A 72,089-nucleotide genomic window follows, 5' to 3' on the forward strand; every position below is an offset into this window, starting at 1 on the left:
CTCCTCTAGATTCAGTGTGTATTGTGGAGAACTGAGAGGACCAAGGAGGCAGGGGCTTCGTCCCAAAAGGCCCGCTATTCCCTACAGACAGTAGTGCACTACTTTGACCAGGGCCAAAAGGAGGCACATCCAGTGTCTCAGCTGCTCAGTGAGAGATGATGGCCTGACTTCTGGTAGACTGCTACTAGTTCAACATGATCTCAGGAGGTCGGGTCGCTATTAGTAATCTATTCAACTGCTGCAAACATCGCCAAATAACCATCATTGGACAAATGTCAAGAAACGCATTTGGAGGCGATCGACCTGTCTGTGCTAGTTAGTGTCCCTGGCCTCAATGGCCTGCTTTCTATGGCTCTTTTCTAGGTCATATGAGGCCAGCTGAAGCACTGGAAGGAGGGAAAGAGTAATAGAGAGTGAGAAAGGGAGTGAGAGAGATACAGAGAAAACGAGATAGGGAGAGTGGGCCATGTGGGACCATGAGCCTGTAATGTACCGCGTGTTTATGTACAGGTACTGTATGTGGGAGAGTATTAAATCAATGGGGTTTGCACATATATTTGTTTAAGAGTTTAGGGGTGTACTTACAGCTTCTTGGGAGGGAGAGTAGGGCAGCCGAGCAGTGTGTATTTGTAGCTGTTTTTATAGCTTTTTTTTATCCTCTTATGTTTGTTGTGAAGTAAATATTTAAGTTTTTATTTTCATTGTTTTTATTAGTTTTTTTCCTGTGAAGCACATTCCATGTCTGAAATGTGCTGTAGAAATAAAGCTTGATTTGTGCACTGATGGGTTCTGACTTATAAACTACAAATATCCTTAATCATGTCACTAAGGGAGAGAGAGGAATGCAGGATTTTACATTGTGTCAGAACATGTTATTGTTAATCAGGTATCCTATGGAGATGCTACACCAGAAGTTAATGGTTATCTGTAGGAGGAATGTATATGGTGGGGTCAATTAAGGTTGGATATGACCCAGGGGCTTGGAATGTTACTGAGTAAGGGAAAGGCAATCACAGGGTTGCGGTCACTGATAAAGGTGGATAGCTGTGGATCAGTGAGGAATGGGGGCCGAGGTGAGGTCAGGTCACATTAAGGGAGAAGGAACAGTTTATTACCCACATCACTTAACTTCCTGCCTAGCAATAAATATGTAATGTTTAGAGGGAAGGAGGAATTCACCTAAATTGGAGTATATACATTTCCGCTGGTTGACCCTTTGGGTGAATAAACTTGGTTTGAGCTTTCCGTAGTAGCCTGTGCATTTTTACTGTGTATTTGTCAGAACCTAACAGTGTGTGTGTGTGTGTGTGTGTGTGTGTGTGTTGGCCTTGCTGTGTCATTGCCTGCCTGAATAATTTGTCATGTTGTGCTAAGTGATGTAATTGAGTTTGAGAATTTCCTATGGACATTTATGTCAGGACTCGCTTTTTCCTCTTCTGACGGCAGGTATCGATCGAGGACCGGGCCGAGGCAGTATTCTGTCTCGCAGGGCTGGATTAAACTCTGTGTGTCCCAAATGGCACCCTATTCCCTATCTAGTGCACTGCTTTTGGCCAGTGCCCTATGGACCCTGGTCAAAAGTAGTGCACTATATAACAAATACCTCTGTTTCTCCAGAGATGACAGCACGGAAGACGGTTGACTAGAGAACAAACTGGGACAAAGAGGTAAACTGTCACTGGGTGATATCGAGTGGCACTGATTGGTTGTCTGCAGTGATGTGGTAAAATAAATTGGTGGGTAAACTCCGATAGCCGGTCGAGGTGAAAAAATTAACGCTCCCATTACATTCAATGCCTTTATCCGCGAAAGGCGGATAATGGGCCTGCATATGTCCTACAGTATGTCAGAGGAGGCTGGTGGGAGGAGCTATAGGAGGACACGCTCATTGTGATGGCTGGACTGGAATCAATGGCACGGAGTCAAACATGTTGTTTCCATGTGTTTGATGTGTTTGGTACCATTCCATTGATTCCATTCCAGCCATTACAATGAGCCCATCCTCCTATAGCTCCTCCCACCAGCTTCCTCTGTCGTATGTACACTTTCTTGAATATCGTAGAACTTCGTGGACAGCACTAGTTTCTATTCTTGGTATACAGTGGGGAAAAAAATATTTAGTCAGCCACCAATTGTGCAAGTTCTCCCACTTAAAAAGATGAGAGAGGCCTGTAATTTTCATCATAGGTACACGTCAACTATGACAGACAAATTGAGAATGTTTTTTCCAGAAAATCACATTGTAGGATTTGTAATGAATTTATTTGCAAATTATGGTGGAAAATAAGTATTTGGTCACCTACAAACAAGCAAGATTTCTGGCTCTCACAGACCTGTAACTTCTTCTTTAAGAGGCTCCTCTGTCCTCCACTCGTTACCTGTATTAATGGCACCTGTTTGAACTTGTTATCAGTATAAAATACACCTGTCCACAACCTCAAACAGTCACACTCCAATCTCCACTATGGCCAAGACCAAAGAACTGTCAAAGGACACCAGAAACAAAATTGTAGACCTGCACCAGGCTGGGTAGACTGAATCTGCAATAGGTAAGCAGCTTGGTTTGAAAAAATCAACTGTGGGAGCAATTATTAGGAAATGGAAGACATACAAGACCACTGATAATCTCCCTCGATCTGGGGCTCCACGCAAGATCTCACCCCGTGGGGTCAAAATGATCAGAAGAACGGTGAGCAAAAATCCCAGAACCACAGTGAATGACCTGTAGAGAGCTGGGACCAAAGTAACAAAGCCTACCATCAGTAACACACTACGCCGCCAGGGACTCAAATCCTGCAGTGCCAGACGTGTCCTCCTGCTTAAGCCAGTACATGTCCAGGCCCGTCTGAAGTTTGCTAGAGTGCATTTGGATGATCCAGAAGAGGATTGGGAGAATGTCATATGGTCAGATGAAACCAAAATATAACTTTTTGGTAAAAACTCAACTCGTCGTGTTTGGAGGACAAAGAATGCTGAGTTGCATCCAAAGAACACCATACCTACTGTGAAGCATGGGGGTGGAAACATCATGCTTTGGGGCTGTTTTTCTGCAAAGGGACCAGGACGACTGATCCGTGTAAAGGAAATAATGAATGGGGCCATGTATTGTGAGATTTTGAGTGAAAACCTCCTTCCATCAGCAAGGGCATTGAAGATGAAACGTGGCTGGGTCTTTCAGCATGACAATGATCCCAAACACACCGCCCGGGCAACGAAGGAGTGGCTTCGTAAGACGCATTTCAAGGTCCTGGAGTGGCCTAGCCAGTCTCCAGATCTCAACCCCATAGAAAATCTTTGGAGGGAGTTGAAAGTCCGTTTTGCCCAGTGACAGCCCCAAAACATCACTGCTCTAGAGGAGATCTGCATGGAGGAATGGGCCAAAATACCAGCAACAGTGTGTGAAAACCTTGTGAAGACTTACAGAAAACGTTTGACCTGTGTCATTGCCAACAAGGGGTATATAACAAAGTATTGAGAAACTTTTGTTATTGACCAAATACTTATTTTCCACCATAATTTGCAAATAAATTCATAAAAAATCCTACAATGTGATTTTCTGGATTTTTTTTCCTCATTTTTCTCAGGCCTCTCTCATCTTTTTAAGTGGGAAAACATGCACAATTGGTGGCTGACTAAATACTTTTTTTCCCACTGTATGTCAGATCTGCCAAGTGTAGGGGGGCTAATAATCTTAGAACCTGGTACCAAATATCACGAGCACTGGCTGGCTACTTAATTTGATTCAGGGGACTTCGGTGTTCAAATCTGTACTAAATGAAAACAGCAAATGTCTCCACCCCTTTCCTCCCATCTCAGATTCAGCAATTGCGCAGACAGACATAAGCATTTATGTTGTATGTCACACAGGTAACCCAGTTAACTCACAAGGTTTATTTTGTAGGTAGAATGAGGATAAAGCCACAGCTGCTTCTCAGAGACCTCCAGAGAACCTTGACATTGTGAAAGGATGTCTCTTCTGTTTGTGATAGCTTCTGGTTGATATATGAAAGATTAATTCATAGAAAACCTTCACAAAGCAGGTATGATCTGGGGTCATGCTGCATGTTAATTTGTGCGTGTGAGAGAGAGCGTGTGTGTGTGTGTGCGTGCGTGCATTTGTTTGTTTATGTTTGTGTGTCTTGTGCTGTTGATTGTGTGTGGACATATTTATGCTCTCACAATAGGCATTTTGGCTGCTAGATGTTCATTGCATTAGTGTGGAAGGTATTATATGGCACCACTCCCCCAGTCGAATCATCTCGGGCTGTTGTTTATTAATGTCATAAAGTGCTCTGTCTGAATGATTCAGTATTGATGTAAGGTAGAGGCTAATGACTGATGACTGTCCATACACATGGAGAAACAGGGAAGGAGCAGACTCAGGCCAGGATTCAATCCAAGGCACCCTATAGAGCAGTATGCTGTGTAGTCGATAATGTGCCTTTTAAAGGCATCATCTCTGACATTCATGGTAAACGCTGTGCATGTCGGCTCAAGCGTAAATACCGGCCACAGTCTGGGACACTGGAAAATAAAGGATTCTGCGTGTGTGCGTGTTGGCAGACATGAGAGATTGATCTGCCAGTGCTGACCAGCAACATCATGATACATGGCGAGATAGTGGGGAGGAGTGATTACAGAGAGCAGTACAATTACCACAGATACACACTGTCTGTCCACACACACACCAATGCTAAGGTCAGCTGAGTGTGAACAAATCAAGTGGGCTTCAAGGGCAGGAAATTGCAATGAATAATCTAAGTATCCCCATCCACATGTTATTCAAATCAAATGTTATTTGTTGCATGCTTCGTAAACAACAGGTGTGGACTAACAGTGAAATGCTTACTTATATGCCAACAATGCAGAGTGAAAGAAAATAGAGAAATAATAGAAAAGTAAAAGACGTAATAATAGATACATAATGAGTAACCAAAACTTGGCTATATAGAGGGGGTACCAGTGCTGAGTCCATGTGCAGGGGTACGATGTAATTGAGGTAGATAATGTACATATAACTAAAGTGACAAATAGTAGTAGTAGTAGTAGTAGTAGTAGTAGTAGTAGCATATGTGATGAGTCAAAGTTAGTAGAGAGAGAGAGAGAGAGAGAGAGAAAGAGAGAGAGAGAGACTCACTTTGCCAAAGCACAGCCCCCAGACCACCAACTTAATACCCTGAGACAAGGCTAAGTATAGCCCACAAAGATCCCCACCGCACGAGCCTGAGGGGGCGCAAGACCGGGCAGGAAGATCACGTCAGTAACTCAACCCAATCAAATCAGTATAGCGGAAAAAAAGCCTGGCACGATGTGACACACCCCTCCTAGGGATGGCATGGAAAAGCACTAGTAAGCCAGTGACTCAGCCCAAGGAATAGGGTCTGAGGCAGAGAATCCCAGTTGAGAGAGGGGAGCCGGCCAGGCAGAGACAGCAAGGGCGGTTCGTCACTCCAGTGCCTTGCCGTTCACCTTTGCACCTCTGGGTCAGACTACACTTAATCACAGTGTGCATATACAATACCAGTCAAATGTTTTAGAACTCCTACTCATTCAAGGGTTTTTCTTTATTTTTACTATTTTCTACATTGTAGAATAATAGTGAAGACTTCAAAACTATGAAATAACGCATATGGAATCATGTATTAACCAAAAAAGTGTTAAACAAATCAAAATATATTTTATATTTGAGATTCTTCAAATAGCCACCCTGTGACACTCTGGCTCCACGGACCTTGATATTTGAGCCAGGGTTGTTTATTTTCATTGGTTGGGTGTATTTCTATGCTGGGGATTTCTGGTTGTGCATTTCTATGTTTGGGTTAATTGTTCTTTATGTTGATTAGTCATATGACTCCCAATCGGAGGTAACGAGTGTCAGCTGTCGGCTCGTTATCTCTGATTGGGAGCCATATTTATACGGTGTAGTTTTCACCTTTGTTTTGTGGGTTATTGTTCCAAGTTCAGTTGTGTCACTGAGGACTTCATTATCGTCATTTGTTGTTTTTTCGTGGTTGCTTTATAAATAAAGTCATCATGTTCACTCCACGCGCTGCGTATTGGTCCGCTCCTTCCGACGATCGTGACAGAATAACCCACCCCAGAAAGACCAAGCAGCGTGTCCAGGAGCAAGGAGACTGGACATGGGAGGAGGCGCCGGGCAAGGAGATGGAGAGGCTGGCGATGGCCCAGGTGGGCACATCGTGGTCCTGGGAGGACATGCTCGGAGGCAAGGGACCTTGGGGAAGGATCAAGGCCCTGGCGAGAGAGGAGCAACGGCGGCAGCAGGGCCATCGTCGGAGGGTCGTGAGTCAACCCCAGAAAATTTTTAGGGGGGGGCACACGGCATGGACGACGGGGCTGACGGAGGAGAAAAGGGGGAGTATCCAGGAGGCCACCAGGCCAGGGGTACACCGCCCTGTACGTCCTGTGCTGATGCCTCACACAGAGTGTGTGAGGGTAGGCATTCAGCCAGGACGGGTGGTGGCCGCTGTTCACTCCAGGCCTCCTGTCCGTCTCCACAGCCCGGTCCGGCCTGTTCCTGCCACCCGCACCAAGTCTACGGTGCGCGTCGCCAGCCCGACCCGGCCTGTTCCTGCCACCCGCACCAAGACTACGGTGCGCGTCGCCAGCCCGGTCCGGCCTGTTCCGGCCACCCGCACCAAGTCTACGGTGCGCCTCAGACGGCCAGAGTCTGCCGTCTGCCCAACGCCGTCTGAACTGCCCGTCTGCCTAACGGCGCCTGAACTGCCCGTCTGCCCAACGCCGTCTGAACTGTCCGTCTGCCAAGCGCCGCAGGAGCTGCCCGTCGGTACTGAGCCTGCAAAGCCGCCCGTCTGCCATGAGCCTTCAGAGCCGTCCGCCAGACCGGAGCCGCTAGAGCTCTCCGCCAGACAGGAGCAGCCAGAGCCTTCCGCCAGACAGGATCAGCCAGAGCCTTCCGCCAGACAGGAGCAGCCAGAGCCTTCCGCCAGACAGGATCAGCCAGAGCCTTCTGCCAGACAGGATCAGCCAGAGCCTTCTGCCAGACAGGATCAGCCAGAGCCTTCTGCCAGACAGGATCAGCCAGAGCCTTCTGCCAGACAGGATCAGCCAGAGCCTTCTGCCAGACAGGATCAGCCAGAGCCTTCTGCCAGACAGGATCAGCCAGAGCCTTCTGCCAGACAGGATCAGCCAGAGCCTTCCGCCAGCCAGGATCCGCCAGAGCCGTCCAGCCAGGATCCGCCAGAGCCGTCCAGCCAGGATCCGCCAGAGCCGTCCAGCCAGGATCCGCCAGAGCCAGCTAGTCAGGTACTGTCCCTTAGCCCGGTGCGGCCCCTTAGTCCAGGGCTGCCCCCTAGTCCGGTGCTGCCCCTTAGTCCGGTGCCGCCCCTTAATCCAGTGGGGTTTAGTTGGGGGGTGGTCATGTGGAGGGGAATACGGAAGCGGATGGTGACTAAGGTGGGGTGGGGACCACGACCTGGGCCAGAGCCGCCACCTGGACAGACGCCCACCCAGACCCTCCCCTAGACTGTATGCTGGTGCGCCCGGAGGTCGCACCTTTAGGGGGTACTGTGACACTCTGGCTCCACGGACCTTGATATTTGAGCCAGGGTTGTTTATTTTCATTGGTTGGGTGTATTTCTATGCTGGGGATTTCTGGTTGTGCATTTCTATGTTTGGGTTAATTGTTCTTTATGTTGATTAGTCATATGACTCCCAATCGGAGGTAACGAGTGTCAGCTGTCGGCTCGTTATCTCTGATTGGGAGCCATATTTATACGGTGTAGTTTTCACCTTTGTTTTGTGGGTTATTGTTCCAAGTTCAGTTGTGTCACTGAGGACTTCATTATCGTCATTTGTTGTTTTTTCGTGGTTGCTTTATAAATAAAGTCATCATGTTCACTCCACGCGCTGCGTATTGGTCCGCTCCTTCCGACGATCGTGACACACCCTTTGCCTTGATGACAGCTTTGCACTCTCTTGGCATTCTCTCAACCAGCTTCACCTGGAATGCTTTTCCAACAGTCTTGAAGGAGTTCCCACATATGCTGAGCACTTGTTGGCTACTTTTCCTTCACTCTGCGATCCGACTCATCCCAAACCATCTCAATTTGGTAGAGGTCGGGGGATTGTGGAGGCCAGGTCATCTGATGCAGCACTCCATCACTCTCCTTCTTGGTAAAATAGCCCTTACACAGCCTGGTGGTGTGTTGGGTCATTGTCCTGTTAAAAAACAAATGATAGTCCCACTAAGCCCAAACCAGATGGGATGGCAAATCGCTGCAGAATGCTGTGGTAGCCATGCTGGTTAAGTGTGCCTTGAATTCTAAATAAATCACAGACAGTGTCACCAGCAAAGCACCCCCACACCATAACACCTCCTCCTACATGTTTTACGGTGGGAAATACACATGCGGAGATCATCCATTCACCCACACCGCGTCTCACAAAGAAACGGCGGTTGGAACCAAAAATCTCAAATTTGAACTCAAAGGACAGATTTCCACCAGTCTAATGTCCATTGCTCGTGTTTCTTGGCCCAATAAAGTATCTTCTTCTTATTGGTGTCCTTTAGTAGTGGTTTCTTTGCAGCAATTCGACCATGAAGGCCTGATTCACACAGTCTCCTCTGAACAGTTGATGTTGAGATGTGTCTGTTACTTGAACTCTGTGAAGCATTTATTTGGGCTGCAATTTCTGAGGCTGGTAACTCTAATGAACTTATCCTCTGCAGCAGAGGTAACTCTGGGACTTCCATTCCTGTGGCGGTCCTCATGAGAGCCAGTTTCATCATAGCGCATGATGGTTCTTGCGACTGCACTTGAAGAAACGTTCAAAGTTCTTAATGTTCCGTATTGACTGACATGTCTCGTTTCTCTTTGCTTATTTGAGCTGTTCTTGCCATAATATGGACTTGGTATTTTACCAAATAGGGCTATCTTCTGTATACCCCCCCTACCTTGTCACAACACAACTGATAGGCCCAAATGCATTAAGAAGGAAAGAAATTCAAAAAATTAACTTTTAAGAAGGCACACCTGTTAAATGAAATGCATTCCAGGTGACTACCTCATGAAGCTGGTTGAGAGAATGCCAAGAGTGTCAAGATGCTCTCATTGGTGCAGCTGTATAAGTTTTTGAGGATCTGAGGACCCATGCCAAATCTTTTGAGCCTCCTGATGGGGAAGAGGCGTTGTCGTGCCTTCTTCACGACTGTGTTGGTGTGTGTGGACCATTTAATTCCTTAGTGATGTGGACACAGAGGAACTTGAAGCTCTCGACCCGCTCCACTACAGCCATGTCGATGTGGATGGGGGGCGTGCTCGGCCCTCTGTTTCCTGTAATCCATGAACAGCTCCTTTGTCTTGCTGATGTTGAGGGAGAGGTTGTTGTCCTGGCACCACACCTCCAGGTCACTGACCTCCTTCCTATAAGCTGTCTCATCGTCATCTGTGATCAGGCCTACCACCGTCGTGTCATCAGCAAACTTAATGATGGTGTTGGAGTTGTGCACGGCCACGCAGTCGTGGGTGAACAGGGAGTACAGAAGGGGAATAAACACGCACCCCTGAGGGGCCCCCGTGTTGTGGGACAGTGTGATGGATGTGTTGTTGCCTACCCTCACCACCTGCGGGGGCGACCCTTCAGGAAGTCCAGGATCCAGTTGCAGAGGGAGGTGTTTAGTCCCAGGGTCCTGAGCATAGTGATGAGCTTGGAGGGCACTATGGTGTTGAACGCTGAGCTGTAGTTGATGAACAGCATTCTCACATAGGTGTTCCTCTTGTCCAGGTGGGAGAGGGCGGTGTGGAATGCAATAGAGATTGCGTCATCTGTGGATATGTTGGGGCGTTATGCGAATTGGAGTGGGACCAGGGTGTCTGGGATGATGGTGTTGATGTGAGCCATGACCAGCTTTTTAAAGCATTTCATGGCTACAGATGTGAGTGCTACAGGGCGATAGTCATTTAGACAGGTTACCTTGGCGTTCTTGGGCACAGGGACTATGGTGGTCTGCTTTAAACATGTAGGTATTACAGACTAGGCGTGGGAGAGGTTGAAAATGTCAGTGAAGACACTTGCCAGCTGGTCAGCGCATGCTCTGATTACGTGTCCTGCCAATCCGTCTGGCCCCGTGGTCTTGTGAATGTTAACCTGTTTAAAAGTCTTACTTACTTCGGCTATGGAGAGCGAGATCACACAGTCGTCCGGAACAGCTGGTGCTCTCATGTATGGTTCAGTTTTGCTCGCCTCGAAGCGAGCATAGAAGGCATTCCACTCGTCTGGTAGGATCACGTCACTGGGCAGTTTGCGGCTGGGCATCCGTGATAGTTTACAAGCCCTGCCACATCCGACGAGCGTCAGAGCCGGCATAGTAGGATTCAATCTTAGTCCTGTATTGATGCTTTGACTGTTTGATTGCTCGTCGGAGGTCTTAGCGGAATTTCTTATAATCGTCCGGAATAGTGTCCCGCTCCTTGAAAGCCGCAGCTCTAGCCTTTAGCTCAGTGTGGATGTTGCCTGTAATCCATGGCTTCTGGTTAGGATATATATGTGGAGACCATGTTGTTGATGAACTTATAAATAAAGCCGGTGACTGATGTGGTAAAGTCCTCAATGTTATCAGACATATTCACTCTAAGTGATTACTTCCCCATAACAAAGGGGCCACTTCCTCATAGCGACATGGCCGTTCCTTCCACTGTAACTCAGGGATCTGTGACAGAGTGTCCATGGGTCTATGAAAGATGCTGTCTGTTTGTAACTCCCATGACACACACACACACACGCTGCTGCTGTCTGTCACTCCCATGGCTGTCATGCCTAGGTCTTCAGGCAAGGTTAAAGTGATTATTAATGTGACACAACAGTTACCTCAGATCGAGTGGATGGGTAGTGGGGGGTGAAGACAGAGGGTACCAAATGGCACCCTATTACCTACATATTGCCCATAGGGCCCTTAGGACTCTGGTCAAAAGTAGTCCACTATATAGGGAATAAGGTGCCATTTGGGACAAAACAAGAGAACCAGAAGTATGGATTACTTGCCTCCACCTCTCATTTACACTGCAACCCATTAAGGTAAGCAATAAATCCAGGCAGATCGCTCAAGTGTGACTTCGATTGGACATCTATCCATGTCCTGAGGAAGTCAGGAAATGCCTTCAAACCCGGCCACTACAGGCAACAGTGAGCGCTATTACCATTGGGCCGGGACGATACCAGTATGGCGATAATCATATGTATCGTGGGAAGGAAACAAAACACGAAATGGATTTAACTTCTTTAGGAAAACAGCCCTAATGTTGGAAACAAACATAATTATTTTGTCATCCAGAGTCACATTTATTTATTTTCCAAGCTATAGCACACAATATTCTGCCTACAGTATGTTTTATAGGACCAAATGTATGTTCTGCTTCGTGCTTTCATTTTTGCCATGGAAAAAATATAGTGATACAGATATCATCCAGGCCCTAATTACCATCAAGTAGGCTTGGGTTTTGCTAGGGCACTGTGGATGGGGTTGGCAGATGGGCATAATCCCATGACTCTGGATCTGAAGGTTGGTCCCAGTGGTGGACTGTATTTTTTATTTAATTTTTTACCCTATCCCAAACCTTAACCCTTCCCTTAAAACTATTCGGAATGTGTGTCTAAACTTAATGTTTTAACCCTATCCAAAACCTTAACCGCAGAGTGCGAATTATACTGTGACAAACAAATCACTTCAAAAAGAAGGCTACCTGCAGCTGCGCACGTTCGTCCACTCCAAAATAATTCCAGTATCCAAACAGTGTACTGTGCAAGCGCCATTTGATGACTGTTAACAACACAATAAGTGTAATGACATTTGGTGATTGTCATTAAGCCAACTACAGTGGTGTGTATTCATGGTAGCAAGGGAAGCAATGCTTCTACAAAAATGTGAACAAGAAGAAGAAAAAACGGTTGAAATAATGTTTGATAATTTTCCTTAAAGTCACAAGTGGCTGAATCTATCTCACCTGAGAATGCTTCCCGAGCGAGCGAAACAGCTCCCCTCTGTCTCAGTATGGCCAGACAGCATCAGATACATGGGCTACACATCAAATCAAATCAAATTTTATTGGCCACATACACATATTTAGCAGATGTTATTGCAGGTGTAGCAAAATGCTTGTGTTCCTAGCTCCAACAGTGCAGTAGTTTCAAAAAATTCACAACAATAAACAAATCTAAAAGTAAAAGAATGGAATTAAGAAATATATAAATATTAGGACGAGCAATGTCAGAGTGGCATTGACTAAAATACAGTAAAATAGAATATAGTATGTACATGAGATGTGTAAAGCAGTGTGTAAACATTATTAAAGTGACAATCACAATGGCGCCGGAGGAGATGGCTGCCGTTTTACGGGCTCCTAACCAATTGTGCTATTGTGTGTGTTTTTTCACGTTATTTGTAACTTCATTTGTACATAATGTTTCTGGATATCAGAACAGCGATTAGTCACCTCGTCCTGGACGAAGATTATTTCTTTAACGAGTCGGACGCAAAGGATTTACTTCAGACACCCGAAAAGGCCCAAATCCCCGTCACTCGCATGAAGAAGAGATGGAGATATCAGGGACGTTGGTTGGGGTGCCTTGTAAGGATCCGACGGCGAATGGGTAATCTGCCTCTACCATCAGTCCTATTAGCCAACATACAATTACAGGGATGTAGCTCAGTTGGTAGAGCATGGGGTTTCCAACGCCAGGGTTGTGGGTTCGATTCCCACGGGGGGGCCAGTATGAAAAAAAAAAATATATAATAATAATGTATGCACTAACTGTAAGTCGCTCTGGATAAGAGCGTCTGCTAAATGACTAAAATGTAAATGTAAATACAATCATTGGATAATAGGAGCTCTGATCAAGAATATCCCACCAACGGGACATTAAAAACTGTAATATCTTATGTTTCACTGAGTCGTGGCTGAGCGACAACATGGATAACATACAGCTAGCGGGGTTTTCGGTGCATCGGCAAGATAGAACAACTGCCTCCGGTAAGACAAGGGGTGGCGGTCTGTGTATATTTGTAAATAACAGCTGGTGCACTAAATCGAATATTAAGGAAGTCTCGAGGTTTTGCTCGCCTGAGGTAGAGTATCTCATGATATGCTGTAGACCACCACAAACCGATGCTGGCACTAAGACCGCACTCAACGAGCTGTATAAGGCCATAAGCAAACAATAAAATGCTCACCCAGAGGCGGTGCTCCTAGTGGCCGGGGACATTAATGCAGGGAAACTTAAATATTTTTGACCTAATTTCTACCAGCATGTTAAATACGCAACCAGAGAAACAATAACTCTAGACCACCTTTTCTCCACACACAGAGACGCGTACAAAGATCTCCATCGCCCTCTATTTAGCAAATCTGACCATAATTATATCCTCCTGATTCCTGCTTACAAGCAAAAACTAAAGCAGGAAGTACCAGTGACTCGCTCAATACAGATTTGCCAAATCTGTACAGAAGTGGTCAGATGACACAGATGCTAAGGTACAGGACTGTTTTGCTGGCACAAACTGGAATATGTTCCAGGATTCTTCCGATGGCATTGAGGAGTACACCACATCAGTCACTTGCTTCATCAATAAGTGCATCGATGACGTCGTCCCCACAGTGACCGTACGTACATACGCCAACCAGAAGCCATGGATTACAGGCAACATCCGCACTGAGCTAAAGGGTAGAGCTTCCGCTTTCAAGGAGCGGGACTCTAACCTGGACGCTTTTAACACATCCCGCTATGCCCTCCGACAAACCATCAAACAGGCAAAGTGTCAATACAGGACTAAGATTGAATCGTACTACACAGGCTCTGACACTCGTCGGATGTAGCAGGGCTTGCAAATTATTACGGACTACAAACGGAAGCACAGCCGCGAGCTGCCCAGTGACACGAACCTACCAGACGAGCTAAATTACTTTTATGCTCACTTCGAGGCAAGCAACACTGACGCCTGCATGAGAGCATCAGCTGTTCCGGACGACTGTGTGATCTCACTCTCCGTAGCTGATGTGAGTAAGACCTTTAAACAGGTCAACATTCACAAGGCCGCAGGGCCAGACGGATTACCAGGAAGTGTACTCCGAGCGTGCGCTGACCAACTGGCAAGTGTCTTCACTGACATTTTCAACCTGTCCCTGACTGAGTCTGTAATACCAAATTGTTTCAAGTAGACCACCATAGTCCCTGTGCCCAAGAACACTAAGGTAACCTGCCTAAATGACTACCGACCCGTAGCACTCACATCTGTAGCCCTGAAGTGCTTTGAAAGGCTGGTCATGGCTCACATCAACACCATTATCCCAGAAATCCTAGACCCACTCAATTTGCATACCTCCCCAATATATCCACCGATTATGCAATCTCTATTGCACTCCACACTGTCCTTTCCCACCTGGACAAAAGGAACACCTACGTGAGAATGCTATTCATTGACTACAGCTCAGTGTTCAATGCCATAGTGCCCTCAAAGCTCATCACTAAGCTAAGGACCCTGGGACTAAACACCTCCCTCTGCAACTGGATCCTGGACTTCCTGACGGGCCGCCCCCAGGTGGTAAGGGTAGGTAACAACACATCTGCCACGCTGAACCTCAACACGTGGGCCCCTCAGTGGTGCGTGCTCAGTCCCCTCCTGTACTTCCTGTTCACCAATGACTGCATGGCCAAGCATGACTCCAACACCATCATTAAGTTTGCAGACGAAACAACAGTGGTAGGCCTGATCACCGACAACGATGAGACAGCCTACAGGGAGGAGGTCCGAGACCTGGCCGTGTGGTGCCAGGATAACAACCTCTCCCTCAACGTGATCAAGACAAAGGAGATGATTGTGGACTACAGGAAAAGGAGGACCGAGGACACCCCCCATTCTCATCGACGGGGCTGTAGTGGAGCAGGTTGAGAGATTCAAGTTCCTTGAATCATGGTCCAAACACACCAAGACAGTTGTGAAGAATGCACGGCAAAGCCTATTCCCCCTCAGGAGACTGAAAAGATTTTGCATCGAGAGCATCCTGACTGGTTGCGTCATCCGCCTGTTTTGGCAACTGCTCTGCATCTGACCATAAGGCACTACAGAGGGTAGTGCGTACGGCCCAGTACATCACTGGAGCCAAGTTCCTGCCATCCAGGACCTACATACCAGGCGGTGTCAGAGGAAGGCACTAAAAATTGCCACAGACTCCAGCTACACTAGTCATAGACTATTCTCTCTAATACCGTACGGCAAGCGGTACCGGAGCGCCAAGTCTAGGTCCCAAGCCATAAGACTCCTGAACAGCTACTCAAATGAACAGCTACCCCCCCCCCCCCCCCCCCCCCCACCCCTCTTTTATGCTGCTGCTACTCTCTGTTTATAATCTATGCATAGTCACTTTACCTCTACCTACATGTACATATTACCTCAATTACCTCGACTAACCTGTGCCCCTGCACATTGACTCTGTACCAGTACCCCCTGTAAATAGCCTCTCTATTATTTTTTTTGAATTTTTCTTAAAACTGCACTGTTGGTTAAGGGTTTATAAGTAAGCATTTCACTGTAAGGTCTACACCAGTTGTTTTCGGCGCAAGTGACAAATACAAATTGATTTTGATTTAGTGTTCCATTATTAAACTGCCTAGTGATTCCATGTCTACGAATATAGGGCAGCAGCCTCTAAGGTGCAGGGTTGAGAAACTGGGTGGTAGCCGGCTAGTGATGGCTATTTAACAGTCTGATGGCCTTGAGATAGAAGCTGTTTTTCAGTCTCTCTGCCCCAGCTTTGATGCGCCTGTACTGACCTCGCCTTCTGGATGATAGTGGGGTGAACAGGCCGTGGCTCGGGTGGTTGATGTCCTTGATGATCTTTTTGGCCTTCCTGTGACATCGAGTGCTGTAGGTGTCCTGGAGGGCAGGCAGTGTGCCCCCGGTGATGCATTAGGCAGACCGCACCACCCTCTGGAGAGCCCTGCGGTTGCGGGCAGTGTAGTTGCCGTACCAGGCGGTGATACAGCCCGACAGGATGCTCTCAATTGTGCATCTGTAAAAGTTTCTGAGGGTCTTAGGGGCCAAGCCAAATTTCTTCAGCCTCCTGAGGTTGAAGAGGCGCTGTTGTGCCTTCTTCACCACACTGTCTGTGTGGGTGGACCATTTCAGATTATCAGTGATGTGTACGCAGAGGAACTTGAAGCTTTCCACCTTCTCCACCACAGTTCTGTTGATGTGGATAGGGGCGTGCTCCCTCTGCTGTTTCCTGAAGTCCACGATCAGCTCCTTCGTTTTGTTGACGTTGAGGGAGAGGTTATTTTCCTGGCACCTCTCTGCCAGGGCCCTCACTTCCTCCCTGTAGGTTGTCTCGTCATTGTTGGTAATCAGGCCTACTACTGTTGTGTCGTCTGCAAACATGATGATTGAGTTGGAGGCGTGCATGGCCACGCAGTCATGGGTGAACAGCGAGTACAGGAGGGGGCTGAGCACGCACCCTTGTGGGGCCCCTGTGTTGAGGATCAGCGAAGTGGTGGTGTTGTTTCCTACCTTCACCACCTGGGGGCGGCCCGTCAGGAAGTCCAGGACACAGTTGCACAGGGCGGGGTTCAGACCCAGGGCCCCAAGCTTAATGATGAGCTTGGAGGGTCCTAAGGTGTTGAAGGCTGAGCTATAGTCAATGAACAGCATTCTGACGTAGGTATTCCTCTTGTCCAGATGGGATAGGGCAGTGTGCAGTGCGATGGCGAAGGCGATTGCATCGTCTGTTCATCTATTGGGGCGGTAAGCAAATTGAAGTGGGTCTACGGTGTCAGGTAAGGTAGAGGTGATATGATCCTTAACTATCCTCTCAAAGCACTTCATGATGACAGAAGTGAGTGCTACGGGGCGATTGTCATTTAGTTCAGTTACCTTTGCATTCTTGGGTACAGGAACAATGGTGGACATCTTGAAGCTAGTGGGGACAGCAGACTGGGATAGGGAGAGTGAATATGTCCGTAAACACTCCAGCCAGCTGGTCTGCGCATGCTCTGAGGACCCGGCTAGGGATGCCGTCTGGGCCGGCAGCCTTGTGAGGGTTAACACGCTTAAACGTCTTAATCACATCGGCCACAGAGAATGAAAGCCCACAGTCCTTGGGAGCGGGCCGCGTCGGTGGCACTGTGTTATCCTCAAAGCGGATGAAGGTGTTTAGCTTGTCTGGGAGCAAGACATTGGGGTCCGCGACGTGGCTGGTTTTCCCTTTGTAATCTGTGATTGTCTGTAGACCCTGCCACATACGTCTCATGTCTGAGCCATTGAATTGCGACTCCACTTTGTCTTGCTTGTTTGATTACCTTACGGAGGGAATAACTACACTGTTTGTATTCAACCATATTCCCAGTCACTGTGCCATGGTTAAATGCGGTGGTTTGCGCTTTCAGTTTTGCACGAATTCTGCCATCTATCCACAGTTTCTGGTTTGGGTAGGTTTTAATAGTCACCGTGGGAACAACATCCCCTGTACACTTCCTGATGAGTTCATCAGGAACTCACTTCACATACTGAGACAGAGGGGCTCTGTTTCGCTCGCTCATCATACTCTTTTTGGCCAGACAGCATCAGATACATGGGCTACACATACTGAAACAGAGGGGGGTGCTGTTTTGATCGCTCTGATGCTTTCTCCGGATGAGATTGGTGTGTCTTGCTATCGGCGTCCATTTCGGTCTAATTATCAATATTTAGAACCCCACCCCAAAGTCTGACTTTTGCCTTTAGTGGAGCTTATGTCTCATCCTGGCTCCCCCGTAATTTACACTCTGCTTAACCTTCTAAATTTGATGTTTGGAGCAACTTCGAAATGTGATGTTTGGATAAACGTGGATAAACGTCTAATTCTGCACTGAGACTGTGAGAGCTTGTTGATAAATCCAGCAGAGCACAACCAAGAGAGCTTTACTTTGTGTGTGTGTGTGTGCGTGTGCATCTGTGTGTGTGTGTGCGCGCGTGCGTGCGTGTGCATGTGTGTGTGTTAAATGACTGTGATAGAGACTGATAATAGGGTCTGGAACACAAAGTGAGGGTTGACTGAGCCATAAGTGACAGTGAACAATGAGCAAAGGGCAGACAGAGTACCGTAGCAAGAGAGGAAAGATATTTTGGTTGTTAAACTTTAAGAGGTAAGAACAGGACCAGTAAACTGTACAGTAAATGTAATGAAAAGAAAAGAAAAGGATGGAACGGGTATGAATCAGTTTTATTGCAAAACAACCCATTTCATCAATATCTATTTTAAGAAAAGGATGGAACAGGTATGAATCCATTTTAATGCAAAACAACCCATTTCATCAATATCTATTTTCTACAACAGTGACTGTGCATCATGTTGATCTTTGAAACTGAGATGTATTAACATGCATAATTGGACATCTAATACTGGACTAATCACTCTGATTGCTACAAATAAAAAATCCACAGCGAATTTGTCTGGTTGGTATGGCAACATCAAAACAAATTGGTGGGGCACTTTACTATAGAAAACACATCTGATTACAGTAACACATCGGGTAGCCCCGCTAGTACAATTAAACATTATTTTAACTCATTACAAACAGTGAGTCCCTAAAACATATACTAGCGAGGGGCAGGGGTGGATTGGACAAACATTAAGCCCTGGTATTTTCCTGGTTCTCCTCTGTTGTCACTCTCTGTCTTTGCTTGTCCTTTTTCTCCTCTGTTGTCACTCTGTCTGTCTGTCTATCTGTCTGTCTGTAACTCCTAAGTGTTAATTGCTATTACATATAGAGCCAACATATATTAAGGAACTGGCAGTACATCTGTGTCTTCCTGTATTCTTCCTACCTCCACTGCACTCACCTCTGCGCTGTCTCTGCTAAGCCTAGCATCCTTTCCCACAGCACTGGTACCAGAAGACCATAGGACCACACTGCCTGTGTGGGCCCAGCAACATCCTAGTTGTGAATGAATAAACACATTTATTAAATAAAGAAGAACATTACTGAATACATGCCTAATAAATGACCATTGGCTCATAATACCTTATAAAAGCCTAACTACTTTCTGTTTGTCGTAGACGGAAAATATTAGTATGGGATGAAAGGCTAGTTCCTAACGAATTCAGGAAGCCAAGCTAGAGCTCGGTGAGACGTTCACAGCGATGGGGCAGACGTTGTGATCAAGAGAGACCTTTAGACAAAATTCCAATTTTCTCTAACACTAAACATTCAAATATGTATTTTACAGTTATAAGGAAGGTGAAATCTTATGGTTAGTCATTTTATAATTGGATTATACTATAAGCATATAAGTCATTTCAAGCCTTATTCATACAGTTTTGTTGAATATGAAATACAGCATGTAAAATATTTTGTATTTTTATCATATTTGTACTGTGTACTTGAGCTTGTGTCCTCAAAAGTGACTACACCGCAGCAATTTATAACAATTTTTACCAGAAAGGTGAAATTTGAACCTTTCTTTGAGTATGCAGTATTACTAGATATTGTTTATGGCCCTCTCATGATAAATAATTACTTTTGGGGATTACGTAGATTACATTTTTGATTATATTTAGTTACATTTACCTGGTCAAAGAAAAATGTTTAAGCCTTGAGACAATTGAGACATGGATCGTGTATGTGTGCCATTCAGAGGTTGAATGGGCAAACAAAATATTTAAGTGCCTTTGAATGGGGTATGGTAGTAGATGCCAGGCGCACCGGTTTGTGTGTCAAGAACCGCAACCAGTGTTGCCAACTAATTTTCAGGGGAAGTTGCTAGAGGCAGGTCGATTTGTTGCTAAAAGTTGCTAAATAACGTTGTGATGTCATTGCATGATGACGTCATTACGTAATAACGTAAAACTGCGTCATTACGTAGAATACACAATAACGTTGCTCAAATTAACTGGCCATCTCGGCGACAAATATGATTTGACATTTGTTAGTTTAGATTTGTTTGTTTATTATCACATATTTTTATTTGTAAAAGTAATATAAACACAACACATTTTATATGATCACATATTTTTATTTTTAAACACAACACATTGAATTATTGAACAATTACACATGACACATTATTGAACAATTACATAGTATTTATTTTCTTATTAACTAGTAAACCTACACATTCTGAACAATTATAGTTTTAAGCAGTGTATTGGTAGTTAGTTAACATGCTACCTAACTGATCAACAATTATAGGTACAAGCTAATAACAAGGTATATATGCTATCTTATTGAACAAGCAACTTAACTCAAATAATGATGTGTGCGCTAGGCATCTCTCTCCAGCTCTCTCCAGGTTGTTGTGCTGCTTGGCTGGCCTGCTGCTGCCTGTGCACGAGCTGAGCGCCTGCTGCTGACGTCACTCACAATGCACTTTTGCAGCCAGGCACGTGTGTTGTGACTGAGTGTGTGACAGAGAAAATCGTTTTTGTGTAATTTAGAGGGAAAATGTGTGCATTTTAGCGTTTGAGTCACTTTTCAAAAGTTGCTAAAAGTTCCTTTTTTTTAAGTAGCTAAATTTGTTGTTAGGTGCTGTTTGAAAAAAAAGTTGCCAGGGTAGTCTGAAAAGTTGCTAAATCTAGCAACAAAATTGCCAAGTTGGCATCACTAACTGCAACGCTGCTGGGATTTTCATGCTCAACAGTTTCCCTTGTGTATCAAGAATGGTCCACCACCCAAAGGACATCCAGCCAACTTGACACAACTGTGGGAAGCATTGGAGTCAACATGGGCCAGCATCCCTGTGGAACACTTTCGACACCTTGTAGAGTCCATGCCCCGACGAATTGAGGCTGTTCTGAGGGCAAAAGGGGGTGCAACTCAATATTAGGAAGGTGTTCCTAATGTTTTATACACTCAGTGTATATAATATAGAGACAATATAAATAAACTGGCAGTACATGTTTCAGTGTGTCTCTCTCTCTCTCTCTCTCTCTCTCTCTCTCTCTCTCTCACTGTTTTCTTCTTACCTCTCCTAACCTCACGCTCTACACCAGTGGGCACCAACATGTTGAAAAGGAGCTAGAACGGAACGTGAAGAGCTACTGCCATTCTGTGGAAGAAAAACCAAGTTTCAAATCGTCGTGAGAAGTTCAGTATAAAACTGAACTAAAAAGAGAAAACTGGATATTAACTCTCACTTATCTATCTGAACGTGCTGTGAAGGGGTTGAGGGGAAGATTGAAGCCAGGCTTTGGTGAGTTCTCATAAGGAGAACGAGCCGCTAGCGATTAGGCTAGCTAAGCTATTGCTAGCATTTTGTGCGTGTTCATACTGAACCAAGCATACGCACAAGCTGTTAACATGTAGGCTAGCTCAGCTATCGATCAATTGAAATAGCAAACGATAGTGATCATGCATGGAAAACTATTTTAGTTTTCCTACTTATATAAAATGTGATTATCATAAGCCATTTTTTGAAGTTTTAGATTACTTTATAAGTAATGTGGGCTCCCGAGTGGCGCAGCGGTCTAAGGCACAGCAACTCAGTGCCAGAGGCGTCACTACAGACCCTGGTTCAATCCTGGGTTGTATTACAACCGGCCATGATTGGGAGTCCCATAGGGAGGCGCACAATTGGCCAGCGTCGTCCAGGTTAGGGGAGGCCGGGGTAGGCCGTCACTGTAAATAAGAATTTGTTCTTAACTGACTTGCCAGGTTAAATAAAGTTTTTTTTAAATGGTGTATAGGTGTAAGCACTAGTATTGGCCCAGGCTAGTCTATTGTTCAGTCCACGTGAGCCTGGTGCTCTAGTTGTGTAAAGTCCTTTGCATTGCCCATGCTCAAGTGAGACTGGTGCTGTAGTTAAAGTGTAAAGCTTTTTGACTAAGTTTTATTTTCTTATTCCTGTAAGAGATTAAAGCTAAGAGCTATATTAATGTTTATATGAAAGGTACTCATGGTATGTACAGTGAGGGAAAAAAGTATTTGATCCCCTGCTGATTTTGTAAGTTTGCCCACTGACAAAGAAATGATCAGTCTATAATTTTAATGGTACGTTTATTTGAACAGAGAGAGACAGAATAACAACAAAAAAATCCAGAAAAACACATGTCAAAAATGTTATAAATTGATTTGCATTTTAATTAGGGAAATAAGTATTTGACCCCCTCTCAATCAGAAAGATTTCTGGCTCCCAGGTGTCTTTTATACAGGTAACGAGCTGAGATTAGGAGCACACTCTTAAAGGGAGTGCTCCTAATCTCAGTTTTTACCTGTATAAAAGACACCTGTCCACAGAAGCAATCAATCAATCAGATTCCAAACTCTCCACCATGGCCAAGACCAAAGAGCTCTCCAAGGATGTCAGAGACAAGATTGTAGACCAACACAAAGCTGGAATGGGCTACAAGACCATTGCCAAGCAGCTTGGTGAGAAGGTGACAACAGTTGGTGCGATTATTCGCAAATGGAAGAAACACAAAATAACTGTCAATCTCCCTCGGCCTGGGGCTCCATGCAAGATCTCACCTCGTGGAGTTGCAATGATCATGAGAACGGTGATGAATCAGCCCAGAACTACACAGGAGGATCTTGTCAATGATCTCAAGGCAGCTGGGACCATAGTCACCAAGAAAACAATTGGTAGCACACTACGCCGTGAAAGACTGAAATCCTGCAGCGCCCGCAAGGTCCCCCTGCTCAAGAAAGCACATATACATGTCCGTCTGAAGTTTGCCAATGAACATCTGAATGATTCAGAGGAGAACTGGGTGAAAGTGTTGTGGTACAGATGAGACCAAAATTGAGCTCTTTGGCATCAACTCAACTCGCCGTGTTTGGAGGAGGAGGAATGCTGCCTATGACCCCAAGAACACCATCCCCACCGTCAAACATGGAGGTGGAAAGATTATGTTTTTCTGCTAAGGGGACAGGACAACTTCACCGCATCAAAGGGACGATGGACGGGGCCATGTACCGTCAAATCTTGGGTGAGAAATTCCTTCCCTCAGCCAGGGCATTGAAAATGGGTCGTGGATGGTTATTCCAGCATGACAATGACCCAAAACACACGGCCAAGGCAACAAAGGAGTGGCTCGAGAAGAGGCACATTAAGGTCCTGGAGTGGCCTAGCCAGTCTCCAGACCTTAATCCCATAGAAAATCTGTGGAGGGAGCTGAAGTTTCGAGTTGCCAAACGTCAGCCTCGAAACCTTAATGACTTGGAGAAGATCTGCAAAGAGGAGTGGGACAAAATCCCTCCTGAGATGTGTGCAAACCTGGTGGCCAACTACAAGAAATGTCTGACCTCTGTGATTGCCAACAAGGGTTTTGTCACCAAGTGCTAAGTCATGTTTTGCAGAGGGGTCAAATACTTATTTCCCTCATTAAAATGCTAATCAATTCATAACATTTTTGACATGCGTTTTTCAGGATTTTTTTGTTGTTATTCTGTATCTCACTGTTCAGATAAACCTACCATTAAAATTATAGACTGATCATTTCTTTGTCAGTGGGCAAACGTACAATATCAGCAGGGGATCAAATACTGTTTTCCCTCACTGTATATTGTGTGATCCTGTTTGTAAAACAGGTCAGTTTTTTTAAGTGTGGATTCAGTTCCACCAAGGATGGCGAGCCGCCCGAACCCAGGACATCCACAAGAGGATTTGCATGCAAAGATTTATTTTTTCCTTTTCCTTGGAGGACACTGAATTTGCACTGCCATACTACAGTGTGGTAGGATTCTTTGTTGCAAGACATCATAGCACCATACTTTGCAGTGGGACTGTCATAAGCACATACCACATTTAAACACCCTACATCGTTTATTGATAGGCACAGTCACTCGCATTTGATTCCATCTCATAGTGGTTTATAAGTCAGTATTTGTGAATTGGGTTGTGTTTTTCTGTGGATTCATGTTTATTGTATTTGTATTGAACATTGAAAGCTGAGATTAAAATAGAGTTGGGTGCACCCTAGTAAACTATAGGTGGGATATATGGCCAATATCTGAGTCTATTGTACTGTTGATGTATTGAATTCATATTGAGCTCATTGTACAAATTTTACATTTCAATATTTACTCAAGGTGATTCTTTTTTTGTAATAATTTTTATTTACAAAATATAAGCCGGCATTCTTTTCCTAAATTATTCAGTTGTGCGGTATAAATTTCTCCCTATTGCTCCAGTAGCGAACCTAACTGGTCCAATAGAGTTTAAGCTTAAACATACAGTAGTCCATAGTGTTAAGCAATTGTTACACTAACATCACTGGGACCAGAAGACCAGGGGACCACACTGCATGTGCTGGGCCCAGCAAAAATCTTAGTCTGGGGCAGTTGAGAATTAATAAACACATACTGTATATTAGACAAAGAAGAATATCACTGAATAAATGCCTTATAGATGACCATAGGCTTGTTTAATACCTTATAACAGCCTAACTACATATTTCAAATTAGTGCCTGTCATGTGCCCCCTGCCCACTTAGCTAAGTGTTTAAATATTTGGCTATATATAGTTCAATAGAAGAATACAGAGAGAAAGAACGCGAGAGACTGCATGTTCCTTAATGTTTTCGCTGTATAATACAGCCAATGGCTACATTAAGAAACGTTCAGTGTCTTAATACAAAACCTTTTGTGTTTGTCATAGAACAATGCTGGGACTAGTTTATGTGGATGCTGTTAGATTTCCAGTGTTGTGCTTCGTTTGACAGTATGCAAATATTTTCCGCCAAGAGGTGATGGGCCTTTCAACGAATGAAAGAGGTGGGACTTTCCAGCCTTGTGGTGGTGGCTATGTAATGTAATCCAACACCAGTGTCACTCGTTACTACAGCTCATAAACTAATTAACGAATTCACTTTTAACAGAGGATTATTTAGCAATTATTATGCATTAATTCAGTGTTTCATTGTAATACATGACTTCTATTTAATACAAAGCAGTAGCACTGTATTTAACGTCTAATAGATAGCTATTGGCTTACATGTTAAAAAAAGCCAATCTAACGGCTTTTTAGGCTTTTGCAAGTTAGCGCCTGTCATATGTGTTCCCCCGAAGCCCCCCTTCCCTAATTAGGCCTAAGTGTTAATTAGCCTACTATTTCATACGATATACAACCAAAGTGTTAACTGGCAGCAGTAGGCTAAATCTGTGTCTGTGTGTGTGTCTTTCTCTGTTTTCTACCTACCTCGACTACAATGTCTTCTGCAGAAGCAGCTGATCTGTTGGTGCTTAGCCTAGCATCATTTCACAGCACTCGGACCAGCAGAATCTGTTTTTTTACGATCCATGATCTGTGCTGACTGATGAAAGAGAGTCAGAGCGGGTCTCTTTGCTGATGCACATTTGACTTTTAATGTGAATTTTTGCATGACCTCAACTCAGCCAATCAGAAAACCGGGCCGGCCGTGTCCCTTTTTGTTGTCTTACATTTTGGGGAGATACATTTCGACCAGCGAGGGGTGACTTCTAATCTTGATTTACAGTGTGAAGTTATTGGATTAGACATCCTTCTGTAACAATATTAAAACCTCTAATGCAGAGGTCTCATTGTGTGCCCACCAATTATAAGCCTACAGTCGGGAGTTTGGTGCTGTGGTAATCACCTTAGTTTGCTGTGGCGGTGGCACCCCTTGTGTGGCACACTTCCGGTCTAATAACCTTGGAAAGAGGTCTGATTGGTTGATTAAAAGGCGTTTTCACATAAGAAATTTGGTATCCTGGTTCAGTTTCCTGGAGCGTTTGTGAGAATTCTCCAAAATAGGTTTTGGTTTCACAAGACTTGTAAATAACCGTTTCAGGGTGTGATTCTACATGACTTTAGCAAGCTAGCTTGTCAGGCAAAAGTTCCACTTTTCAGCATTCGTTTGCGTTTGACACATGCTTTACAGTGCGGAGCAGGGAACCAAACACTCCAGAATCTATACTGAACAAAAATATAAACGCAACATGTAAAGTGTTGTTCCCGTGTTTCATGAGCTGAAATAAAAGATCACAGAAATGTTCCATACACACAAAAAGCTTACTTCGCTCTAATTTTCTGCACAAATTTCAATTGACTGATTTCCTTATATGAACTGTAACTCAGTAAAATCGTTGAAATTGTTGCATGTCGCATTTATATTTTTGTTAATCTGTTGTTCTTCTCCAATGTGCATGTGTCAAAAACACTATTAGCGCAGGCGCACCGACTTCATTTGACACAGAATATGTAGAACCCGACACGCTCGTAACGGAAACGCACAAACAGTCATAATTATCTTCTGTTCAGCCCCACTGTCTGAACCAAAGGTGTTCTTCTGGGGAACTATATATGAAAGCTATTAGTGTCTCCTAATAGAAAAGGCATGATGCTGCTGCTGTATCCTGGTGGGTGCTTTGATGAGCATCATTAAAGAGACATAATTGCTTACCTCCAGTAACTCACAATGAAGTGAAACCTAAAGGTGGAACAGGACTACAGTATGTTGAAAGTAAGATAAGAGCTTGTCCTGTATTTTGCTACTGTATTATTTAGTCATATAATAATATACTACAGTATATTCTATTAATTAGAATTCACATTATTGAATTCACTTTATAATATAGTATTATTTTTATAAATTTTTTATTAGCAGAAATGACATTTGGTTTCAAAAGGTTCACAGGCTCCCCCTTCCCTAAGAAGCTCCTAGTCTTTGGTAGTAGATTAAGTTGATTCTCTCCTGGCTGTCCTGGGCCTCTCATGCTCCTTCCATTGCCATGGCCCCACAGCGGAGGTTCCAGGTGGGGCACTAGGGCTGTCTACCCTGGGGACAGGTCTCATACTCCAAGGGGTCCCTGTTCACCCGCAGGCAATAGTCAGCTAGGTAGTGCAGGCCGGTCCACACGTGTGCCGTGGTGGGTTGGGCCTCCCTGCTCGCCCTCTGGGCCAGAAGCAGCTCTTTCTCAGACACCAGGCTGGTAAGGTCCGTGTGCTGCTCCCTGCAGTACTCCAGACAGAGCCTCCTCCCAAATCTTGCTCTGCTCCCTCCCTCCCTCCCTCCCTCCAATTGACATTGATTAACAACCATGGAAGTGACTGTTGGTCTTTACCCTTTGCCCATCTCCCATGGCGCTGTCATCTGCCCGTTCTGTGCCTTGTGCCTCCTGTCACAGCAAGGGTTGTGCCAGTTGTAGATATAGTGCAGTCTTGTGCATGTAGCATGTCTCTGTGACCCTTTTCACACTATTCAGCCAACCCGCAAACTGTGCTGATTCAGATATTCTATATTCTATAATTATGTATTATTACACATGTTTTATTTGCACGTCCTTTCCAGCATGATTCCAGAAACTATGGTGGTTGAGTAACCAGGCCAACCCAATTCAGCTTGGTTTGGCTCAGCTCGGTTCGGTTCAGTAGTATGAAAGGTGTCGCAGTGAGATCATGCCAGGATTGGAGATGAGAGCATGTCTCTACGTGCCTGCTCGCTCTCTGTGCTCTATGGCAGATGTCCTCCTGCTTTTGGCCAGGTTGGCTTGGTGTGGCATGGGCAGCAGAAGGGCAATAGACCCCAGGCCAATTCATAATCTCTTTAAGGTTTCAATAATAATAGAACTTCCATTGTCCTACCAACAGTTTCTGAATATTTTCAGTTTGTCCATGCACCTTGGCTTAAAAGTAAGGTAGTGCAGCATTTATTTTTCTCAATATACCATCTCAGTCAGACATGGTGGTATAGATACTTACAGACTTACAGTATTCATTGAATAACTTACGTATGTACTGTATGTATTCCATAACTTACATATTCAGGCCAAAGTCAGCCCAAGGGTACAAACCAGTGTAGCAGCTGTAGTGAAGGAGTGTTGAGGGGGGAATGGCTAGCTCAGCAGAGATGAGTCCAAGGCAGCAATAGGAAGTACCACACAGTTGGAGATTGTGGAAGTTGGAAGGACCACTCAATTGGTCCTGTGTGGCTCAGTTGCATGGTACTAGCTAGCGACGCCAAGGTTGTGGAGAGACTGAAGCAGTAATCAAGACAGTGTGGCTGTGTCCCAAATGGCACCCTATTCCCATATAGTGCAATACTTTTGAGAGGTATAAGTTATAAGTCAGTGAGAAGCTTCTGTTCAAATATTTTTTATTGAACACACACAAGAATGGTGTATAGGTATGAAAGACATGTGTACAGTTCTTATCTAAACATAAGAGAACAGACATGAACAACAAGACCCAGAGTTCTGGACATAAAACAAATATTACAAAACACGACATACAGAACAGGGACAGGTAGAAAGAAAAAGGGTAGATGTAACCCCCCACTTATACCCCCCTTTATCCCCCCCTATTCCACCCTATTCCCCTCCCGACTGCTCGAGTGTCGGGGCCAGCACACGCTGCCCAAAAGTGTATATAAATATGACAATTGAGAGTGCGTTAAAAAGTACAAATTCACAGCACCGACTGGTCCAGGTAAGAGAGGAAAGGCTGCCAGATTTGATCAAATGTTGATAATTTATTGTTCAGAATATATCTAATTCTTTCTAAGTGTACAGTTTTTGCCACTTCGCTGAGCCATAATTTGGTAGAGGGCGCTTCCCTCCTTTTCCAAAACAACAAGATTAATTTTTTTGCCGAGATGAGACTGTAAGAGATGAGTTGTTTTTGGGAGTTGGTTAATCCGTTTAGGGAGTCGGACACTCCCAGGATTATCAGAAGCGGGTCTGGGTCAATTGAAGTCTCCAGAACTTCAGAGAGGACCCCAAATATTCCACACCAATAACCATACAGACTAGAGCATAGGGCAAAGCAGTGGAGTAGTGTACCCTGCTCAGCCTGACATTTATCACACATAGGGGATGTATCAGGAAATATCCTATGCAGTTTAGTTTTGGAATAGTGTAATCTGTGTAATACCTTAAATTGTATGGAGACGATGTCTGGAGTTAATGGAGCAGGTGTGGATATACTCCAAGCTATCCTCCCAGTCTGCCACCGAAATATCAGTCCCTAGTTCTTCCTCCCATTTTGCCTTAATGGCATCTGTAGAGGGTGCGCTAACAGATTGAAAAGCGTCATATAGACGAGATATCAGTTTGTCTGAGGTGGGGCATATTTTTATGCATCCGTCAAACATGGAAGGTTTAGCATTCTCAAATGTTGGGAGGTGTTTTCTAACATAGTCTCTAATTTGTAGGTATCTGAAAAAGTTACTTCTGGGAAGGTTATAAGTTTCCCTCAGCGCTTCAAAGGAAGCAAAGGTCCCTCCTATATATAAATCCCCTATGGTACTTATCCCCAACTCTCCCCATCGCTCAAAGGTGTTATCAAGGTTAGAGGGGGCTAAGGAGGGATTCCTGGCAACAGGGAGCATTTTTACATTTACATTTACATTTTAGTCATTTAGCAGACGCTCTTATCCAGAGCGACTTACAGGAGCAATTAGGGTTAAGTGCCTTGCTCAAGGGCACATTTACGTCATTTAGCAGACGCTCTTATCCAGAGCGACTCACCAATTGGTGCGTTCACCCTATAGCCAGTGGGATAACCACTTTACAATTTTTTTTTTTGGGGGTAGAAGGATTACTTTATCCTATCCCAGGTATTCCTTAAAGAGGTGGGGTTTCAAATGCCTCCGGAAGGTGGTGAGTGACTCCGCTGTCCTGGCGTCGTGAGGGAGCTTGTTCCACCATTGGGGTGCCAGAGCAGCGAACAGTTTTGACTGGGCTGAGCGGGAAATATGCTTCCGCAGAGGAAGGGAGCCAGCAGGCCAGAGGTGGATGAACGCAATGCCCTCGTTTGGGTGTAGGGACTGATCAGAGCCCGAAGGTACAGAGGTGCCGTTCCCCTCACTGCTCCATAGGCAAGCACCATGGTCTTGTAGCGGATGCGAGCTTCAACTGGAAGCCAGTGGAGTGTGCGGAGGAGGGGGGTGACGTGAGAGAACTTGGGAAGGTTGAACACCAGACGGGCTGCGGCATTCTGGATGAGTTGTAGGGGTTTAATGGCACAGGCAGGGAGGCCAGCCAACAGCGAGTTGCAGTAGTCCAGACGGGAGATGACAAGTGCCTGGATTAGGACCTGTGCCGCTTCCTGTGTAAGGCAGGGTCGTACTCTCCGAATGTTGTAGAGCATGAACCTGCAGGAGCGGGTCACCGCCTTGATGTTGGCGGAGAACGACAGGGTGTTGTCCAGGGTCACGCCTAGGCTCTTCACACTCTGGGAGGAGGACACAGCGGAGTTGTCAACCGTGATGGCGAGATCATGGAACGGGCAGTCCTTCCCCGGGAGGAAGAGCAGCTCCGTCTTGCCAGGGTTCAGCTTGAGGTGGTGATCCGTCATCCATACTGATATGTCTGCCAGACATGCAGAGATGCGATTCGCCACCTGGTTATCAGAAGGGGGAAAGGAGAAGATTAGTTGTGTATCGTCAGCGTAGCAATGATAGGAGAGGCCATGTGAGGATATGACAGAGCCAAGTGACTTGGTGTATAGGGAGAAAAGGAGAGGGCCTAGAACTGAGCCCTGGGGGACACCAGTGGTGAGAGCACGTGGTGCGGAGACAGCTTCTCGCCACGCCACTTGGTAGGAGCGACCGGTCAGGTAGGACGCAATCCAGGAGTGAGCCGCGCGGAGATGCCCAGCTCGGAGAGGGTGGAGAGGAGGATCTGATGGTTCACAGTATGAAAGGCAGCAGACAGGTCTAGAAGGACAAGAGCAGAGGAGAGAGAGTTAGCTTTAGCAGTGCGGAGAGCCTCTGTGACACATAGAAGAGCAGTCTCAGTTGAATGACCAGTCCTGAAACCTGACTGGTTTGGATCAAGAAGGTCATTCTGAGAGAGATAGCAAGAGAGTTGGCTAAAGACGGCACGCTCAATAGTTTTGGAAAGAAAAGAAAGAAGGGATACTGGTCTGTAGTTGTTGACATCAGTGGGATCGAGTGTTGGTTTCTTGAGAAGGGGAGCAACTCTCGCTCTCTTGAAGACGGAAGGGACATGGCCAGCGGTCAAGGATGAGTTGATCAGCGAGGTGAGGTAGGGGAGAAGGTCACCGGAGATGGTCTGGAGAAGAGAGGAGGGGGATGGGGTCAAGCGGGCAGGTTGTTGGGCGGCCTGCAGTCACAAGTCGCAGGATTTTATCTGGAGAGAGAGGGGAGAAAGAAGTCAAAGCATAGGGTAGGGCAGTGTGAGTAGGACCAGCAGTGTCATTAGACTTAACAAACGAGGATCGAATGTCGTCAACCTTCTTTTCAAAGTGGTTGACGAAGTCATCCACAGAGAGAGGAGGAGGGGGGGGGGGGGGGATTCAGGAGGGAGGAAAATGTGGCAAAGAGCTTCCTAGGGTTAGAGGCAGATGCTTGGAATTTAGAGTGGTAGAAAGTGGCCTTAGCAGTGGAAACAGATGAAGAAAATGTAGAGAGGAGGGAGTGAAAAGATGCCAGGTCGGCAGGGAGTTTAGTTTTCTTCCATTTCCGCTCCGCTGCCCGGAGCTCTGTTCTGTGAGCTCGCAATGAGTCATCAAGCCACGGAGCTGGATGGAACGGGCAGTCCTTCCCCGGGAGGAAGAGCAGCTCCTTTGAGCTTAGACCAATGATATTGGTCTAAGCTCAAAGTAGACTTTAATTTGCTTCCAGATTCGGACTGTGCTATGTATAATAGGATTGTTATGGTAAAGTGACATCTCCAGATTAACAGGTGACAAAATCACGGCACCAATAGAGAAGGGGTGACACTCCTCCCGCTCCATGCTAAGCCAGCTGGGTGGCGGGGTTGCGTCATCCAGCAAAAACGTAACAGCGCGGAGGTTAGCGGCCCAATAGTAAAATATAAAATTTGGGAGAGACAATCCTCCTTCCATCTTGGATTTACATAGGTGTTTTTTACCTATCCTGTGTGTTTTATAATCCCAGATGAAAGGATTGATAATAGAGTCCAGTTGTTTATGAAATGATTTAGGTATGAATACTGGGATGTTCTGGTATAGGTAGAGCAGTTGTGGGAGGAAGACCATTTTAATGGCATTAATTCTTCCGAGCAGAGAAATTGGGAGAGTTCTCCAAAACTGTATGTTTGCCTTGAGATTTTGCATCAGAGAAGGGAAATTCTCTTTAAATAGTAAGGAGTATTGTTTGGTAACTACAATTCCAAGGTAGATAAATTTTTCTGAAGATAACTTAACTGGAAGATGTTCTAGCCAGGAGGTGTTTTGCAACCGTATGGGCATTAATTCACTCTTGTTCCAATTTATTCTGTATCCCGAGAAGGTACCAAACAAATTAATCACCTCAAGAATAGCTGGAATACTAGCTTGGGGTTCTGTTACATAGAGGATAATATCATCTGCATATAGGGAAATCTTATTTAGAGTATCTTTAGTATTATAGCCGTGTATTGCTGAATTAGATCTGATCGCTTGAGCGAGAGGTTCAATAATTAGGGCGAAGAGCATAGGCGACAGCGCACAACCCTGCCTTGTCCCTCTGTGAAGGTTAAATCGGGCGACAATGATTGGTTAGTGAGTATTCTCGCACAGGGGTTCCTATATAAAAGCTGGATCCAATTTATGAACCCATCTCCAATATTAAATTTCTGTAGGACCTTGAATAGATAGGGCCACTCAACTTGGTCAAAGGCCTTTTCAAGGCGTCAAGAGATATAACGGCAAGGTCCACGTTAGGTAACCTCTGAGAATACATAATGTTGAAGAGGCGCCTGAGATTGAAGAATGAGTTTCTATTAGGGATAAAGCCGGCCTGGTCCGAATGGACCAATTTGCCAATTAAAGTGCTAAGCCTGTTAGCCAGAGTTTTTGCTAAAATCTTTTGGTCTGTATTAAGGAGGGATATTGGTCTGTATGACCCTACCTCTTCCGGATCTTTACCCTTCTTATGTATAACTGTAATAAACGCCTCATCCAAAGTAGATGGGAGAGCTCCATCCTCATTGGCCCGAACCAACATTTTGTGCAGGTAGGGAGATAGCATGTTGCTGAATGTTTTATAGAATTCACCAGGGTATCCATCTGGGCCCGGGGTCTTGCCACTCTTTAGAGATTTAATTGTTCCTCTAATTTCTTCAGGAGATATTTCCTTATTCAGGAAGTTAGAGTCTTCCTGGTTCAGGGCAGGAAGATTACAGTCCTCCAAAAAGTTTTGCATAATTAAGGGGTTGGGATCCGCTTTAGATGTATATAGAGTCTCATAAAACTGACGGAATCTGTCATTGATGTCTTTGGGGGAGGAGAGTAATTCCCCAGATGCAGATTTAACTTTGTGAATCATTCGGTCGCTCACGTTTTTTCGAAGTTGTCTGGCGAGTAATTTGTGTGGTTTGTCACCAAACTCAAAATATTTTTGCTTGGCATAGAGAAAAGATTTGGCAATTTTAGCAGAGAGGATCTGATTGTATTTAAATTTTAAAGACATAATTTGTTTATTTTTCTCCATAGATGGATGTCTAGCATTCTCCCTATCCAGTAAGTGAATTTGTCCCTCCAGTTCTACCAATTTTTTTCTGTTTTGCCTACTCCTGGCAGTCTGAAAGGAGATGATACAGCCTCTCAAATAAGCCTTCAGCGTTTCCCACAATAATGCTGGGGAAGTCTCTGTGTTGTCGTTGGTATCAAAGAAAAATGTAATTTGGTCTTTAAGATGTTCACAGAATGTTGGTTCTGTGAGGAGCTGAGGATTCAACCTCCAGACCCTCTCGTTTGGTACGATGTCACCCAATCTCAGGGAGAAGGTGAGTGGACTGTGGTCAGAGATTATAATATCATGATACAGTGGGGCAAAAAAGTATTTAGTCAGCCACTATTTGTGCAAGTTCTCCCACTTAAAAAGATGAGAGAGGCCTGTAATTTTCATCATAGGTACACGTCAACTATGAAAGACAAATTGAGAAAAAAAAATCCAGAAAATCACATTGTAGGATTTTTTATGAATTTATTTGCAAAATATGGTGGAAAATAAGTATTTGGTCACCTACAAACAAGCAAGATTTCTGGCTCTCACAGACCTGTAACTTCTTCTTTAAGAGGCTCCTCTGTCCTCCACTCGTTACCTGTATTAATGGCATCTGTTTGAACTTGTTATCAGTATAAAAGACACCTGTCCACAACCTCAAACAGTCAAACTCCAAACTCCACTATGGCCAAGACCAAAGAGCTGACAAAGGACACCAGAAACAAAATTGTAGACCTGCACCAGGCTGGGAAGACTGAATCTGCAATAGGTAAGCAGCTTGGGTTGAAGAAATCAACTGTGGGAGCAATTATTAGGAAATGGAAGACATACAAGACCACTGATAATCTCCCTCGATCTGGGGCTCCACGCAAGATCTCACCCAGTAGGGTCAAAATGATCACAAGAACGGTGAGCAAAAATCCCAGAACCACACGGGGGGACCTATTGAATGACCTGCAGAGAGCTGGGACCAAAGTAACAAAGCCTACCATCAGTAACACACTACGCCGCCAGGGACTCAAATCCTGCAGTGCAAGACGTGTCCGCCTGCTTAAGCCAGTAAATGTCCAGGCCTGTCTGAAGTTTGCTAGAGTGCATTTGGATGATCCAGAAGAGGATTGGGAGAATGTCATATGGTCAGATGAAACCAAAATAGAACTTTTTTGGTAAAAACTCAACTCGTCGTGTTTGGAGGACAAAGAATGCTGAGTTGCATCCAAAGAACACCATACCTACTGTGAAGCATGGGGGTGGAAACATCATGCTTTGGGGCTGTTTTTCTGCAAAGGGACCAGGACGACTGATCCGTGTAAAGGAACGAATGAATGGGGCCATGTATCATGAGATTTTGAGTGAAAACCTCCTTCCATCAGCAAGGGCATTGAAGATGAAACGTGGCTGGGTCTTTCAGCATGACAATAATCCCAAACACACCGCCCGGGCAATGAAGGAGTGGCTTCGTAAGAAGCATTTCAAGGTCCTGGAGTGGCCTAGCCAGTCTCCTGATCTCAACCCCATAGAAAATCTTTGGAGGGAGTTGAAAGTCTGTGTTGCCCAGCGACAGCCCCAAAACATCACTGCTCTAGAGGAGATCTGCATGGAGGAATGGGCCAAAATACCAGCAACAGTGTGTGAAAACCTTGTGAAGACTTACAGAAAACGTTTGACCTGTGTCATTGCCAACAAAGGGTATATAACAAAGTATTGAGAAACTTTTGTTATTGACCAAATACTTATTTTCCACCATAATTTGCAAATAAATTCATAAAAAATCCTACAATGTGATTTTCTGGATTTTTTTTTCTCATTTTGTCTGTCATAGTTGACGTGTACCTATGATGAAAATTACAGGCCTCTCTCATCTTTTTAAGTGGGAGAACTTGCACAATTGGTGGCTGACTAAATACTTTTTTTCCCCACTGTATCTCACATTACAGGTATAGGGGAGTAATTTAGCATCAACCAAAAAGTAGTCAATTCGAGTATATACATTGTGGACATGAGAGTAAAAGGAGTATTCCCTACCCGTAGGATTAGAGATCCTCCATATATCAAATAAGTTAGAATTTTTTATGTAGGTATTCAAGAATTCGCTTGAATGGGAGGTAGGGGTTCGCCGGGTAGAGGATCTATCCAAATATTGGTCTAGTACACAGTTAAGGTCCCCTCCAATGACCAGATTAGTATGGGAGATATCTGGAATCAGGGCAAGGACTCTTTTGAAAAAAGAGGGGTTATCAATGTTTGGCCCATATATATTTAGTAGAGTTACAGAAGTAGAATGGATCTCTCCTATTACGATCACATAACGACCCTCTTTATCCACAATAGTGGTTTTATGTAGAAAGGGAATTCCTTTCCGTACCAGAATCGCTGTGCCTCTCGTTTTGGCAGAGAAGTTAGAGTGATACACTTGTCCCACCCACTTACATTTAAGTCTGTTATGAGATTTGTTTTTCAGATGGGTTTCTTGCAAAAATATAATATCAGACGAAAGTGCTTTCAAGTGGGCTAGGACCCTGCCTCTCTTAATTGGTTAGTTTAAACCCTTGACATTCCAGGAAGTGAATGTAAGTCCCGCCCTCCTCTCATTTGTAGTTCCTATGGTGGCCTGCATAACATGTAACTCAATAACAAGGTAAGAAAGCGCACCAAACCATCACGATCAGCATATGTAGCACCTACACCCGAGCAGTATCCAACCCACCCCTCCCCCCCCGCAAGCACCTTTACTCTCCACCCTGTTCCCCTACTTTCCCCAACCTTTACCCCCCCCATCAACCCACATTTAACAGGCATACACACATAGGACAGAAAAAAATATGAAAATAAAAATAACAAACACATTGTCTGGCCGATGCCAAAAAAGCACGGCGCGACCTCGAACAAGAGGTAAAACCCAAATAAAATCCCAACTATGCGCTCACCTCTCACTATCCTAGAACTTCTACTAACATATGAACTGAGGAGGCTCCCGCACTTAAAGTGTTCAATTAGCATCTAATAAACCTAAACAGAATAAGTTGCAATTTAAACATATTGCGCACTTAAGGTTAATCTTGGGTCAATCCCTGAGATAAGCAAGATGTAACATCACAAGATTCTATTGCTAAGCAATACCGGTCTAAACATAAACCATCAGTAACCGACATAGACAGCAGTACAGTTACATATTGTGGGTTAGGAGATGGGAACAAGGATTTTGATAAATTGAACGTACCCCCCAATCAAAAAAATAACAAAGTAAATAAAAAAATTTAAAAATTTAAAAATACATATGTGCACACATACACATATACACATCCACACACACACATACATACATACATGTGCATACCTACATACATACACACACACACATACGTATATATATACGCACACACACACACACATATACACACGTATACACGCACACATACATACACACACCCAAAAAAAATATACATATAAAATAAATATTCTTAAATATATACAGATACATACACACATACATCCATACACACACATCTACATACACAAACATGCATACCCCAGAATAATAATCTATACAAATTTAAAATATACACATACATAATACTAAAATGCTAAAGAGAAAATAATAATAAAGTACAAATAATTATTATTATATATACGCACAGGAATAATGTAAGAATTGAAAAATAAATAACGAAACGAAACAAAAATAGGGGAATATAAGTATATCCATCCGAAAGTGTCAATGATCTGACCTGGAAGGCGTCCCAAACAGGCATCGCTCTAAACCCAGTCGGAATGAAAGTGAAATTAACGTTAAGTGAGAGCTCTGACCACCCTCCATTGGTCAGCTCATCGTATTACATGTTCGGTAGCCCTTGCTGAGACCGTTGAATACGGTTTCACCCGTTATGGTATGGTATGGATTCGAGTCCGTGAGCAGACCTTAACACACAATGACAAGGCACTCTAACCTGTACGGGGGATTGGTGTATATTCCCGGACAAACTTCTCTGCGTCCAAAACCGAGGAGAGCCAGATCTTCTCCCCGGAAGGCGGGGTAATTCTTAGTCTTGCAGGGAAGAGCAAGGCTGGGCGAAGATGGAGTTTGTAGAGTTTGGTCATGACATCTCTGTAGCCAGCGCGGTGCTTTGCCACATCGGGCGCATAGTCCTCATAGACACGAAAGGGGTGCCCTTTATGTAACAGGTTGCCCCTCATTCGAGCCTCGCGCAGGATAAGATCCTTGGTCTTGAAACTGTGACAACAGATGATTACTGGGCGAGGACGCTGGCCCGGTCCAGGCACTGGGACAAGGGCGCGATGTGCACGGTCCAGTAGGGGATCCGACGCCAAAACATCCGGTCCCATTGCATCCTTCAGTAGCTTGGCGAAGAAGTCGGTGGAGCGAGAGCCCGCCTCCACCCCTTCTGCCAGACCCACCACGCGCAGGTTATGACGCCTGGATCTGCCCTCCAGGTCGACCACTTTCACAGAAAGCTTCTGCACATTATCCTGCAATGACGTGCATAGTTTCTCTAACTCGTCGATCCTACCAGCGTTGAATTCTGAAGCTTTCTCAAGGTCCACAATACTCTGGCCCTGCGGGCGGCACCGTTCGAATGGTGCTCTCGATTTTAGTGTCCAGTTCAGCAATAGTAGCCTTAAGATCCTCCGCTATTGCAACACGTAGTTCTCCCAAAGCCCGGGTAAGTTCTGTAAGTGTCACGTTGTTACCTGTGCCTTCCGCCATGTTTGTCTCGTTGTTTGGTGGGGAGTAGGCCTCTGATGTGGATTTATTGTCCTTTGGTCGCTTATTACTAGGCATTTTCACATAGAAAGTTACAATATTGTATTAGAAAGAAAAGTTTGTTGTAACAAGTGCAATAAAGTAAATTAGGTTAGATTATTTCGCAAAAAAGTTGCGGGAGCCTCTCACACACAGCCGTTCACTCCAACATGCTAGCTCCGCCCCCCAGTGAGAAGCTTCTCCTGGCTCAGTCTATTCACGTCCCAGCTGTATAACATACCATGCCTGTGTGTCCTCAGAGTGATGTAATATCTTATAACCAGCCAGCTCCTGTAATGTCCCCAGTGTGCAAGTAGAAGGTATGGAGTCCTACAGCAGTGCTGTGCAGGAGTACATTAGACCACCAGAGAGAGGTTGAGGAGATGGGGACAGCATACAGATCACACACACGCGCACACACACACATATACAGAGAGAGAGAGAGCGAGAGAGAGAGAGCGAGAGAGAGAGAGAGAGAGAGAGAGAGAGAGAGAGAGAGAGAGAGAGAGAGAGAGAGAGAGAGAGAGAGAGAGACAACACACACACATCATTTGTTCCTATGAAGGTACAGAGGAGTAGTCTAAGTATCAGTCTCTTTAGCTAACATTCCACTCCTTGCCACTCCTCATCATTGCCAAAGTTCAATATGCGCTGGATTTACGGCGGAGTTGCTCATTGGTTGTTGGAAATAACATTAACATGTGGAGCCTCGAAAATAGAATTACAATTTATAACAAAGTAAAAAACAAACATTTAGCTGTTAGCTATAGGCAAAATACGTTTTGCGGTTGGAATTGCAGTATGTACAGTGCTTTGCAAAAGTATTCATCCCCCTTGCCGTTTTCCCTATTTTGTTGCATTACAACCTGTAATTTAAATGGATTTTTATTTTTATTTCCTGTAATGGACATACACAAAATAGTCCAAATTGGTGAAGTGAAATGAAAAAAAGGACTTGTTTCAAATAATTCTAACAAACAAATAACGGAAAAGTGGTGCGTGCATATGTATTCACCCCCTTTGCTATGAAGCCCCTAAATAAGATCTGGTGCAACCAATTACCTTCAGAAGTCACATAATTAGTTAAATACAGTCCACCTGTGTGCAATCTAAGTGTCACATGATCTGTCACATGATCTCAGTATATATACACCTTTTCTGAAAGGCCCCAGAGTCTGCTACACCACTAAGCAAGGGGCACCACCAAGCAAGCAGCACCATGAAGACCAAGGAGCTCTCCAAACAGGTCAGTGACAAAGTTGTGGAGAAGTACAGATCAGGGTTGGGTTATAAAAAAATATCCGAAACTTTTAACATCCCACGGAGCACCATTAAATCCATTATTAAAAAATGGAAAGAATATGGCATCACAACAAACCTGCCAAGAGAGGGCCGCCCACCAAAATTCACGGACCAGGCAAGGAGGGCATTAATTAGAGAAGAAACAAAGAGACCAAAGATAACCCTGAAGGAGCTGCAAAGCTCCACAGCGGAGATTGGAGTGTCTGTCCATAGGACCACTTTAAGCCGTACACAGAGCTGGGCTTTACGGAAGAGTGGCCGAAAAAAAAACATTGCTTAAAGAAAAAAATAAGCAAACACATTTGTTTTTTTCCAAAAGTCATGTGGGAGACTCCCCAAACATATGGAAGAAGGTACTCTGGTCAGATGAGAATAAAATTGAGCTTTTTTGTCACGGTTTCGGCCGAGGCTGCTCCTCCTCCTGGTTCGGGCAGGCTTCGGCGGTCGTCGTCCCCGGAGTACTAGCTGCCACCGATCTATGTTTCATGTTCGTTTGGTTTTGCCTTGATGTTGTACACCTGTGTCTTGTTAGTCCTCGTTAGTGTCCTATTTAGTTCGCCTTGGTTGTGTTTGTCTTTGTGTGTGATTGCTCTTCTGTTTCGTGTTGGAGCTACGTACTTCCCTCCAGTGTTTTGGAGAGGTTTTTCGCACATGTTAGTGCGCCGTTTGTTTGACGCCTGTGTGTGCCGTTGTTTCGCCTTCGGGCTCATTGTGCTTATTTTCTACGTGAACATTGCACTAAAGTCTTTTGGACTGAGCTTCTGCGTCCTGCGCTTGATTCATGCACCACACCCACCTTCAGCACCCCTTTACATTTTTGGCCATCAAGGAAAATGTCTGGTGCAAACCCAACACCTCTCATCACCCCAAGAACACCATCCCCACAGTGAAGCATGGTGGTGGCAGCATCATGTTGTGGGGATGTTTTTTATCGGCAGTGACTGGGAAACTGGTCAGAATTGAAGGAATGATGGATGGCGCTAACTACAGGGAAATTCTTGTGGGAAACCTGTTTCAGTCTTTCAGAGTTTAAGACTGGGACGGAGGTTCACCTTCCTTGAGAATCTGTGGTATGACTTAAAGATTGCTGTACACCAGCGGAACCCATCCAACTTGAAGGAGCTGGAGCAGTTTTGCCTTGAAGAATGGGCTCCATTGTAAGGCAACAAAATAGGAAAAATGCCAGGGGGGGGGGGTGAATACATTTGCAAGCCACTGTATATATATATATATATTTTTTTACAACGGGTGGGTCTAATCCTGAATGCTGATTGGTTAAAACCGCATTCCAGCCGGTGCCTATTACACAAGTTACCACCGGCTAAATCTATGACATTAAAATGCCTTTATCTCTGTTCCATCTGACTGCGCAATCCACTGTCTCATCAACCCAGTCAGCCACTTTATGAACTTGATCTCCACAATAAAAAGCATCTAGACATTCTCACATTTCTTTTAGACTAACATTTAGTTTTCAACAGCGGAGATTTGTATAAACCTTGCTGTCTGTCTCTCCAACATTTGCTACATTGTTTCAATATTCAAATTCGATCTCTAGCTGTCCCATAGTAATGAATGTCCCGTGTATTTTAGTTGGTAGAGCATGGCGTTTGCAACGCCAGGGTTGTGGGTTCGATTCCCACGGGGGGGCAGTATGATTTTTTTTTTACAAAATAATGTATGCACTCACTAACTGTAAATCATTCTGGATAAGAGCGTCTGCTAAATGACTAAAAATGTTTTTTTTTTTAATGTGTCAGGACGAGACACAGGCAGGCAGTGTTTCTCAGCCAGCCGAAATCATGAATCATCTGATGGTATGGCAACTGCTCGGCATCCGACCGTAAGGTGCGTACAGCCCAGTACAGCACCGGGGCCAAGCTTCCTGCCATCCAGGACCTATATACTAGGCGGTGTCAGAGGAAGGCCCAAAAAATTGTCAAAGACTGAAGTCACCGAAGTCATAGACTGTTCTCTCTGCTACCGCACTGCAAGCGGTACCGGAGCGCCAAGTCTAGGTCCAAAAGGCTCCTTAACAGCTTCTACCCCCAAGCCATAAGACTGCTGAACAATTAATCAAATGGCCACCCGGACCATTTGCATTGATCCCCCCCACCCCTTTGTTTACCCCTACCTAAATGTACGAATTACATCGACTAACCTGTACGCCCACACATTGTACCGGTACCCCCTGTATATAGCCTCATTATAATTATTTTATTGTGTTACTTTTTTATTTATTTTTATTTTTTACTTAAGTTTATTTAGTAAATATTTTCTTAACTCTATTTTCTTAAAACTGCATGGTTGGTTAAGGGTTTGTAAGTAAGCATTTCACGGTAAGGTCTACACCTGTTGAATTCAGCGCATGTGACAAATATAATTTTTATGGATATAATAGACAAAGAAATGTCAATTGAAAAAAGGTCAAACGAAACGAAGTGCAGCTAGTTTGCGGTCTTTCCAGCTTCGGTTTGAAGTGATTGTGTTAGCTGTGTTGTTGGCTAGCTCATCTGAACAACAGTGTCCTGATGGGTGAGCTGCACTTTTTGACGTGACTGTAAGCTAGCCATAGTTGGCTAGCTAGCAAGCAAGGGATAAGAACGTTGCCAGCCAGTATGGCAATGGAACATTTAGAAACAACGACTGGGTCGCTTTGTTCTGTATCCATAGATACAAAACAAAAAGACTGAACAACTGGGTCGTGTATCTAGCAACCGAACCGATAGAATGAACGACCAACCGGCTTGGGTAGCAACCCTAGATTTGTGTCGGGACTACAGTGAGGGGAAAAAAGTATTTGATCCCCTGCTGATTTTGTACGTTTGCCCACTGACAAATAAATTATCAGTCTATAATTTTAATGGTAGGTTTATTTGAACAGTGAGAGACAGAATAACTACAAAGAAATCCGCATGTCAAAAATGTTATACATTTATTTGTATTTTAATGAGAGAAATAAGTATTTGACCCCCTCTCAATCAGAAAGATTTCTGGCTCCCAGGTGTCTTTTATACAGGTAACGAGCTGAGATTAGTAGCACACTCTTAAAGGGAGTGCTCCTAATCTCAGCTTGTTACCTGTATAAAAGACACCTGTCCACAGAAGCAATCAATCAATCAGATTCCAAACTCTCCACCATGGCCAAGACCAAAGAGCTCTCCAAGGATGTCAGGGACAAGATTGTAGACATACACAAGGCTGGAATGGGCTACAAGACCATCGCCAAGCAGCTTGGTGAGAAGGTGACAACAGTTGGTGCAATTATTCGCAAATGGAAGAAACACAAAAGAACTGTCAATCTCCTTCGACCTGGGGCTCCATGCAAGATCTCACCTTGTGGAGTTGCAATGATCATGAGAACGGTGAGGAATCAGCCCAGAACTACACGGGAGGATCTTGTCAATGATCTCAAGGCAGCTGGGACCATAGTCACCAAGAAAACAATTGGTAACACACTACGCTGTGAAGGACTGAAATCCTGCAGCGCCCGCAAGGTCCCCCTGCTTAAGAAAGCACATATACAGGGCCGTCTGAAGTTTGCCAATGAACATCTGAATGATTCAGAGGAGAACTGGGTGAAAGTGTTGTGGTCAGATGAGACCAAAATGGAGCTCTTTGGCATCAACTCAACTCGCTGTGTTTGGAGGAGGCGGAATGCTGCCAATGACCCCAAGAACACTATCCCCACCGTCAAACATGGAGGTGGAAACATCATGCTTTTGGGGTGTTTTTCTGCTAAGGGGACAGGACAACTTTACCGCATCAAAGGGACGATGGACGGGGCCATGTACCGTCAAATCTTGGGTGAGAACCTCCTTCCCTCAGCCAGGGCATTAAAAATGGGTCGTGGATGGGTATTCCAGCATGACAATGACCCAAAACACACGGCCAAGGCAACAAAGGAGTGGCTCATGAAGAAGCACATTAAGGTCCTGGAGTGGCCTAGCCAGTCTCCAGACCTTAATCCCATAGAAAATCTGTGGAGGGAGCTGAATGTTCGAGTTGCCAAACGTCAGCCTCGAAACCTTAATGACTTGGAGAAGATCTGCCAAGAGGAGTGGAACAAAATCCCTCCTGAGATGTGTGCAAACCTGGTGGCCAACTACAAGAAACGTCTGACCTCTGTGATTGCCAACAAGTACTAAGTCATGTTTTGCAGAGGGGTCAAATACTTATTTCCCTCATTAAAATGTTGACATGCGTATTTCTGGATTTTTTTGTTGTTATTCTGTATCTCACTGTTCAAATACACCTACCATTAAAATGATTGACTGATCATGTCTTTGTCAGTGGGCAAACGTACAAAATCAGCAGGGGATCAAATACTTATTTCCCTCACTGTATATATATAGACAGCATTCCTCCTCCTCCAAACACGGCGAGTTGAGTTGATGCCAAAGAGCTACATTTTGGTCTCATCTGACCACAACACTTTAACCCAGTTCTCCTCTGAATCATTCAGATGAACAGAGATCATTGACAAGATCCTCCCGTGTAGTTCTGGGCTGATTCCTCACTGTTCTCATGATCATTGCAACGAGGTGAGATCTTGCATGGAGCCCCAGGCCGAGGGAGATTGACAGTTATTTTGTGTTTCTTCCATTTGCGAATAATCGCACCAACTGTTGTCACCTTCTCACCAAGCTGCTTGGCGATGGTCTTGTAGCCCATTCCAGCTTTGTGTAGGTCTACAATCTTGTCCCTGACATCCTTGGAGAGCTCTTTGGTCTTGGCCATGGTGGAGAGTTTGGAATCTGATTGATTGATTGCTTCTGTGGACAGGTGTCTTTTATACAGGTAACAAGCTGAGATTAGGAGCACTCCCTTTAAGAGTGTGCTCCTAATCTCAGCTCGTTACCTGTATAAAAGACACCTGGGAGCCAGAAATCTTTCTGATTGAGAGGGGGTCAAATACTTATTTCCCTCATTAAAATGCAAATCAATTTATAACATTTTTGACATGCGTTTTTCTGGATTTTTTTGTTGTTATTCTGTCTCTCACTGTTCAAATAAACCTACCATTAAAATTATAGACTGATCATTTCTTTGTCAGTGGGCAAACGTACAAAATCAGCAGGGGATCAAATACTTTTTTCCCTCACTGTATATATACTACCAGTCAAAAGTTTGGACACACCTACTCTTTCAAGGGTTTTTCTTAATTTGTACAATTGTTTACATTGTAGAACAATAGTGAAGACATCAAACTATGAAATAACACATATGGAACCATGTAGTAAACAAAAAAAGTGTTAAACAAATCAAAATATATTTTATATTTGAGATTCTTCAAATAGCCACCCTTTGCCTTGATGACAGCTTTGCACACTCTTGGCATTCTCTCAACCAGCTTCACCTGGAATGCTTTTCCAACAGTATTGAAGGAATTCCCACATATACTGAGCACTTGTTGGCTGCTTTTCCTTCACTCTGCGGTCCGACTCATACCAAACCATCTCAGTTGGGTTGAGGTCAGGGGATTGTGGAGGCCAGGTCATCTGATGTCGCACTCCATCACTCTCCTTCTTGGTAAAATAGCCCTTACACAGCCTGGAGGTGTGTTGGGTCATTGTCCTGTTGAAAAACAAATGATAGTCCCACTAAGCCCAAACCAGATGGGATGGCGAATCGCTGTAGAATGCTGTGGTAGCGATGCTGGTTAAGTGTGCCTTGAATTCTAAATAAATCACAGACAGTGTCACCAGCAAAGCACCCCCACACCATAACACCTTCATGCTTTACAGTGGGAAATACACATGCTGAGATCATCCGTTCACCCACACCGCGTTTCACAAAGACACGGCGGTTGGAATCAAAAATCTCCAATTTGGACTCCAGACCAAAGGACAAATTTCCACTGGTCTAATGTCCATTGCTCGTGTTTCTTGGCCCAAGCAGGTCTTTTCTTCTTCTTGGTGTCCTTTAGTATTGGTGTCTTTGCAGCAATTCGACCGTAAAGGCCTGATTCACACAGTCTCCTCTGAACAGTTGATGTTGAGATGTGTCTGTTACTTCAACTCTGTGAAGCAGTTACTTGGGCTGCAATTTCTGAGGCTGGTAACTCTAATGATCTCATCCTCTGCAGCAGAGGTAACTCTGGGTCTTCCATTCCTGTGGCGGTCCTCATGAGAGCCAGTTTCATCATAGCGCTTGATGATTTTTGCGACTGCACTTCAAGAAACTTTCAAAGTTCTTGAAATGTTCTGGATTGACTGACCTTCATGTCTTAAAGTAATGATGGACTGTCGTTTCTCTTTGCTCATTTGAGCTTTTCTTGCCATAATATGGACTTGGTCTTTCACCAAATAGGGCTATCTTCTGTATACCACTTTTGTGGTTACTACATGATTCCATATGTGTTATTTCATAGTTTTGATCTCTTCACTATTATTCTACAATGTAGAAAATAGTACAAATAAAGAAAAACCCTTGAATGAGTAGGTGTGTCCAAACTTTTGACTGGCACTGTATATATAAAAAAAAACAGGGAGATTGAGCTTGGTAGCCGAGGTAGAAAGGATGAGCTTTTCAAAATAATGTGTAATGGTGATCATTTATGTGCGTTTGTTTCCATCTGGGTTTTGGTTTTGCATGTGTGTCTTGTGTGTGTGTGAGTTCGTTTGTGTGTGTTTTGATAGGGTAGTTGGAATTTAGTATCCAAGGCTCCAGCTTAAAGAGTAAAGATCCAGCAACAGCTCCAGAGGCGATACCAGTCGTACGACGGGGGAATAAAAGTGTCCTGAGCGACATAGTCATTTCTCCCCAGCTAGGGGGCTTTTCATGACAGGAAATCTTTATAAACGGTATGTGTAGCTAGCTCACTGAGTCCCAAACCTTTATTTGTGAAGTTAGCTCACTCAGCTTCCAGCATCTGGGCTCCTTATGTTAATATAGTAGATGTCACTTATTAGACGCTTCCATCCAAAGCTACTTATAGTGGGCCTGCATAGGGAGTACATAGGCAACATTCTTCCAGTGGAGGCTGCTGAGGGGAGGACGGCTCATAATAATGTCTGGAATGGAACAAATGGAATGGCATCAAACACATGGAAACCATGTAAACCATATGTTTGATGTATTAGATACCATTCCACTGATTCCACTCCAGCCATTACCAGGAGCCTGTCTTCCCCAATTAAGGTGCCACCAACCTCCTGTGCATTCTTCGTATGTGTACAATGACTTCCCAACGAGAACTGAATCCAAGATCTTGGCATTGCCACACAATTGACCCAGCACCCAGGTCTCCATCTGTCTTATATGGGGGGAAAGATTAGTATTAAGACATGGACACACACACTATCCAGGATACACTTCCACACTCCATCCCTCAGGTGGCAGCAACCGGGTCTAGATGCTGAGCCAAGGCTTGATAAGTACATCAAGTGCTGCCAATTAAGATTGGCAGTCAGTGCCAGATTGTCAGTCAGTGCCAACCAAGAGGTCAAGAGAGACAGAGCTGGCCCTGGACCAAGGCAATGTTGCTGTCTACCTGGGCACATGTGCATCCAACACGGTCCTCAAACGCTGATGTCTCACATGAATGCACACATTCATTCAGGTTACAGACTATGTAACTAGCCCTAGGACTGCTGGACTTAACGAGTGCAACAATATTAGCAGGCAAGTTAATCGCTTTCGTAAACAACAGTATATGCAAGACACAGGAACACACATCTACATGAGAACAGAGAGGCTGAAAGCTTGTCACTTAACTCGGTTGAATCTCAACAAGAGGTTTTCCAATTAGTTCCAACACTGATATGGATAGAAGTTTCTGGGTGGTTTAGACATGCTTCTTTAATGTGTACGGGTGGATCAGGCACACTTCCTTTAGTTCGATGCAAATAGGCATCAAGGCATCTGTCACATCCGTTAGAGGACTCGGCTGTCTGAGGATGAAGAGCGTGTGTGTGTTTATGTTTCCTTTGGATAACTAACTGGCATGGCAGCGCATCTGAGATGGGGGATGTCTGTCCCTCGGTTACTGGGCCGACGATGATCAAAATGGATTCCTTTTGCTGAGGGTGAGGCGTGCACACACACACACACACACTCATGGCGATAACTTTGATTTGCTCAGAGGAATCCCAAGGGTGGGGTTGAGCTGGAGGGACGGAGGGATGGAGGGAGAACCCATTAGAAGAGAAGGGGGCTGTAATGTGATCATGCCCTACACACACAGCTGGCCCATTAGTTATACAACACTATGTCATGACAACAGCTGGGGAGGACACTAAATGTGTGTGGCCATTCTAAACTGTGAAATTGGGGTGGGTTAATTCATTCTGAAAAAGAGAACACTTGCACACACTGATGAGGTGGTTTGATCTCCTTGTGATGTCCCTACTTCCTAGCTGTGTGACAGTACAGACACACTCATTAATAATGATTTAACAGGGTAGAAGAGTAGACGGGTTGCACATGGAACACCGCTGTCTCAGATCAACACCCATTCATCACACTTCATTAATGGCTGGGTTAGAATATGTTAGCAAAACACTGCATATGTTTCTCTGTTCATACAGGCGATTGACTTGAATGTTATGCACAATTACAATGTTGCGTGCTGAAGCTTGCACGGTGTAAGATAACTCTGTTTGAGCTTGGTAGTTTGCTAAGTTGGTAGAGCATGGCGCTTGCAACGCCAGGGTTGTGGGTTCGTTTCCCACGGGGGCCAGTATGAAAAATTGATGCACTCACTAACTGTAAGTCGCTCTAGATAAGAGTGTCTGCTAAATGACTTAAATGTAAATGTAATGTAGGCTTGGTGGTGGTTTGGTTGCTGACTTTCTCTTATTTTATGCACAATCACAATGTTGCATGCTGTAGCCAAGTGTAGGCTAAGATTGGTAGTTTGGTTGTAATCTGGAAGTTTGCTTGGTTGCTTTATTTACTTATTTGTTGGATTTACAGATAGCTTGACTCCAAATGTTCTCTGTTTCCAGGTTTTATCTACAGCGTCTATAAATTCTGAAGCGACCAGTAGACATCCTATCGACAGAGCACTATGTCTCTGTGTAATCCGCTTGTAGGCTGACTGGCTGTGTGGGGCCATACCTTTTCTGCCACTGTGTGTGATTGGCGGGGTAATGAGTTGTGTTTTGTACCAGTATATTTGTCTCTGTTTGATCAGGTCATTTGTAAAAGACAATGTGTTGTCAATAACTTACGTAAATACAACACTAGAGAGCATTGTGAGTGAATGGATTGTTTGTGTAGAATGGAATAGATCAGAATGTTGAGGGTTCCAATAGTAATCATAATCTCTCTACACTAGAAAACAGTGATGATTGTAGCTGAGCAGTCTGGGGAAAAAAGCTGTGATAAAATGTAAGATGTGGAACATTTACATTTACATTTTCATAATTTAGCAGACGCTCTTATCCAGAGTGACTTACAAATTGGTGCATTCACGTTATGATAGCCAGTGGGACATGGGACCTTGGGTCTGATCATCAGATTGTGTTTCAGTTCTTATTGCCAATTCCATTTCTATAGCCCTCTGGGACAAAACTGTAATTCATTTACAGGGAGCGATATACACTGAGTGTACAAAACATTAGGAACACCTTCCTAATATTGAGTTGCACCCCCCTTTGCCCTCAGAACAGCCTCAATTCGCCAGGGCATGGACTCTACAAGCTGTCGATAGCATTCCAAAGGGATGCTGGCCCTTGTTGACTCCAATGCTTCCCACAGTTGTGTCAAGTTGGCTCGATGTCCTTTGGGTGCTGGACCATTTGTGATACTCACGGGAAACTGTTGAGCGTGAAAAATCCAGCAGCGTTGCAGTTCTTGACACACTCAAACCGGTGCGCCTGGCACCTACTACCATACCCTGTTCAAAGGCACTTAAATATTTTGTCTTGCCCATTTACCCTCTGAATGGCATGCATACACAATCCATATCTAAATTGTCTCAAGGCTTAAAAATCCTTCTTTAACCTGTCTCCTCCCCTTCATCTACACCAGTGGTTCTGAATTCTGGTCCTGGGGACCCAAAGGGGTGCACATTTTTGTTTTTGCCCTAGCACTACACACCTGATTCAAATCATCAAAGCCTGATGATAAGTTGATGATTTGAATCAGGTGTGTAGTGCTAGGGCAAATACAAAAATGTGCACCCATTTGTGTCCCCAGGACCAGCATTGAGAACCACTGATCTACACAGACTGAAGTGGATTTAACAGGGTGACATCAATAAGGGATCATAGGTTTCACCTGGATTCACCTGGTCAGTCTATGTCATGGAAAGAGCAGGTGTTCTTAATGTTTTGAATACTTTGTGTACATAGCTAATCTACACATCAGTGATCACAATCGCATGCTGTTCTCTGTGGAAGAACATGCAACATGTTCTACAGAGGGTACAGTAAATGTAAAAGTAAGAGAAACACTTGGCTGCCTCGCCCATTACATACAATAGTCTCTTGATTACATGTCCCTGTTCTGAGTGTGTGTTTGTGTGCGTGCCTGCGTGTGTGTTTGTGTGTCTGTGCTTATGCATAATGACCAAAACACATAAATAGATCCCATTATGTACAACATTCTCTTGATTACATGTGCTTGTTCTCAGTATAGATCTATCTCTGACTTGATCTTTACCATTCTGCTATTGTATTGTAAATGTAGCACAATGTATACAACCCAGATACATTTACTGCCACTCTGTTTTATCTCTCCTCTATCTCACTCTTCTCTCATTTATGTCCTCTTCCTCAAGCTTTCCTCTCTTGTCAATGTATCTCTCACTCTCTCGCTCTCTCTCTCTCTTTCTCTCTCTTTGCCTCTACTATTTATCTCTCTCTCTCGACATCTATACTATTTCTCTCTCTTTCTTTGCATCTCAACTATTTCTCTTTCTCTCGGTCTCTCTCTGCATCTCTACTATTTCTCTCTGTCTCTCTCTCTGTCTCTCTCTCTCTCTCACTCTCTTTTTCTCTCTCTCTCTCTCTCTTTGCATCTCCACTATTTATTTCTCTTTCTGCATATCTACTCTCTCTCTCTTACCCTGTCTGTCTGTCTGTCTGTCTCTTTCAATTTCAATTTAAGGGCTTTATTGGCATGGGAAACACGTTAACATTGCCAAAGCAAGTGAAGTGGATAGCAAACAAAAGTGAAATAAACAATACAAATTAACAGTAAACTCTCTCTCTCTCTCTCTCTCTCTCTCTCTCTCTCTCTCTCTCTCTCTCTCTCTCTCTCTCTCTCTCTCTCTCTCTCTCTCTCTCTCTCTCTCTCTCTCTCTCTCACACTCTCACACTCTCACACTCTCTCTCTCTCTCTCTCTTCAATTCAAAAGGCTTTATTGGCATGGGAAACATATGTTTACATTGCCAAAGCAACTGCAGCACTGCTCTGTAGAACACTCTCAGCCTCAGCAGTTCTAGTACTTGGAGCTGATGTTCTGTTCTCTGTCATAGCCAACAGAATGTTGTTCAGCTGTTCAAGAATCAGGAGTATTACACCTCAACATCTCACTGGAAGATTAAGGGCTCTATTTAATCTGTAAAGCGGTATAGATTCCGCGACAGAAATGTAAAAGTAATTTCAGATTGAGATGACATGCAGCGTTGCGTTTAAATTTGAATAATGCTGTAAAGCTGAACTTCCGCAATGCGGATTGAATGGAGCCCTTAGACGGTTGGAATGCAGACCAGCAGTGTATTTTTGTCTCTTCATTCTATCCTGTCTTCTTCCTCCTTTTTTCTATTGCTTATATAGGGACAGATACAATTAAAACATTGACATGTTGGATTCCCAACAGTCAGGTGCATTACCATCATCGTACATTAATTTACAGTGCTTTCCTCCATAGCCATTCAAAATATACAGCTGCTTCGATAAGATACAGCTCTTTTGGTTGGAGTTCCACTGTTCCAGAGTTATTTATTTGACAAATTCTATGAGGGATTAAGTCAAGGAATTAGTGTCCACATTGTCTATTAGTTTTACATAGGGGCAATAAATGGAACTAAGCTATTTGAACACTGCTTCAGACTTTATCCTGTTATTAGTTACCACTGCTATCCCTTATCAATGGACATACAGTATTTGGTTATAGAAGGCTGTTACTGTTTCTACTCTTTTCTCATTATTGGTCAAATAACACTAGCCTCCCTCTGAAAGGCTTTTCACACTACAGGGTCCCCTGTAGCTCAGTTGGTAGAGCGTGGGGCTTGCAATGCCAGGGTTGTGGGTTCGTTTCCCACGGGGGGCTAGTATGAAAATGTATGCACTCACTAACTGTAAGTCGCTCTGGATAAGAGCGTCTGCTAAATTACTAAAACGTAAAATGTACTGAGCTAGACCAATCAGTAGTTGTAATGTACTGAGTTGGCCTTTGTCGCCGAGGCTGCCTCCCTTCCTTTTTCGGCGTTCGTCGTCACCGGCTTACTAGCTGCTGCCGATCCATTTATCATCACTCCACTTGTCTAATTAATCACACACACCTGGTCCTTATCCCCAATTAGTCATTGTATAAGTGTTCCCTCTGCTTCCTTGTCTGTGTGGGTGATTGTTTGTAGTGAGCTGTGTTGAGCTACCCTTACCTTGTTGTTGCCAGGGTAGTTAATTCCCCTGTGCCCAAGTTTTGTTGTCGCATGCTTGCGCAACTGTTTATCGACGGAATAAACTCTTTGGATGCGTATTACTCTCCTGCGCCTGACTCCTTCTATCACACGCATCACAGAATCACCCACCTGCTATGGAGTCAGCGGGAGAAGAGCGCATGCCTGGAGTCATGGCACGGGTCCAGGAGCACTCCACGATGCTGGCCAGCTTGGGGGAAGCGATGGATCGGGTTCTGCAGGTCGTCCAATGCCTGGAGAGGAGCAGACCCGATCTGTCGAGACCAGCTGGCCAACCGGATCCAGCCACCTACACCCCAGCACCAGGAGGGATCCAGATATCCCGACCACGGGCGTTTGAGGGGACAGCGGCGCTGTGCCAGGGATTCCTCCTCCAATTGGAGCTTTAATTCGCCAGCATCAGGCCGGCACCATCGGAGCGGGAGAAGGTGTCCGTCCTCGTTTCCTGCCTCTGTGGGAAAGCCCTGGAGTGGGCCAACGCGGTGTGGAACGAAGGAGGAGCCATTGTTGGAGGACTACAGGGAGTTCGCTCGCCTCTTTCGGGCGGTATTCGACCACCCGCCCGAGGGTCGAGAGACGGGTGAGCGACTGGTCCACCTGAGGCAGGGGACGAGGACCGCGCAGGACTTCGCGTTGGAGTTCTGGACGCTGGCAGCGGGGTCCGGGTGGAATGAGCGGGCCCTGATCGACCATTTCCGGTGCCATCTGCGGGAGGACGTCCGACGGGAGCTAGCCTGCCGGGACACCATGTTGTCCTTCAATAAACTGGTGGACATGGCCATTCGGTTGGACAACCTGCTGGCAGCCAGATGACGTCCTGGTAAGGGTCTGCCCGTTTCCATCCCGGAAGGCTCGGACCTCGAGCCGATGGAGCTGGGTGGAGCCGCCGGCCAAGAGAGCGGAGGAGGACAGCGACAGTGCCACTCTGGTGGCACGAAGGGACAATCCACCACACGTCGTAGTCAACGTTCTTTTGGGCCTGGAGGCAGCAGGCAGGGCACTCACGCATCACCCCAGGTATCGAACACCCACACTTGTTCAGAGCCCTCTGTTGCACACTGTACCCTACCTATCCACTTTCCTGAACACTGGGGAACTACCATGTGAAAGGCGCTAGTCGATTCAGGCGCAGCTGGGAACTTTATGGATAGGGCATTCGCACGCCGTCAAGGCATTTCATTCGTTCCCCTCTCCATTCCACATCCCCTCAGAGCACTCGATAGTCGACCATTAGGGTCCGGATTTGTTACGGAAGTCACTATACCAGTCACCATGATCACCCAGGAGAATCATTTTGAGCAGGTGATTTTTTTCGATTATTGAATCTCCTGCTTTCCCTGTGGTATTAGGTATCCCTTGGTTAGCACTCCACAACCCCACCTTCTCATGGCCACAGAGGGCTCTCACGGGGTGGTCGCGTGAGTGTCAGGGTAGATGTCTAGATGTTTCCGTTGGTGCAACCACGGTGGAAAGTCCAGATAGTACCTCCACCGTGCACATTCCCCCCAAATACCATGATCTGGCGAAAGCATTCTCTAAAACGCAGGCGACTAAATTACCACCTCATCGGGTGGGGGATTGCGCGATAAACCTCAGGGTAGACGCTGTACCTCCCAGGAGTCATATATATCCCCTGTCACAGGTGGAAACGGTGGCTATGGAAACATATGTCACTGAGTCCCTGCGTCAGGGGTATATACATCCCTCCACTTCACCCGCCTCCTCGAGTTTCTTCTTTGTGAAAAAGAAGGACGGAGGTCTGCGCACGTGCATTGATTATCGACCACTGAACAGGGAGACAATCAGATTTAGTTATCCTCACCTTCAGTGGTTGAATCGATGCATGGGGCGCGCTTCTTCACAAAATTGGATCTCAGGAGTGCGTATAACCTAGTGCGTATCCGAGAGGGAGATGAGTGGAAGACAGCATTCAGCACAACCACGGGGCATTATGAATACCTGGTGATGCCCTATGGTTTGATGAATGCTCCCTTAGTTTTCCAGTCCTTTGTGAACAAGGTGTTTTGGGACATGCTTGGTCGCGGTGTAGTGGTCTACATCACTTACATCCTGGTGTATTCCGCTACTCACACTGAGCATGTGTCCCTGGTTCGCAAGGTGCTGGCCCGACTGTTGGAGAATTACCTTTATGCTAAGGCAGAGAAGTGTATGTTTTTCCAGCAGTCCATCTCCTTCCTTGGATACCGCATTTCCACCTCAGGGGTGGAGATGGGGGGAGATCGCATTTCAGCCGTGCATAATTGGCCGACTCCAACCACGGTTAAAGAGGTGCAGCGATTCCTTTGCTTTGCCAACTACTATCGATGGTTCATCCGGGGCTTTGGCAAGGTCGCAGCTCCCATCACATCCCTGTTGAAGGGTGGGCCGCCCCGGCTCCGCTGGTCTGCTGAGGCGGATCTGGCCTTCAGGAGACTGCGGGGTCTGTTCACCTCAGCTCCGGTACTAGCCCACCCCGATCCATCACTACCGTTTGTAGTGGAGGTGGATGCGTCCGAGGTAGGGATGGGCGCTGTCCTATCCCAACGCTCGGGCACGCCACCCAAGTCCCGCCCCTGTGCCTTCTTCTCAAAGAAGCTCAGCCCGGCGGAGCAGAACTATGACGTTGGTGATCGAGAGCTGTTGGCTGTTGTCCGAGCTTTGACCGTGTGGAGGCATTGGCTTGAAGGTTGCGAAACACCCTTTCCTCGTCTGGACGGACACCCGTAACCTGGAGTACATCCGGGCAGCGAGGAGGCTGAATCCTCGCCAGGCCAGGTGGGCCCTATTCTTCACCCGGTTTGATTTTACATTGTCATACATTCTGGGTACGAAGAACGTGAAGGCAGACGCACTGTCCCGGCTGTATGACACAGAGGAGAGGCCCAGTGACAACACCCCCATACTCCTGGCCTCCCGCATTGTGGTGCCGGTAGTATGGGCGATGGACGCGGATATAGAGCAGGCATTACGCACAGATCCATCTCCACCGCAGTGTCCAGCTGGGCTGCAGTACGTGGCTGCTCTTATCCGTGATCGTCTGATATTCTGGGCACACACGTCACCCTCCTCTGGTCACCCAGGTATCGGTCGTACAGTGTGCTGCCTGAGCGGAAAGTACTGTGGCCTACCTTGGCTAAGGACGTGAGGGTGTACGTCTCCTCCTGCTCAGTGAGTGCTCAGAGTAAGGCACCTAGGCACCTCCCAGTGGGTAAGCTACAACCGTTACCAGTTCCACAACGACCATGGTCTCACCTTAGCATTGATTTTCTGACTGATCTTCCCCTCTCCCAAGGTAACACCACCATCCTGGTCGTTGTGGACCGCTTCTCAAAGTCCTGCCGCCTCCTTCCTCTGCCCGGTCTCCCCATGGCCCTGCAGACTGCAGAGGCCCTGTTTACTCACGTCTTCCGGCACTACGGGGTACCAGAGGATATAGTGTCTGACCGAGGTCCCCAGTTCACGTCCAAGGTCTGGAAGGCATTCATGGAACGTCTGGGGGTCTCGGTCAGCCTGACCTCTGGGTTCCACCCCGAGAGTAATGGGCAGGTGGAATGGGTAAATCAGGACGTGGGTAGGTTCCTGCAGTCCTACTGCCAGGACCGGCCGGGGGAGTGGTCGGTGTTCTTGCCATGGGCAGAATATGCCCAGAACTCTCTCCGCCACTCCTCCACTAACCTAAAGCCTTTCGAGTGTGTTCTAGGTTACCAACCGGTTCTGGCACCGTGGCACCAGAGCCAGACCGAGGCTCCTGCGGTGGATGACTGGTTTTGGCGCGCGGAGAAGACGTGGGATGCTGCCCACGTTCACCTCCAACGCGCTGTGCGTCATCAGAAGGCCAAAGTTGACCGCCACCGAAGTGAGGCCCCCGTCTTTGTACCGGGGGATCGGGTATGGCTCTCGACCCGGAATCTGCACCTCCGCCTGCCCTGCCGGAAGCTGAGCCCGCGGTTTGTGGGGCCGTTCAACGTCCTGAGGAGAGTCAACGAGGTCACATATAGGTTATTACTTCCCCCTGATTACCGTATTAACCCCTCGTTTCATGTGTCTCTCCTCAGGCCGGTGGTAGCTGGTCCGCTCCAGGAGTCTGAGGTGCGGGAGGTCCCTCCACCTCCTCTGGACATCGAGGGGGCCCCGGCGTACTCGGTCCGTTCCATCCTGGATTCGAGGTGTCGGGTGGGGGGCCTTCAGTACCTCGTGGAGTAGGAGGGGTACGGTCCGGAGGAGCGGTGCTGGGTCCCGGTGAGGGATATCCTCGATCCCTCCATGTTACGGGATTTCCACCGTCGCCATCCGGCTCGCCCTGCTCCTCGTCCTCCTGGCTGTTATCGAGGCCGGGGTCGGCGCGCTTCTGGAGCCGCACGTCAAGGGGGGGGTATTGTCACGACTTCCGCCGAGGCTGCCTCCCCTCCTTGTTCGGGCAGGTTTCGGCGTTCGTCGTCACCGGCTTACTAGCTGCTGCCGATCCATTTATCATCACTCCACTTGTCTTGTCTAATTAATCACACACACCTGGTCCTTATCCCCAATTAGTCATTGTATAATTGTTCCCTCTGCTTCCTTGTCTGTGTGGGTGATTGTTTGTAGTGAGCTGTGTGTAGCTCGGTTGAGCTACCCTTACCTTGTTGTTGCCAGGGTAGTTATTTCCCCTGTGCCTGAGTTTTGTTGTTGCATGCGTGCGCAACTGTTTATCGACGGAATAAACTCTTTGGATGCGTATTACTCTCCTGCGCCTGACTCCTTCTATCACACGCATCACAGCCTTGTTACGCCTCCACCCTAGTAGCTGGAACTGTACTGAAAGGGACAATGTGAAAAGATCTGAGCCAGCAGAGTTTGATAAGGGTCGACATGATAGTGTGAACAGGGTATTAGTATTCAACCATCTGGAACACCAAGTAGAGCAACAACACAAGTCAACGTTGAAACACAGGAGTCAGGTGCCCTGTCAGACACTGCACTAGGGTCACATATGCGATCTGTATCTTTCTGAGACAATTACACTATTTCTTGGAGGTCTACTGGTGTGTGTGTGCATGCGTTTGTGTGTGTGCGTGTGTATTTATGCGTACGTGCGTGTGCATCCGTGCGTGTGTGCGTGTGTATTTCTGAGTGTGCGTGTGTATTTCTCTGTGTGTGTGTGTCTGTGTGTGGTGGGCTTGATAGAACCATCCAGTGCAGGCCCTATCCTGACAGACTTTCTACATACTGAATACTATCTCTGATCACATCTAACTGAAGTAGTCGTGGGAGAGCCTGAAGGCAAGAGGGAACGGGGAGAAGGAGAACAAGAGAGAAAGGAGGATGAGAGTTTTGAAGAATGGAGACAGCCGTAGGGAAATTAATTAAGTAGAGACCTAAAAAGGATCTTTATATATATTTCATTATATGATTCGATTATGTACATGTCTCAAATGGCACCCTATTGGGCTCTGGTCAAAAGAAGTGCACTATATCGGAATAAGGGGGCATTTGGGATGCATGGCTGAGAGGAAGTTACCCGAGCAAAAATAGTTTATTTGGGTCAGAAGTGTCAGAGTGATAAACATAGCGTGTTGGGAGTTTTGCTTAGCTGCTGTGTGTTTCTGAGTGAGAGTGCGCGTGCACGTGCATGTGCGTGTGTGTGTGTGTGTGTGTGCATGCGTGCGTGCGTGCGTGCGTGTGCGCACGCTTTGGGGTGATGGGGGCTTTGCCGAGCTGAGGTCTCTTGTATCACACACACACACAGGCAGACTCTAGTACCCAACACCAGTGGTTTTACGTGGCGTATGATAGCATAGAAGCACTAGAGTATGAAATGTGCTGCTTCAAGGGACTCCTAATATCCTGGGTTTATAGGAGAGGATGTTAGCATGCACACACACACACACACACACACACACACACACACACACACACACACATACACACACTAACTACAGGAGGGGAAGTAAGACTGTTCAGACTTTTCTATGAGGGCCCAGTTCAAGAGTAGTGCACTATATAAGGAACATGTTGCCATTTGGGAGGCACACTATGTGTCTTGATGTTTGAAATTGACTTAGTAGATGCTCCGATTTATAATAACTGTCATTACTATTAAGATAAAATCATTGTAATTCTGACAGGTAGGCTGATGTTGCAATTTCCACCTAGAGAGCAAGCAAGGGTTAGACATAATTTCCAAGTTATTTCAGGTTTTTTCCCAAAGGACCAAATAAAGGAATCTTGCCACGATGACCATAAGATGAAAGTCTTATGTAAAAATGAACTGTTTTACTGGTTGTCTAAACAACAACCAAAATATGAAGTCTTGATCTCATCATGAAAAATTACATAATTACTGAAACCAGTTGGTTATATTCTTGTTAAATGACTTTTTCTGAACAAGAAAAACATATTGAAGCATCAGCTTTGACACACAGCCTGTTAGGTCTCAGGCCACACACACACACACACACACACACACACACACCCGCCACACACACCTATGCACATTCAATACACTAACACAATTAAAAGCTAGCACATACACTGGCAGGCACAAACGAGTAAACCCCCATGAATACTTACACATACCACTCCCACTCCCACTCCCACTCCCACTCCCACTCCCACTCTCACTCCCATTTAGGCAATGTTTGTTAGATCAGGAGAGAGTATTTTAAAGAACTGGCTTGTCTGGAAGAAAGCAATGCTGTGTGTGTTTATAATTCCATTCCCCTGGGACTGGAGAGTTGTAGAGTAGATTAACCTGGCAGGTCCGCTAGGTGTGTGTGTGTGTCTGCCTGATTGCGTGCGTGTGTGTGCGTGTGTGTGTGTGTGTGTGTGGCAATACTGTAGCTTGTCCAAAACGAACTACAACAAACCAGCTACCTTGAAGAATTCTTTACTCTGATGCCAAGTTATGATTGGAATATTATCAGAATTGCTCCATGGCGAGAAATATGCTGTGGGACCTGGTCAAAAGTAGTGCACTATATAGGGAATAGGGTTCCTTTTGGAATACAGACAAGGTAATTAGCTGCTGGGCTGAATTCCATGAGTTTCAGTTCCATGAGCTGTCTGTTGAGTTCTTGTCAGGCCAATAAGTGGCCACATTTCAAGCTGACTACATTGCAGACGCCTGCTAGATCTCATATAACGCCTGGATAGATGTTTAACATATCAGCTAACCACATTGTACAATATGGCAATCTGATGCCCAACAGTGCAGTCGATGATGTGGCACGCAACCATTAGTTACCAACGTAGACTAATTGCAGGCTTTTTCCCAAAGGACCAAATAAAGGAATCTTGGCGCTTAAGATGAAAGTACTGTATTAAGTTAAAATATAAATATTCTCTGAACTGTTTTACTGCTTGCCTAAACAATTTCCCTTTATTTTCAGCTTGCAATATTCTGATTAGAAATTAACTGTCACTGTAGCTAAGGTCTCTAAATGGACAAATTGGCACAACATGTATATCAGGAGTAGGTAGCTCACTTATTACAGTGAAAATAAAATAATCTGAAAGCAATACAGTGACTCCTCCGATTATCTTGTTACTATCTCTGCATAGCAAGAATGGTACTCCGGTGAGAAGGGTTAGATTCTCCTTGTTCAGCTAAGAAATCATTATGTTTTATTACCCTGAACAAAGTTACACTGTGTACATTACCGCCTATTCAGGATCTTAGTGTTACACACTACCCAGTATCATGATATATATGTTCCAGAAAGTATGCATTTTTTACAGCATAGGCCGATTATAGGCCTACAAGATAATAATTAACCTTTTTTGCTTTGACATTCTACACACTTGCACACCCACTTAACTGTAGATGCTCTTGATGAGGCTAGGGAATGGCCAAGCATGGGAACGCTAGGTGACGCAGTGGTCATCTTGACACAATATGACTGATGGAAACCTTCACTACCTCCTAACTCCAAAACCTTCCCTACCTCCTAACTCCAAAACAAGTTTATACATCTAATTGCATCCTTGGAGGACAAATCCATTTCCTTTATGTGGTAGAAAAAATAAACAAAAGGGCTTTTTGCCAGCCCCAATAAATCGGATTATAGTTCAATATTGGCCCATCTACAATAACTGTCCGGGCGGCAAGGCACCGCTGTCTGACGAAAGCTCGGCGCAGGGATCAGATGTACTGTCAGAGTTAATTTGAAACAAGAACATTCTTTGTTGGACAAAACGCGCTGATGCAGGCCTAGTTTGAGTAATTGATTTCCTGTCAACACTCCAGTTCTGCAAAAAAATCATAAGAATCACCTTGTGTTAGTGGGTTAGTTACTTTTTATTCATGTATCACAAGTATGTCTGTGTATGGGCAGAGGAAATGCTATTCCTGTGTTTCTATTTTGACCAGAGAACTGTCTGATATTATCAAAGCAAACATGTCTTTTCACTTTTTACTGGATTGACAGACATTACATGTTCACTTCAGTTCAGCCGCAAAGGACCACTTTCAGCACCATGGACACCGCGCGTCAAGCGCATGCTTCGCACCATGGACATTGACCGCAAATGACCACCTTTCCACCATCTCTGCACGTCGTGCAAAAATAAACGACCCGACGCTGACTGGAAATATATAAGATACGGCAACCAACAGAACCTGTAAGAAGGGTAATTTTTCACTAGTAGATGACGCTGAGGCTCCTCCATTTGTATTCTGGTCGAAAGATTCTCTGCATTGTTTATTGATGCGAACCTTTCGACGTAGAACCAGATGATCCATGGTTTGCTGTTATAGAATATGAAAAACATTTTGCTTTGTTTCAGAAGAGAGAAAAGAGAGTTTTACCTGGTGAGAATTGATAGTACCATGGAAATACAAATACAATCTCAAACTAAATCGGATCAAGAAGATATTATTTCTTGCAACAGTTGTAAAACCTTAATCTCACGTGTTAAACAGTATCATTAATTATAGAAGGAGAAGAAAGAGAGTTGCAAAGGGAAATTATTTCTAATGGCGTAACAGACAGATAATTAGGCACAGGTTTTAGTTTTCACTGTGGCTGAACAAGCTATTGTTAACCAGGTTTCCATCCAACTTTTTTTTGCGAGTAAAGTACGTCGGATAAAAAATGTCATGACAGCCCTGATGGAAACAGAACATTTGTCTGTAAACTTTCAAAATGTCGGCAAAACAAAAATACTCTAGACAAGGTGGGATCTTTTTGTGTCGGTAAAATGAATTATGTGATAAATATCGGTGGAAACGCTTTAATGTGCAAATATTGATTTAATAACCATCATATCGAAGTAAACTTGGAGTCACACGATGACATGTTGTGTGGTCCTCCCATTACGACTCGTCGGGAAAGCATGCAGTTTATTAGGCTTACAGATGAAAGAAGTTATGATGAACTTCACAGGGTGGTGAAAGTGCAAGGTGATGAGCTTGATGCTCCTTTCCAATAAATATTGAGCGTCCTATTCTGGTGACATGATCATCGATGCTTTGCTGTTTGTTGTTTGACAAAATAAATCATCTTGCTATTTTGTCCATAATCATCTCATCATGTAGACTGTATCTGAGAGCTGTTGGCTAGAGCAGTTGTTCCCAAACTCGGTCCTTAACCTCAAATGGTATTTTTAGGTGCACTACGTCATCACGCACAGCCTTTTACATGTACATTTTAGTCATTTAGCAGACGCTCTTATCCAGAGCGACTTACAGTTAGTGAGTGCATACATTATTATTTATTTATTTTATTTTTTCGTACCCCCCGTGGGAATCGAACCCACAACCCTGGCGTTGCAAACGCCATGCTCTACATCCCTGCCGGCCATTCCCTCCCCTAACCTGGACGACGCTGGGCCAATTGTGCGCAGCCCCATGGGTCTCCCGGTCGCGACCAGCTACGACAGAGCCTGGATTCGAACCAGGATCTCTAGTGGCACAGCTAGCACTGCAATGCAGTGCCTTAGACCACTGCGCCCCAACAAGTCAATTTGATGGAAACACATCTCTGGTGGTAAAATGTGCATATTGTTTTTATGCAGATTTTAGAATATTTGCATCAAAATCTGTCGCCACAGGATGGAAACCTAGCTAGTGACACATTTTTCTGAATAGACCCTGATCTTATGTGTTGCTGTTCCATTTCATTGGCTCTCCAGCGCCAGAATGACAAATGAGATTCCAGATTCCACAGGATTCCACAGTCTCATCTCTCTGAGGGCTGTTTTCCACACCATCGGGCTCGTCAAATCAGATCGCAATCAATATTCCTATCCTTTGCCACCCTTGTTCCACCCTCCCACTCTCACAGGCTTTACCAGCCATTTGAATCTGACTGACATACTCCCACGGCAGGACTTGGGACAGGCATTGTATTGTAATTGGAACGTAAAAGCCCAATGAAAGGTTTTTTGAAAGTGACATAATATGACAAGAGGGGAAAGACAGTCCCCATCATCACTCCCCCGCCTCCATTTCTCCCCTGTCTTGTAATGTGTGTGCTCCTCTACTCCTCTCTCCTCTCCTCCTCTCTCCTCCTCTCCCCTCTCCTCTCCTCCTCTCTCCTCTCTCCTCCTCCCTCCTCTGTCCTCTCCTCTCTCCTCCTCTCCTCTCCTGCTCTCTCCTATCCTCTTCTCCTCCTCTCTCTATTCTCCTCTCCTCTCCTCCTCTTCTCTCCTCCTCTCTCTCCTCATCCCTTCTCTCTCCTCCTCCCTCCTCTGTCCTCTCCTCCTCTCTCCTCTCCTGCTCTCTCCTATCCTCTTCTCCTCCTCTCTCCTCTCCTCTTCTCCTCTCTCCTCTCCTCTCCCCTCCTCTCTTTTCCCCTCCTCATGTGCACTCATACATAGTAGACTTCACCCCCTCCTCTCACCTCTCCTACCTGTGTGCAGGTGTCTCTGTGACAGTGAGTCAGGGGCTGTGTCCAAAATATCACCCTATTCCCTATATAGTGCACTACTTTGGACCAGAGCCCTGAAATTAGTGCACTATTTAGAGAATAGCGTGCCATTAAGGATGCAGACAGTGAGTCAGGGTTATGGTCTATGGCACCCTCTCACAGCACTTACAGTAATGACTAAACTGCAGCACATGTGCTCAATGTTTAACACCTCATCATCGTAATACTCACCATCATTCTCCTTCTCCTCCTTCTCCCTGTTTCTCCTCGTCCCTTTATCATCGTAATACTCACCATCATTCTCCTATCCTTCCTTCTCCTCATTATATTTGTGTGTGTGTGTGTGTGTGATTATAAAGTATTTTTTTACTCTGATTAGTTTAGCTAATGGTGCATGGCTTAGTAGCAGGGGGTCCCCATGGTATTGGTTGGACAAGCCACATATTGAATTTGCGAGAGTGGAAGGAGCCTAGGGACTCCCTCTTTCCCAGTCAGAGTATGTTGCCTGTTGTGTGTTAAACATTGAGGAAACTGCTCCAATTTGTAGCGCCACATCTGTTATAACAGACTCAGAGTAATTGATTAGTTTGCCTAAAGGAAAGGGCAGACCCAAGGCAAGGCACTGATATTGACAGACAAGGTCCCTGTAAGGGAGAGCAAAGGCTTTGGTTGTATATCCTGTACCTCTGTAACGATCCCGGCAGTCTGAGTCGGGTCCGGTCTGTGTACTAGTTTTTCTGCTCGTGATCTCCAGTTTCCCGAGGGTTCTGGAACGCTCCCTGCCTGGTTGCCGGGCAACGTTGCTAGGCGGGAGCTCTCTTGATTTCCGCACCTGCATCCCATCAGCAATCTGCACACCTGGTCCTGATCATCACCCTTCTTAGGCTCTGGCCTAACATCCATTCCCTGCCGGATCGTTAGCCATGAACAGTATGTTTATCAGCGGATCAGTCTTAGAGCTTAGAGCATTAGTTTTGTTGTTTTGCACCTTGTTTGCTTGTTGTATGCTTACCTCCGTTTTGTTCTCCCTGCAGTCACTCGTCCGGAACCTTCACCCAACCTCTGCCTGATGGTCGGCGGCTGCCGAGCCATCATTGGACCAACTACTGCACCCTCAACAACTCATCCACGCCGCCCGCTCTGTTCCCTGGATTATTCAGCAGCACTCGTGGATCAGTTAAATAAACACTCACCTTTGACACCACTTACCTTGTCCTGGTCTGCTTCTGGGTTCTGGCTTAGTAAACCGTGACAGAACGATCCGGCCCTACTCTTATGCCACAGACAAGGCTAGGATAGCCTTTGTGATTGAGTTGCTGCGTGGTCGAGCGCTGGAGTGGGCTTCAGCCGTTTGGGAACGACAAGACCCCTGCATGGCTTCATACCAGGGGTTCACGGCCGAGATGAGGAAGCTCTTCGACCATTCCGTCCGAGGGAGGGACGCAGCTAGGCGCCTGTTTTCGCTTCACCAAGGAACTCGCAGCGTGGCCGACTTCGTGATCGAGTTCAAGACGTTGGCTGTGGAGAGTGGGTGGAATGAGGAGTCTCTGCAAGCGGCCTTTTACCAGGGTCTGTCGGAGCAGCTCAAGGATGAGTTGATCTCCTATCCGGAGCCTAGTGACCTGGACAGCTTGGTAGCCTTGTCTATTCGGGTGGATAATCGAGTCCGAGAGCGAAGGAGGGAGAAGCAATGGGGTCCGTCCAATCGATCAGCTTCTCAGGTTCCAGTCGGGTCAGGGATTGGACCAGAATACGTCGATCATCGTCCACCACACAGGATTAGTGGAGAGGTCCTGTCTCCCGATTCTGAACCAATGCAAGTAGGGCGGCACGGGTTAACCAAGGAGGAACGCCAACTCAGACGTAGGACTAACTGTTGCCTCTACTGTGGTGGTTCGGGACATTACCTCGCCACCTGTTCCCGGCGGTCGTCAAACTGCGCGGCTCGCTAAAGTTGGGAGGACTTTTAGCGAGCCAGTTTCGACCTCTCAATACCTCTGTCAGACCCCGTTTCCCGGCTACCCTTGTGAACAGGAATCAGAGCTTAGCGATTAACGCTTTTATCGATTCAGGTGCCGGTGGAAGCTTTCTTGATGCCGAGTTGGTGGAACAGCTGGGGCTTTCCAAGGAGCAATTGCCGGAAGCCATTGAAGCGACCACTCTGAACGGCAGTAGTCTGGCACGTATCACGATGAGGACTGAACCGGTTAAGATGCTGTTGTCGGGGAATCATTCGGAGATGATTTCATTCTTCATTCTGCCGTCTTCCCATGTTCCTCTGGTCCTTGGATACCCCTGGCTGAAGGAACACAATCCCACGTTCGATTGGGTGACGGGCAAGGTAACGAGTTGGAGCCTTGATTGTCATGCTAACTGTCTCAAGACTGCCTGTCCCCATTCGGTTCCCAGTCAGGTGATTGAGGCTAAACCCCCAGATTTGTCCCTGGTTCCCGAGACATATCACGATTTGGGGGAAGTGTTCAGTAAGCAGAAGGCTCTGTCACTCCCTCCCCACCGACCATATGATTGTGCCATCAACCTGTTCCCTGGAGCTGTCTACCCCAAGGGAAGGTTATACAGTATCTCCCGCCCTGAACGTGAGGCTTTGGAGACCTACATCAAGGAGTCCCTAGCTGCTGGTCTCGTTCGTCCCTCGTCATCACCCCTGGGGGGCAGGATTCTTCTTTGTGGGTAAGAAGGATGGCTCTCTTCGACCGTGTATTGATTATCGGGGGTTGAATGACATCACGGTCAAGAACAAGTATCCCCTGCCCTTGATGAGTTCTGCCTTCGACTCCTTACAGGGTGCTACGGTGTTCACCAAGCTAGACCTACGCAATGCGTATCACATGGTCCGGATCAGAGAGGGAGACGAGTGGTTGACGGGTTTCAATACACCGATGGGTCACTTCGAGTATCAGGTGATGCCGTTTGGACTGACCAATGCTCCAGCGGTATTCCAAAGTATGGTGAACGACGTCCTGAGAGATATGATCGGTCTCTTTGTGTTTGTTTACCTGGATGACATTCTGATCTTCTCGAAGGAACCTTCCGACCACGTCCAGCATGTCCGGCAGGTTCTGCAGCGATTGTTGGAGAATCGCCTGTTCGTGAAGGCCGAGAAGTGCGAGTTTCACACCCACACGACATCCTTTCTCGGGTACATCATCTCCAGGGGAGAGATTAGGATGGACCAGAAGAAGGTTAGAGCGGTTCTGGAATGGGCCCAGCCCGGTACGAGATTGCAGCTCCAGAGATTTTTGGGGTTTGCGAATTTCTACCGCAGATTCATCCGGGATTACAGCCGTGTGGCCGCTCCGTTAACTGCCTTGACTTCCAGTATCAGGAGCTTCAAGTGGAATCCGGAGGCGGATCGAGCGTTTCTGGATTTGAAGAGGCGATTCACCAACGCACCGATTCTCTCTCAACCGGACACGGCCCGTCAGTTCGTCGTTGAAGTGGACGCGTCTGATGTGGGAGTTGGCGCCATCCTGTCGCAGCGATGCTCCACGGACAGTAAACTCCATCCCTGCGCCTACTACTCTCGTCGCCTTTCGCCTGCGGAGAGGAATTACGATGTGGGTAACCGGGAGCTTCTCGCGGTGAAACTTGCCTTGGAGGAGTGGCGCCACTGGTTGGAGGGGGCGGAGCAACCGTTTATTGTCTGGACTGACCACAAGAATCTTGCTTACGTGCAATCGGCTAGACGTCTCAACTCCCGTCAGGCCAGGTGGGCGTTGTTTTTCGGACGATTCAATTTTTCCCTGACGTTCCGACCTGGATCTAAGAACGGCAAGGCGGACGCCTTGTCTCGGATGTTCTCCAAGACGGAGGAGAGTGGGTCCAAGACCGAGACAATTCTCCCCCGGAACTGCGTCGTGGGAGCTGTTAGGTGGAAGATTGAGGAGGAGGTGATGGCGGCCCTTCGGACGCAGCCCGGTCCCGGTAACGGTCCACCCGGTCGGTTGTTTGTGCCTGAGTCGGTTCGTCCTGCGGTCCTCAAATGGTCCCACGCCAGCAAGATGGCTTGTCACCCTGGCGTGGCTCGGACGATGGCGTTTCTTCGCAGACGTTTTTGGTGGCCTGCCATGGCCGAGGATACTCGGGGTTATGTTGCTGCCTGTCCAGTGTGTGCGCAGAATAAGAGTACCAATCGGCCCAGCTCTGGACTACTTCACCCCCTTCCTATTCCCCGGCGACCATGGTCGCATCTGGCCCTGGACTTTGTCACTGGGTTGCCCGCTTCTGAGGGGAACACGGTCGTTCTGACTATCGTGGACAGATTCAGCAAGTTCGCCCACTTTGTGCCAATTGCCAAGCTTCCCTCTGCCTCGGAGACGTCCGAGATCCTGGTTAGGGAGGTTTTCAGGGTCCACGGTTTGCCCAGTGATATCGTTTCCGACCGTGGCCCTCAGTTTACCTCTGCTGTCTGGAAGTCCTTCTGTTTGGCCATTGGAGCTACAGTCAGTCTCACATCTGGTTTTCACCCCCAATCTAATGGTCAGGCGGAGGGAGCCAACCAGAAGATGGAATCCACGCTACGCTGCCTGGTCTCTTCCAACCCCACCTCCTGGGTCTCTCAGTTGCCTTGGGTTGAGTATGCCCACAATACTCTCCCTACATCTGCCACTGGGATGTCTCCCTTCCAGTGCCTGTATGGCTACCAACCTCCCTTGTTCCCTTCTCAGGAGAAGGAGCTCTCAGTGCCTTCTGTTCAGGCCCATATTCGTCGTTGCCACCGGACCTGGCATCGGGCCAGAAAGGCACTCCTTAGAGTTTCGGACCGGTATCAGCTCCAGGCGAATCGTCGCCGGATCCCCGCTCCCACCTATACCATCGGAGATAGGGTCTGGTTGGCCACACGGGATCTTCCTTTACGGACTGAGTCTAGGAAGTTGTTACCGAAGTTCATTGGTCCGTTTGTGGTGGAGAAGGTGATCAATCCGGTGGCAGTTCGACTCAAACTCCCGAGGACGCTCAGAGTCCATCCCACCTTTCATGTCTCCTGCCTCAAGCCTGTTTTCCTCAGTCCTCTGTTGCCTCCTCCGCCTCCTCCTCCTCCTCCTCGGATGATCGGAGGTGGTCCTGCCTACACGGTGCGACGCATCATGGATTCCAGACGGCGGGGCCGGGGTTTCCAGTATCTCGTGGACTGGGAGGGGTATGGTCCTGAAGAGAGGAGTTGGATTCCGCGGCGACAGATCCTAGATGCTGACCTCATTCGTGACTTCTACCGCCTCCATCCTGGCGCTCCGGGAGTCCGCCCGGTGGCGTTCGTCGGAGGGGGGTACTGTAACGATCCCGGCAGTCTGAGTCGGGTCCGGTCTGTGTACTAGTTTTTCTGCTCGTGATCTCCAGTTTCCCGAGGGTTCTGGAACGCTCCCTGCCTGGTTGCCGGGCAACGTTGCTAGGCGGGAGCTCTCTTGATTTCCGCACCTGCATCCCATCAGCAATCTGCACACCTGGTCCTGATCATCACCCTTCTTAGGCTCTGGCCTAACATCCATTCCCTGCCGGATCGTTAGCCATGAACAGTATGTTTATCAGCGGATCAGTCTTAGAGCTTAGAGCATTAGTTTTGTTGTTTTGCACCTTGTTTGCTTGTTGTATGCTTACCTCCGTTTTGTTCTCCCTGCAGTCACTCGTCCGGAACCTTCACCCAACCTCTGCCTGATGGTCGGCGGCTGCCGAGCCATCATTGGACCAACTACTGCACCCTCAACAACTCATCCACGCCGCCCGCTCTGTTCCCTGGATTATTCAGCAGCACTCGTGGATCAGTTAAATAAACACTCACCTTTGACACCACTTACCTTGTCCTGGTCTGCTTCTGGGTTCTGGCTTAGTAAACCGTGACAATCTCTGCCATTATATGAGGCTTACTTTTCATTCTTTCTAAAATACTAAACACTTCCTCTTCTCTCCAGTCCTGTCCTGCTCCTCCCACCTCTCCTCTCCCTCCTCCTCTACTCTTCTTCTCTCCTCTGTTCTCCTCTCCTCTCTGTGTGGCTTTACTTTTCATCCTTCACCTCCCTCATCCTTTGTTCCTGTATCACACTGATTACTACTTCCTCCTGTGTCAGAGCCAGCATCCTGAGAAGAGCAGCAGTGAACTACCCAGGGGGCCTAGATAACGTTATTTTGTTCTGCATTCTATCTCAATGCATATTCCCTAATTGGATTAGAGGCAGTATTATTTATCCTCTTTACTGTTATGCAGCCCTGATCCCCAGTAATAGGCCTTCCACTGAGAGAGATACTATATAGTGGCCTAAAGGGGTGAGCTGAGCTCCTGTCCAAAAGTTAAGTCACTTATGCAGCCTTGATCTCTTAGATCAATAAGAGGTCCATTCTTCAAAATACATATATAAGGGTTATATGATATGGCAGAATTGGCAGTTCCCATTTACCTTTCCCATTAGATATAGCTATGTTTACTAATGGGAAAATATAAAGGAAGTTCCTGATGGGTAAAATTAAATATTTAATGACCAGGATCCATCTAAGTTCACATGACAGCATCAACACCTATGTGACATGGGATAGGAGAAGAGGAGAGGAGAGGAGAGGAGAGGAGAGGAGAGGAGAGGAGAGGAGAGGAGAGGAGAGGAGAGGAGAGGAGAGGAGAGGAGAAAGTAAAGGTGCAAGCAAATAGTGCTTTCAATGAGGCTGGCAAATGTTTATCTCTTTCTGTTTCTCCCTTCTGGAGCCAATGATCCAGTCAATAGGCTATTCACCGACCACTGGCATCCAGTAGCAGTGCGTGGGTAAAATCACTGGGGAAGCCAATCCAGAAAAAAAGCCATATTACAACCTATGTGTTATGATAATTGCATTGTTTGCTCTAAAACCTGTTAGTTTGTATGCCTTGCCACTGTGATATATAGGCCTAAGGCCGAGACAATAAGAAGACACTGTGGCAGAATAAATTCAACCACACATTTGTTTCATTACAAAACCGGAGAGCAACATCTGTCTGGTGAAGTCAACAAAATATATTGCATTTAACAAACAGTTACATGACCTACAACATGGTGAAGCAAGGTATTGTTTCCGACATATCCGGACTACTAAACAAATATTGATGTAGAACCACTGAGAGTTACCGCAAGTCGCAAAGAAAACACGAGCTGCCTCCACTATTCCAGCACCACGCCAAACCCTCCTTAACTCGTACGACGCTGTGCCAATTGTGCGCCGCCCTATGGGACTCCCGATCACAGCCGGTTGTGATACAGCCTGCGATCGAACCCGGGCCTCAGTGCCTTAGACCGCTGCACCACTCCAGAGGCCCCGAAAGGGATGATTTTAGCTAGCTAGCTAGCCATCGGATGATAACACAACTAGATGCAACTGTTCAAGTTTTTTTCTGTCAATAATGACATTTGGCTTGTGATGTGATTGGTCTAAAGCCAAATCCAAACTGGCTTCCCTTGACACTTTTTTTTGGTGTGCCAGGACCATTCACAGCGGAGCTCGCTCAGTTTAGCTTAATGCTGATTGGCTATTATTATTATTGATGGACAATTATGAAACACATAGAGAAGAAAGATTCATTAGGATGTTTTTTTCTTGGTCAATTTTTTGGTGAAAACTGGCTTCCCTTGGCATCCACTAATACACGCCACTGCTGGCTTCTGCAGGTCGCCATAGATTTAGGTAGAACGTTCATTTAATGTGCGCCCCAAAAAATAGTATTTGGATATAGAACGATTCATACCGCCAAATATATGAATTATTGGACAAATTAAAACGGTTAGATAGTCTTATGCCGATTTATTTCGATTCTAAATTGACTCATATGCAGTTGAAAAGCCTCTGCTACAGTTGAAAACGGTTGGAAGAGAACGAATGCTGTTCAGCACAAGCTCTGACTACTCTGACGCGCGCAGGGACGGTTGGAGCTCGAACTCTCCGCATCCTTTCTTTTTTGCGCATCCGGGAACGGCTGTGGCACATGATGCGCGCCACCCCCAACTCGCCTCCCCCGTGTGTCAACAGCTGCGCGACAGCGACAGCGGCATAAGCCAAGTCGGGGTCAGTGTGTAGGCTATTTGATTGGATGTTTCATGGAGCCTCTATTATCGGACTTTATTTTCCTTTTTAATTAACGGTCGATATCGGAGTGTCTGTTATTCGACAGGCTGTGTTCTTGGACTCTTGCTGATAACTATCTGTGTCAAAGACTTTGGAAAGACACAGTAGCCTACTTTAAAAGTGTGTCGCTCATCGCAGAGTGTGGGCTAATTGTTGCTAGTGGGGACTCATGCGTTAAGCACCGGGAACTCTGTGTGGCTCTCCATAGACACTGCCTATTGAAGACGCAGAAGAGAAAGACCACAGGGGGTTACTATGAATCATGTCTCGCGACCCTGTGTGCCCATGGGATTTGGTCAAACGATACTCAAGAAAAAAAAGTACACCTAAAGCTGGCTTGTGGTCAGAGGGCCATAGACTCAAATATAAAACATGTATCCGTTCAACTACCATCAACTAAACCTTCAACGAATGTTTAATAACAGAATATCACCTCAAGTTTGAGTGTTGATGCTTCGTCAATGAAGATTATTTTTCAGGCTCTCCTCCTCCGCATAGCCTACGGTGGCGGTGGTGGTAGCTATGCTGCATGGGACACTACAGTCTTCGGGACAGCCTAGTTAGTATAGCATGATCTCAGCAGGGATCCACAGATCCGATGCAATGTGCTGCCAGTGTCTGTTCTCGACAATCACTGTCTCATTAGGACCGCAGCTCCGCCTTAAACCCGCATCAGATAGCCTGCCATGGGAAGATAGATTGAGGAGTTTAATAGGCGAAGAGAAAGAGGAAGCAAAATGACCGAGATGCGCCTGCAGGAAATCGCAATGACTTCTTTCTATGTGTAGTAATTCGACCGTGTTAAATGGTAGTGACAGAAAGTGATATAATAGCCCACCGGGGATGAGCAGTTTGGTGCAGCAACCCAGCAGAGGATACTGACTGCATATCTGCTCCTGCATATAGCTTGCACAGTGGGCAAGGGGAAGAGGAATAGCGAACAGATGATTAGATTCACTTTGTTGCATTACCACTAAAGATAATTCGATTGTTTTTGGATTAGGGGTTGATGGATAGCCACTAAAGATAATTCGATTGTTTTTGGATTAGGGGGTTGATAGGTAGCCTATTGCACTGATGTGGTATGCTCTGGATACTGCCAAAA

Source organism: Coregonus clupeaformis, chromosome 31 (genome assembly GCF_020615455.1).
Source record: "Coregonus clupeaformis isolate EN_2021a chromosome 31, ASM2061545v1, whole genome shotgun sequence".
NCBI lineage: Eukaryota > Metazoa > Chordata > Actinopteri > Salmoniformes > Salmonidae > Coregonus > Coregonus clupeaformis.